This window comes from Ictidomys tridecemlineatus, chromosome 1 (genome assembly GCF_052094955.1).
Source record: "Ictidomys tridecemlineatus isolate mIctTri1 chromosome 1, mIctTri1.hap1, whole genome shotgun sequence".
NCBI lineage: Eukaryota > Metazoa > Chordata > Mammalia > Rodentia > Sciuridae > Ictidomys > Ictidomys tridecemlineatus.
In genome coordinates, this window is record NC_135477.1 from 154,435,559 (window position 1) to 154,499,678 (window position 64,120).

At 37.3% G+C, this 64,120-nt stretch overlaps 1 protein-coding gene and 3 pseudogenes across 1 annotated transcript; 2 read left to right on the forward strand and 2 right to left on the reverse strand.

The window, feature by feature from the left end:
- Positions 1-9,689: 9,689 nt before the first annotated feature.
- Positions 9,690-10,643, reverse strand: LOC144366532 (olfactory receptor 2Y1-like). The gene has a single exon (XM_078020767.1). It carries the CDS (start codon positions 10,641-10,643, stop codon positions 9,714-9,716), a length of 930 nt encoding a protein of 309 aa, XP_077876893.1. The 3' UTR covers positions 9,690-9,713.
- Positions 10,644-40,115: 29,472 nt separating this feature from the next.
- LOC101960243 (transcriptional repressor protein YY1-like) lies at positions 40,116-40,799 on the forward strand (annotated as a pseudogene).
- Positions 40,800-44,290: 3,491 nt separating this feature from the next.
- Positions 44,291-45,085, forward strand: LOC101959961 (olfactory receptor 2Y1-like; annotated as a pseudogene).
- An 11,274-nt stretch (positions 45,086-56,359) lies between these two features.
- LOC101959669 (olfactory receptor 2Y1B-like) lies at positions 56,360-57,291 on the reverse strand (annotated as a pseudogene).
- Positions 57,292-64,120: the final 6,829 nt, after the last annotated feature.

Sequence of the window (64,120 nt, forward strand, 5' to 3'; positions counted from 1 at the left end):
ACTCCATCTACTGTAATTCATTACTCTCCTTGTTTATTTTCCCATTCCCCTCACAACCTCTTATATGAAATTTTGTATAGCAATGAGGGTCTCCCTTCATTTCCATGCAATTTCCCTTTTCTCTCCCTTTCCCTCCCATCTCATGTCTCTGTGTAATGTTAGTCTTTTCTTCCTGCTCTTCCTCCCTGCTCTGTTCATAGTTGCTCTCATTATATCAAAGAAGACATTTGGTATTTGTTTTTTAGGGATTGACAGGTGAGCATTTGAGGAACACTTCATGTCCAAACCATAACAGGGATGACTTTCTGGAAGTGAAGCTCCCAGAGGCAGGGAGTAGGTCAAATATTGCCCCAGATGTTTTCTTGCATAGGGAGTTATCAGGAATTAATGAATCAGTTACTCTAAGACTGTAACCCTCTATTCCCTTTAGGGCTCCACTCATAGGCAGGGAAATTCAATCCTTTGCCAGTTCTCTTGTTTGCAGATACTGCCCTTTCTGTCCTTCCAAGGACTGTCAGTCCAAACTCTGCTACTCTGTGCATTCAAGTTCTCAAGCCACTGCCACAGGCTTGCACAATGTTTTGTCCAAGGGAGGGGAGGGAGATAGGCCATTTCTGGCCTCTCCAATCTGTATTAGCCCTAGGCAAAAGGAACTCCATGCTGGAGACTCTCCTATTTATTCTAGGGTGAGTTTAGACCTCATGGCTGGTGTCTGATGGATTCCTGTATTGGACTCATCTCCAAACTCACAGATCTCATTTCACAGTCTGAGTTGGCAGCACTGCAACATGGAGGTACCAGAATGTCTCCAGCTTGGGCTCCCTGTGAACAGCAGGCAGCCCCAGTGTGACTTTTGTGCAGCAGTTTTATGAGCTGAATATGTGGAGGACAGGGTGCCCCTCTGATCCTGGGATTATCAAGACTTTTCCAGCACTTTTCAGTCTTTTACAACTTTGTGTACTAATTTCCCCTGCTCTCACCAGGAGCTCAGCTCTAATTCCATTTTATATCCTTGTCTAAGGTACCCCAAATTTCCCAGTTTTCAAGGCTCTCTGTTCAATACTGAGTATCAGTGGAGTGCTCTTTTCACTTGCCTCATAGAGAAGTAGTTTCTTGATCTTTAAATACTGTGTGATGGAGCTGTGAGAAAAACCACTTCACACTAATCCACCATCTTGTCTCTCCTTTAGCTTTTATCTCTTCTTGAAGCATGAACTGAATAAGGATCAAGGTATTTTTTTGCATTGCAAATTGTTTGGTGGTGTTGAATCAATATGCTTCTTGAGCCACCCATCTGTTCAAATTGCTAAGACACTATACCTGTGAGCTATTGGAGTCAAAGAGGTGAAGGGAACTGGGTTCTTCCTGGTCTCTCCAGCTTGTACTTACCCAGACTAATTGCTCTGTGTTTGAATTTCCTTTTTTCTGTTAGACTCATGTAAGCCTTTGGGGGCTCAGATATGATCTCCTGGACCCAGCTGCAGACAAGATCTTAGTTCCCAGTTTCTGTAGGCATTGCTGTGGGGTAGTCTCACGATGACTCCAGACCTGATTCCTTGTGGATAATAGGTAAACTTAGTCTGTTGTTTGTGGACCATTTAATGAGTTGAACAGTGAATTGACTAGGGCAGGCAGCCTCTCCAGTCTCTTCATAGTATATCTCAGCTTTTTTCCATCCCTGTGTGCTAATTTCACTGCTCCAGTGAGCACCTTATCTCTAATTTTGTACCTTTTCCTTGCTTCATATGCCCAAACTTTCTATTTTTCAGGGAGTCTCTGTCCAAAATTGAATATTAATAAAATTATTTTTTGTCTACCTCAGGGAGATGCAGTATTCCTGCTGCTTGAGTCCCAGGTGTGTGAAATGCTATCACACTCATACAAGAGACATTTAGAACTCCAGACAGCATAAAAAATTTCCTCCAAGACACATCATAATTAACATGTCTATTATACAGGACTAGATAAAATTTTATAAGCAACCAGAGAAAAACAGCAAGGCAAATTTAGAAATAAGCCAACTTGAATTTGTACTGATTTCTCAGTCCAGACATTATGAGCCAGGAGAGTTTGGAATAATGTACACTAAGCCACAAAAGACAATGGGTGTCCACCTATATTGTTTACCAAGAAAACTATCCTTTAGAATTCAAGATAAGTAGAAGTTAAAAGAATTTATAATCACCAAGTAAGGCAGTACTATAGAGCATACTCAGTGAAATATTTCATGCAGAAGAAATGAAAAATAAATATGAGAGCAAGTGTATTAGTGAATCTCACAAGAAGACTCAAAAGAGAATTATTAATTAAAGGAGAATAATTAAAGTCAAATCATTCTTAATTAAGCATTAGCAATAAATTAAAATGGGAGGAAATTAAAACAATCTTAACAATGTAAATGGTCTAAATTCTCCAATCAAAAGACGTAGACTGGTAGATTGGATTAGAAAACAAGACCCAACCATGGGTGGTTTAAAGAAACTCATCTTAGACGCGAAGATTACACAGGGTAAAGGTGACAGGATGGGAAAATATATGACCTGCAAATGGACACCAAATGCAAGCAGGGGTAGCTACTCTTATAGCATACAAAGTAGATTTCAAGCTGAGATTGATCAAGAGACAAATAAGGACATTATTACTGTTTAAGGGGATCATTCAAGAATAATATACAATAATTGTAAATATTTATACACTAAACATTAGTACACCTACATATATAAAACAAATTTTTTATTTAAAATATTTTTTTAGTTATAGATGGACATAATATCTTTGTTTATTTCTTATGTGGTGCCAAGGATCAAACCCAAGGCCTCACCCTTGCAAGGCAAGCACTCTTCTATATATGTAATTTGATAGATCACAACAAAATAATACTGAATGGTTTAAGTCCAATCTATTGTTCTTTCCAACAATAGATGAGACTAAGAAAGACTCTTCAGAACTAAAAGATACCATTAATCAAATGGATTTATCAGACATCTATAGAAAGTTTTATTCATCAACAACTGAATTTACTTTCTTCTCAGATTCACAGAGAACCTTCTATAAAATACATATTTTAATAAAATGCACATAGAATATATTAACAAATAAAAAATCAGACATAATTTCTTGTATCCTATTATATCATAATGGAATGAAATTAGAAATCAACAAGATCAAACACAGAAATCATTTTTTACACCTGGAAGTTAAAAATAGAGTTTTAAATTGTTTTTATTGGTTATTTTTAGTTATACATAACATTAGGATTCATTTTGACATAAATTTAAAAGCATGGCATATAATTTGTTGTAATTCAGGCCCCAGTACTTCCTCTTCACCTCTCATTCTCGTCCCCTGTTTCCTTCCCTCTACTCTACTGACCTTTCTGTTATTTTCATATAGATTTTTAAAATTAGTGTCTTGTGGATATACATGATGATAAGAGTCACTGTGGTATATTCCTATATGTACATAGGACAGTTGGGTAGGTCAGATTCATTCCACTGATTCCTTACCTATCCAGGAAGGAGAAAGGATAGACTAGGGAATAATACACTTTTGAATGAGGAAGGGTCATAGAAGAAATCAGGAGGAAATAAAAATCTTCATAGACAAATGAGAACAGATACAACATCAAAGTCTCTGGGACAGTTCTAAGAGGGCAGTTCACAGCATTGATTGCCTATATAAAAAATAAAAAATGATTCCAATAGTCTAAGGACTTAGAAAGAGAGAAACAACTTATCTTAAAATCAGCAGAAGACAGGAAATAATTAAGGTCAGAGTTTAAAATAATAAAATTCAGAATAAAAATACAAAAGATTCATGCAACCAAGAATAGTTTCATTGAAAAGTAAACAAACCTGATAAATCCTTAGCCAAACTAACAAAAAGAAATCTAGAGAAGACCCAAATCAACAATATTAGAGATGAGAAAGAAGATATCACCACAGACTTATAGGAAACCCAAGGATCATTAGCAACAATTTTCAAATCTATACTATAATAAATTGGAAAATTTAGAAGATACTGACAAATTTCTAGACACATATGACCTATGAAAAATGAATAACAAGCTTATAGAAAATTTGAACAAAGCAATTAGAAGCAATGAAATTGAAGCAGCAATTAAAAGTCTTCCAACAAGAAAAGTTCAGGGTCAGATGGATTCTCAGTCAAGTTCTCCCAGATCTTTAATAAAGCACTAATTTTGATCGTACTGAAAATATTCCATGGAATACAAAAGGAAGGAACACAGCCAAATTTATTCTAGAAACCAGTATATACATGATAACAAAACCAGACAAAGACAAATCAAGAAAAGTAAACTTCAGACCAGTATCCCCGATGCACAGATATGTATAAGCAAAGCATATTTAAAACATTTTATAAATATAGTGTACCATGATCAAGTGGATTTTACCTGAGGGAAACAAGGATGTTTCAACATACACCAATCAGTAAATGTAATTAAGTACATAGATAAACTAAGAATAAGAATCACAGAATCAACTTAGTAGATGCAGAAAGTCTTTAACAAAATTCAGCAACCACTTATATGAAGAATGCTGGCAAAGATAGGGATAGAAGAAATTTACCTGAATATTATAAAGGACATATATGACAAACTCAAACTCAATAGCATATAGGATAAATAAAAATTGAAAACATTTCTTCTAAGATTAGGAACAAGACAAGTACGTGCACTCTCACCACTGAGATTCAACATAGTTCTTAAAACTAATCAGAGTAACCAGGAAAGAAAAGGAAATTAAAGGGATACAAATAGAAAATGAAATCAAATTATCTTTATTTGTCAATGACATGATCCTGTATCTAAAAGACCCACAAACCTCACTAGAAGTCCTCTGAAGCTGAAAAACATTGAGCAAAATATTAGGATGCAAGATCAACATACCAAAATCAATAAAACAAAAATTAGACTCCAGAAATGAATCTATTGAAAAAGAAATCTGGATAGTTATCTCATTCACAGTCACCTCAAAAAATACTTAGGAATAAATCTACCCAAGGTGAAAGACCTCTACAATGAAAACTATAGAAAACAGAAGAAATAAATAGAAGATATTTAAAATGGAAAGATCTCCCATGTTCTCAGATACACAGAATTTATATTGTCAAAATGGCCATATTCAATGTAATACCATCAAAATTTCAATTACATTTTTCATAGAACTAGAAAGTCCTAAAATTAATTTGAGAGAAGAGAAAAGACCCCAACTCTACAAAACAACACTGAACAAGAAGATTGATTTTGGAGGCATCACTGTACTGGATCTCAAATTATACTACAGAACTGTGATTACAAAAACAGCATGTTGGCACCAAAACAGACTTCAAGACCAATGGAATAGAATAAAAGACACAGAGAAAAACCCACGTAGATAGAGTCATCTGATCCTTGACAAAGCTGTGAAAAAACATATGTTGGAGAAAAGACAGATTTTAAACAAATGATCTTGGCTACTGGGTATCTCATATGTAGAAGAATGAAACAAGATTGCTATCTTTCATCCTTCACAGAAGTCAACTCAAAGTGGATTAAAGACCTAAGAATTAGGCCAGAAACTTTGTACCTCTAGAAGAAAACATACACACAACACTCCAACAAACTGACACAGACACTTACTTCCATAAGACCCTAAAGTCCAAGAAATAAATCCAAGGAATAATAAGTGGAATAGCATCAAATGGAAAAAATTAACTCCCTCTGCACAGCAAAGAATATAAGTGTGCAAAGAAAGCCTACAGAGTGGCAGAAAATATTTTACAGCTAGTCCTGTGATTAGAATCCAGAAATGTTTTTCAGCTACTCCTCTGGACTAGAATCCAGAATATCTAAAGAATTAAAAAGCATAACACGCACACACACACCCACAGACACAATAATCTAAATTAATAATTAATAAAAAACCCTAATAATCTAATTAATAATTGGGCAAAAGACCCAAACAGGTATTTCTCAAAAGAAGATATACAAATGGGTAAAAAAATATATGAAAAAATGTCTAACATACCTAGCAATAAGGAAAATGTAAATAAAAATTACACTGAGATATCATCTTGCTCTTGTTAGCGTAGCAGTAATCAAGAATACAAACAATAATAAATGTTAGTGAGTTTGTGGGGGGAAAAGGCAAATTATATGTTGTTCTTGAGACTGCAAATTTGTACAATCATTTTGGAAACCAGTACGGAGATTCCTCAAAAGTCTAAAATGGAACCATTCTTATGACCTAGATATTCTACTCTTCAGTATTTATCCAAAAGAATTAAAATCAGCATAGTGTAAGGATTCAGCCACAACAATATTTAGAGCAGCACTATACACAGTAATCAAGTTATGAGATGAGCCTAGGTGCCTGTCAACAGATGAATGAACATGGTGTATACGGATTATACATACACAATGCTGCTTTACTCTGCCTTGAGGAAGAATGGATTTATGGCATTTGCTGGTAAATGAATGGAACTGGAAAACATTAGGCTAAATAAGCCAGACTCAGAAAGTCAAGTGTTGAATACTTTTTCTCAGATGTGAAGGCCAGAGTAAAACAAAGGTGAAAAGGGAGGAATCCCATGAAAATAAAAAGGAGATCAATAAAATAAAAGAAGGGGATAAAGGGGAAGTAAGTATCCAGGGAAAAAGTGAGAAATTGTGACATGAAATTGAATAAATTATGCCATATACATATATGACTATACCACAGTGTATTTCACCCTTAGGTATAAGATAGGAATTTGAAAACGAATAAATTGCTGGGTGCTGTGGTGCACATCTGTAATCCTAGTGGCTGGGAGGCTGAGGCAGGAGGATCACAAGTTCAATGGCAGCCCCAGCAACTTAGTGAGGCCCTAAGCAATTTAGCAAAAACCTGCTGTAATGGTTAATTTGAATTGTCAACTTGATTGATTGAATTAAGAGATGCCAAAGATTAAGAGGCTTCTAGGTGTGTCAGTGAGGGTATACCTAGGAATGACTGGGACATGGAATAGTGAACTGAAGTGGAAACCCTCCCTAGGTATGGGCAGCACCAATATGCTGGAGGCTTGGATGGCATAAAGGTTGGGAGAACAAGGAAGCAGCAGCAGATGCAAGCTCCAATCTTCTTGAACAGGTTCTTGATTGCTGCTGTGGACACCTGAGGAAATCAGACTCTTGCTCCTTCACTCTTCCACAGGGGACTCTGCCAGTGATTCTCTAGGGATTTTCCAGAAGCCTTTGGCCTCCAACTTGGGTAGCATCATTGATCCCTCTTGCTTTGAGGCATCTTGGACTGTGCAGCTACAGGTTCCTCTAGCTCTCCAGCCTACAGATGGCCATTGTGAACTATCCAGCCAGTATAATAAACTCCCTGATTATAATCACACTTCCTGTTGATTCAGTTCTTCTACAAAAAACTGACCAATACACTAGCCTCAAAATAAAAAACAATTAAAAAGCGGCTGGGGTTGTGGCTCAGTGGCTAAGCATCCTTGGTATTCAATACTTGAATCCCAAATAAAGAAAACAAAATATAAGGATGACCATTACAGTAGAGGAAGGGGACCAGAGAGAGGGAGTGAAGATTTAAAGAAGTACTGAGGACAGAATTTGAGTAAATTATTTAAATTACTTGGCTCCTGTGGTGTGTGTTCAAAGATAGATAACTCAGGCCTAGGATAGGAAAAAGGTAATCCTGTTTCCCTTGAGGTTAGGGATAGGGAGAGGGAGACGAGGAAAAGAAAACATACCCATTTAAACTAAGCCTCAGTGGCAGAGCAGCCAGGGCTACATACACAGTATGAAGTGGACTACTGTTACTACAGAAACTTCTCTCTTTTCTGTTTTCTTTCTATTTTTATGATGATACTGTTGTTGAGAATTGGGTTCAAGTCCTCTTCATCCAGTGTTGAAGACTGAGCCCTCCAGAAATGTTGAGGCAAGAGCAAAGAGTTTTATTTAAAGGATAGAAACACACACACACGGACAGAGGCTCTGGGGGTGGTGGTGGTGGTGGGGTGAGGGTGGTGTGGGGTGGTGGTGGTGGTGGGGTGGTTCCTAGTTGTTGCCCAAGGGAGTAGGGGTGTCCCCCGCTTTTTATACATTTTAGTTTTCCTTTCTTCTCATGCTCCCTCCTCCTGTTATCTTGCTTACATGACCAAAAAGTGGACCAAGACAAGCCTCCCAGGGGTACAGGCAGGAAGGGAGCAGCCCAGTGGGCATTCATTAACACCTCATTGCAGGGAGGAACAGTTCCCTGGAGGTAGGTAACCTTGGCAACAGGTTGGAGGTTGTGGTATGCTATGGAGGTATTAGCATTTTATTTCCTCTTGAATCAGCCCCAAGTTCCTGACCCATTCATTTGTTACCTACACTGACTGTCCTTTTGCTCCTGGCCTAGACAGATGTCATGACTAACATACTTGGTGCAAGTAATAATGTTATGCCAGATTCTTGGGAACCCCATAGACCTCCAGGAGGCGAATCCGATGCAAGCACACAGAGTCTTTATTACAAACTCGAGCCTGGACTCACAACCATTCTGATGCAGAGGTCCCAGGGAGTGAGATTTTATAGGTTTTTGGGGGATACAACATCATACAGCAAATTATTCCATACCGCAGGAAAATCAAACAACAACTCTTAACATTGATTAACACATTCAATGGTGGGAACAAGTTGGGTAGGGGTGATTGGTTAGTACAAGAGGGGGATTCCTTTGAACTGATTGGTTTAGGCCAAGAGGGGTGTACATGCTAAATTACATGTTTTCCCAACATGTTACCAACCACCATAAACTACTTGGGGATCATCTGGTATTCTCGTGCTGATTGGAGGTTGCTAGGGGGGTTCCTATGGGTCCTCACCTAGCCTAACTGAGTCAGGGATATCTGGCACCACAGGCCTCTCCTGTTATTTACTGACAAACAATTCAGCAGGGTGGGTATGTGCTTAGGAGTGCTCTCAGGGTTTTTCCAAGGACAAGGGTCATGCCCCCTTCCTTAGGACAGGCCTTGAGGTAGAAGCTGCTGTTATTTATTAATTTTTTAAAATGGAGTCACATTAGTTTCTCAATAAGGCTTTTATTCTTTTCTTTATTCAATGTCATGTTACATATTTTGCCTTTTTCCTTCAGTATGTAAATGACATTCACTTTGAAACCCTATTTGCTCAGAATAGGGCCTCTGAGCATGACCCCTTATTTGCTAACAACTGTTATGACTAGAAGACTAGAGGAATGACTATTGTTTGAGAGGTAGAAATAGGTCTGACTTGTGTGGGAGGGTGGTCAGGGCCAGGATTTAATAAAAAACTAGAAGTGAACTTATGGCTTTCCCATTTAGGCACACTGGGAGATGCTGACAACAATGGGAATTAGTCTCTTTGGAAAAAGGGTTATCACTTTGAATTAGTCTTTCCTGGCTTTCAGACATGTACAGACTTCATCCCTATTGTCCACATATGCAAAACGTACCCTCTTCTCAAGTTCATTCTTTTGGACCATGGTGATACAGGAGAATACTTACTTCCTCCTGAACAATAATCATAAAAACACTGTATTAGAGATTCCCACTTCCAACTTCCCAAGAAGGAATATAATGAAATTCTGAGGACTCAAGAGGGCTGTTCCCTAGTGGCCAACTGCCTCCAAAGAAAAGGCTAGTTTTTAGGAAATGCAAGTTACCATGGAAAATGTAATTTGTTTCCCCTCCTACCTTCAATCTCTGCTTCTCCCTAGTACCTTCAAGAAAGCCCCCTTCACATCCTTGTTCCTTAGGGTATAGATCAGAGGATTGAGCACAGGGGTAATGATAGTATAAAAAAGGGCAGCAAATTTTCCCTCACTCTCAGAATAACTGCTTGTAGGTTGGAGGTATGCATAGATGGCTGAGCCATAAAAAAGGCAAACTACTAGGAGGTGGGAGCCACATGTCCCCAAAGCCTTTCCACACCCAGCCATTGACTTGAGCTTCAGCACTGCCTTAGCAATGTGTGCATAGGAGACTAGAATCAGTGCTGCAGGAACAGCAACGATTATGACTCGGGCCACAAACATCTTGGCCTCTGTTCCTCCTGTATCCTCACAAGCCAACTTCAATAATACAGGCATCTCACAAAAGAAGTGATTCAACTGATTTCCACAGAGAGGCATGGCCATCATGAGTCCTGTCTGAATCAGAGAGTTCATGAGGCCTCCCACCCAGGAGGCAATAGCCAGTGCCTGGCAGAAATGAGGGTGCATGATGGTTGTGTAGTGGAGTGGTCGACACACAGCAGCATAGCGGTCAAAGGCCATCACCACCAGGAGCACGGCCTCAATGGAGCCCAAGGCAAGAGTTATGAGGAGCTGGGCCACACACCCTGCATAGCTGATGGTCCTGTCAAGTCCAGAAAGATTGATCAGCAGCTGGGGCACAGTGCTGGTGGTTAAACAGAGGTCCAGGAAGGAGAGGTGGCTGAGAAAGAAGTACATGGGTGTGTGCAGTCGAGGTTCCAGTCTTGAGAGAGCAATGATGCTAGTATTGCCAAAGAGTGTCAGAGAGTAGAAAATTGAAATAAAAGCAAAAAGGATGGGTTCCAGTTGAGGCCAGTCTGAGAAGCCTACCAAAATGAAGCCATCTTTGATACTAGTATTCTTACTTCCCATAGTCTTTTTCTTGCCCAAACAACAGAAAAAAATTGATGCCTCTTCTGAAGAAATTGAATTAAAATATTATTTTCACCATTCCCTGTGTATACCTACATGTATTCCCTATGTATTCCTAAATCATACATTTTGCTTTACACTTTGCTATTTAGTTCAGTTCTATTCAGTCTTCTATTCCTACTCTTCTCTTCTGTAGTGTGGAGTTTAGGAATGATGGGCCCTTGTGTGAGCCCTATTCCTACTGCCTGTTTATTCCATGATTTGAGGATATCTATTCAATCATTTTGACATGATGCTTCCTTGTCTGAACATATACATGATGTATTGCCTCCCTCCACTGAGACAAGAATCCAATGCATTCAGGTAAAAATTGCTTTAAAAAAATCTAATTTGTTCCTGGGAGTGTAGCTCAGTATTAAAGTACTTCCCTGGAATGCAAAGACCCTTGGTTTGATCCCCAGTACCACAAGAGAAAAAAAATCTAAAGTCTAAAAAGATAACATTAGTATTCTATGTTGTTCTCTTTGTCATTTTCTTGGTGTAGTAGGTAGGATTTTTCAGTGGCTGATGTTCAGGACTTATGAGGCTGAGATCAAAAGTTGGGCTTCTGGGGATGGGGATATAGCTCAGTCGGTAGAATACTTCCCTCACGTGCACAAGGCCCTCTGTTCAATCCCTAGCACCACAAAAAACGAAAATTGGCTTCTGGTGCTCCTCTGCTTTCTTCTGTTCAGAGAATAACTTCCATACACCAATCTTGAAATCCTTGCTCATGATCAACGGCCATCTGTCACTTAGTTAGGACCAGGAAGAGTAAAGTTGCATCCCTTTAGGGCATAAACAATTCCTAACAGATACATTCCTTATGCTGAGTCATCATCTTTGGAGTATCCCCAACATTTTTTCTAAGTGATAAAACCATCTTTCCACTCCTGGGGATGAGTTGTTCTCTCCTCTCTAGTCCAATATTTTTTTGCAGAGTTTCTCTCTAGCACTTGTCACACTCACTTGACGTCTTTTTTATCCTACTCCAAGCTTGTGTACAACACAGTCAGTCTAAAAAATACTAATGTCCTCTCTAAGGGATAAATTCACTTTACTTTTGTTCGTGATATACACTAGTTGTTAAGGAACTTTTTCTGAGTGAAACCTTTGACTCTCCTATTATATCTGATGAAGATCTATTTCCTGTAGTAACCCAGAGGATTAATGGTCAACACACTTTAATAAACTATGGCAGTGAAATATGCATACAATTGCTTTTTACTTGAAAGATTGATGTTTCTTATGGCTAAAATCTAAATACCATATGAGAAAATTTACCAGAAACCAAAAAAATAAAAAAGAAAAATAAAAAACCCCTAAACAATAGAAGCTTAGCTTATGCTCAACATGAGTAGTTTTTGCCAAAATACACATTTTTCTTTTCATTAAGTCTGCTATACTGAAAGATCATTAACAGTGCTTTAGTGCTGGATGACTGATTCCAGTAAAGTATTTAGGTGCCATGGTTCATGCCCTTGTGGAAAAGATGGAGAAAATGTGAATTATAAAGACAAAGTGTTAATACACATGTAATATGACCAACATACCTATGATGGGATTTGGATGAACACCTTAGTAAATTAACTAATAAAGTCTGCAGTCAGATCCATACATATCAACTTTATTACTTCCCACTTCACCTGTTCTGAAATTTTAGTTCTGTGAGTCTCCAAGCACTTAACTGTAAAAAAGCAAAGCAAAGCAAAAACAAATCCTTATTTCACAAGATTTTGATTTGGACTAAAGGATCTCATACATTCTGAAGTGCCAAATTATATAATATATGCTTTTAACACTTGTCTGTCTACACTAGTAATCTTTACATACCATTCATCTGGGCCTGCTTAATTCATGTATCATCATATCCCCTTTTCCCCATGAAATGCCTGGGGAAGGTCTTAGCAAAGATCTTTGAATGAACTGGTGAATAAGTTCTACATCCTGGTACTGTTCCTGGTACACATAAATGTCCCGGAAATATCTATTTTCTGTTCACCAGGAAAGAATCTGCACTTTTTCTCATTTAGTGGCAAAAGGATTTTAACTATTCCTGCTTCATATGTTTATCAATGATATTTATACTAACATATAGGTATGCTTAAGTAGACATAGAAGATGGTTACATGAAAAATGTTGGAAATGTAATCCAAAGGGATTTCAACATCAATAAGCAAAGAGTCATAAAGCAATAAGTGGACACCATAGTATATAAGGTAACACTGAACAGGGAAAATTGCACCCAGCCTTGAAAGCTTTGAGACTTCAGTTAAACAGAATGGAGGAAACCACAATTGAAAGCTTGATAGTCATTTCTTTAGAGAGTGGATGATACTGGCCAAAACTTCAGTGAAAGGCAGCAGCACTTTTGAAATTTACCAAATGAAAGCTCAGACTAGATGAAAATCATGATATATAACCTTCACCACTCTAGTTTCAGATCTAAAGATCATTTCTGCACAGATCCTTGCACCATCTGCTAATCTCTCCACTAGAAAGAATCTCAAAATGAGAACTAGTTTAATGAAGCTCTTGCCTCATTTCTTTACCTATATTTTTTTCCATCTCTTGGCTCCTGTTTGAATCTTTATGGGAATTTCTGTGTTTGATTCCTTAATCTATCATATTAACTATTTTCTTGGCAATGTCCTTAATATATTTTCACTCTTTCTTGTTCATTCATTTCTGGAAATTTTTCACTAGTTTGTGGTCCCCATAATTAGCAACAGGTTCATAGATTGACCTATCTTGTTTAGGTTTGTAGTTCTAGTACTGAGAGAAATGACTAGCACATGAAAGTGCTCCATATGTCCCTGAACCTGTAGGAACCCATGTGCACAGTTCTTTCACAGGTCCTTAGAAAGGCATGAAGACTTATAGTAATTTCAAGTTTATTTATAAACTGTGTTGTGGAGGTGTCCATATTTCCTTGGAGTCAAGTGTGAAAGAAGAGTCTCAGTCCTATGGAGCTCAAAGTCACTATCCTTGCTCAATCATATTGACTATCTTCTGCCTGAACAGGAGCTTTTGCTTTGGAGGCTGTGTACTACTTTCTAATCTCTAGGGTACTTCTGAGAATGGGCTGAGGTGCAGAACTACAGTATCGGTATACATATCCACATGAAGTGTTCTATTAAACTTCTGAGACTGATGCTAGTGACTCTGTGTTCAGCATGACTCACCTTGCTCTCCTTGTATTGGTCACACATCTGTCATTCAAGAACCAGTGGCTGCAGTGTGATACTTTCTTCATACTTCATAGAACATTTCTCATGGTCTTAGTTGCTCAGGCTTATCTTATCCCCACACCTGAAAATCATAAAGAGAGAATCTCCCTGGAAACCAGGAGTATGTTCTGTCTTTCATGAACAGTTGGCAGCTCCCTCACACACAGAATCTGGTCATGGACCTCTGTAGATTTCATACATTATTCCTAGTCCTACATCTCATAACTCAGGAATGACTTGACCCTGGAGAGTGGAGACAGCTTATTTGTGGAGCACTCAAATAAACAAAAACCTCCCAACTGACAGTCCTCCAAATGTTGAGGAAAAAAATAATTACAACAGGCAAGTTTTACTGGCTTCCATACTCCTTAACTGAAGGTGACAGTTTGAAAATATCCACTTCCTTTCACCTTGCCCAAACAATTTCATCCCAGTAAAGAACAGAAATAATGTTAGGCTGATACAATTGTTTCCTAATGATTCACATTTGCATCCCAGACATCACTGTGTTCATGATTTATCCTTCTACAACTTTGTATTGAAATAAATGTGTAGTACCTAAGACTGCACAGATCAGTTAGCATAAGGAGTATCATGGAAGTTCTTGGAGGTAGACTTGCTTGCTGACAAAATAGAACCAAAGGACACTTGAACCAATTGGACAATTGAACCAAAAGGACATCTGTTGCTCTCTTGCATGAGAAATAGGAGGTGTTTTTTGACTAGAAGGGTGAATATTTAAATTCAAGCATGACATTTGTATCTGTGTTTAAACTCCTGTCCTATGGGAAAAGCTGTAATTTGCTGTGTTCTTATCAAAAGGCCATCAATCAGGTAAATTTCACAACAGGGCAGATTGTGGCTCAGTGTAAAGAAAACTTTAAAGAGAGCCATGAGAAAAATATTCTTCCTGAAAAGAAGTGATATTCCTGTAACTTGAAAGTTTCCTGCTAGTTCAGAGGCTGAAATCTGATCTTTCAGGATATTGTAAAAATGTTCCTGAATTATTTTAAAGATGTAATTTGGACAGATGGTTTGCAGCATCCTATCCAGCCCTGATTTACATTTTTATAACCTTAAATTATCTTTCTAAAACTTAATCCCTATTCATAATCTCCTTGACACGCAGCAAAAATTTTGACATGTGTATCTTTGGTTTTCTGTACTGTAAAGTTCAGTGACCACCTGTGTTCAACTCTGTGTGTTTGTGTCTCTGTATGTGTGCACATTCATGTGTCTCTGCAAGTTGAGTATAAATAATAAACATCTCCATCGGAAATACTGTTCAAATTTTTTTCTCAATAATGTTAGTATTACTTCCTTCAGCCTAATCTTCTAATTTAATGCTATTGCCAGACTATAATGGAACCACATTAAAGCCAGAAATTAGAACCTCTATCTAAGCAAAAAAGGAAATTATACAAATTTCTTCCCCATTATCTTCATAGTTCAACCATGTCTTCTTAATTTGAATCTAATTTTTACTTCCTCCTATTATGTCTGCATGTGCAGTTTTTGGGAGACTAAACCAGCTATAAAACCTTACTAGACACCAAAGCATTCTTCTACTAGTCTCCAAAACCATCTCCTACACAAACTCAATCATTCTGTGGTCTGAACCCTATCCCTTTCACATAATATTTAAAATTAATTTAAGTCAACAATCATATTCTACATAAAATCTTTTTCTCCTACAATTTATGCAGTTGCAAAGAATGAGATGCAAGGTGAGCATCTTGACAAGGTGCTTGTAGTCAGGTGTGTGAATAGGTGTATGCATGATCAAAAAAAAACTTTATCAGAGACAATATATATTTTCAGCCTGATTTTAACATTTTTTGTTCTGAAACTAGGTAGCAAACAGAGCGAAATCCAGGGCTAATTGCCTAGTGGAATATTTCTTATTTTGTGTTTTTATTTCCTGTGAAGCCAGAGTAGCCCACCCTGTAAGTACTCACCCAGACCTCCAGGGAAGAAAACTACTGAATTTACCACTCTCAATTCTATTGGTTTCAAAGGTGATGTGAAACATCATTGAAACTGTTAGCATCTGGAGATGTCTTAGTTAGACATATTCATCTTTGTTCTTGATTTCCTTTGTAGAGTGAGACCTTGGATCAAATGTTCTGTCCTGGAGAAGTCATGATTACAGCTTTTTGCTCTTCAGCAGGTAGCTTGCTAAGGCTCAAAACCTAGGAGGTGGGTGCGTCTCCACCAGTAAGCCACCACAGCTCAAGCTAGCCAGCTGACCAGCAAGGAGCTGGTGTATTGTCAGACTACCACTTGACTCTAAGGCTGAAGACACCACTTCTGCCCTTGGGCATTGCCAAGGTCTTCTTTAGAGCAGTGGAGGGAGAGAGTTGTTTACCAAGTGCAACCTTGGAGATCTTTGGGACCCAATGGGGCCATTATAATCAACTTACTGGCTCAACATCTGCCTTGGAGCCCTCAGTTCTCTTTCCCATACTCTGCCCAAACCAAAGTAGTCAATTCATTGTCCTCAGACCACATGTTCTTGCTTGGCTCATGTGTCTTTGCAGCCTTGGATTCTTCCCACTTTCCTATTTCAGCCCCCATCATGACAGTCCTTCACCAGCCATGCAATCTTCCATGACGTAATTGAAGCCATCATGTTCTCAACACACCTAAAATCTTTTTCTTTTCTGGAATCTTTATACAACTCTGACATTCTCATTTATGTATATCATTGATCTAACAAAATTATTTTTTTCTGTCCTTAATGACAAGTTCATTGCTCTTTTTTTTTCTTTTCTATACTATATTTAATGTATCACATTGTTATACTTCTGGTTTTCTCCACATTATACTTAAATAACTATTAATTTCTCAATGTATTCAAAAACATATTGAACAGTTGACTGATTTATACACCATGGAAAATAAAATTATCAGAATAATCTGTATCCACTAAAGAATCATAATATAATGACTAGAAAATATCTCTGCCATTACAAACTTTTCAACTTAGAAAAGTTTTCTTGACATGCTTTAGCCTCATTGTCTCACCAGTAGGATGATGTTTATCTGACTGATCCTGTACCACTGCTTTGTGGATTTACACAATGTATGTGAGATGCCTGGCATATGGTGGATGTTCTTTCAGTGGTAATTAGTGTCACTGTAATACAAACATCTGTCCAGGGCTTTCTTTTTGCCTGACGCAAATGAAGAAAATATAATCTCTGACATCAAGGAAGTAGTTATGATTTGGATAACAGGTGTCCTCCCAAAGCTCCTGTGTTAAAGCAGGAATATTCAGAGGTAAATGATTAGATTATGAGAGCTATAACTTGACAGGTCCATCCTAATTTGAATGAACTAATTGGGTGGTAACTGTAGGCAAGAGAGTCATGGCTGGAGGAGGTGAGTCACTGAGAGTGTTCCATGGAAGGGTCCCTTTTCCCAGATCCAGGCTTCATTCACCACCCCAGTCTCCCTGGATACTTGAACAGAGCAACATTTCTTCACCATGTCCTTCTGCCATGATATACTCCCTTACCTTGAGCCTAGTGCAAAGAACTTGGCAGACCATGCAATAAAATCCCTGAAACCATTAGTACAAAATAAACTTTCCTCCTCTAAGTTATTTACTCTTGTCAGGCATTTTGGTCATAGTGACAAAAATCTGACTAACACAGAATTGTACACAACTAATGAGAGGTATTAGTAATAAGAGACAGACGACATGTCAAATAATTACAGCCAAGATGATAAGTGCAAAAGTCTGTCCTTTAACTCAAGGAGCTTGAAATCTTTAAGGGAAACACTGAAAATATTGAGAATGTAATTACCTTCTTGGATTTTATTTTGTATACGATTAATGAAAATGGCATAAAATACTATGCACAATTATAAGAGATAGAGGGGAGGAATAAATTACTTCTAAGAGAGTAGGAAATGTCCTCTTTGAGAAACTCATGCATAAAAGAAAAATAATAGCTAAACCTTGCAGTGTTTATTCTGTATCAGGCACTGTTCCAGAACAACTGAGATTATAAAGATTTCCCCCAGGTGCTATGAGAAAAAAAGAAAGACAAAAGGCTCAGTGACAGACTGACAGAAGTGTGGTTCAGAGTGGCAGCAATACCAGTTGGATATCCCACCATTTGGGCCAGAAAGAGGAGTATATTTATGGGTTAGGACAAAATTGATTTCAACCTGACTGAAGTGTATCTGCTTTATCATAAGATAATATGGAAGAGACAGGGGCAGCCCTGGAACCAGGTTCCAGTTGTAGAGTCCACTCTGATGGTTTTATTTACTTATGGTTTGCTGAGAAACTATGCAGGAAAATACAGTCAGGATAAAACACAGCCAGGGTTACTCAGGAGGCATCATGATGGTTATATCTCAAGTCTTGGCTGGAGTCAGGTCAAGCAGAACCCACACAGGCATTCTTCTAAGAAATCTGCACATATTGACCCAAATAGTCCTCACAATAACTTATGTGATAATTACCATTATTGTCACAGGACAGTGGGGAATTGAAGCTCTAACCCTTGTTTATTGTGTTCCAACAAAAGAAAGTTTAAAGCCAGACACCAAAAGTCATGCAAGGGAGCTTTATTATAGGAGAAACTAATGTGAAGAAAAAGTGAAAGTGAATTAACGCTCAAGCAGAAAGCAATCTCAAGAGAGACTGGCTGGGTCATATCCTAGCAGAGTATAGCCAAGGAAACAATGCTGCTTCCAAATTTATTTCTGTTTGATGTTTACCTTGAGAACTGGTATCCTCCTTCTGCATGATGTCAAACAGATGTTCCATTCTTCCTTTCCCTCAGGCTGTGGAGTTTTTGACCCTAATTGGTCCTCTCTGGAAATTTCATGGTGGCCATCCTATTTAGGGAGCTTCATATACAAGTCAATCTTATTTTAGTGAGGGTATTTGGGTCAGTGGTCAGTTAGCATTTACTTTGTATGGCTACCTTACTAACTAAACTTCCCTTCCAAGATAAATGGAAGTACTTATGTCTTAAATCCTAGATGTTCCTTGAGCTCAGTGGATACTATCAAAAGTTAGTTCTATTAATGTTTTCTTGATGCATTTCACCAATTATCCATCCCATTTAGTTTGTTTTTGATTTTTTTCTGAAGGTCTGTGTGCCAGTGTTTTTTTCTACAGGTTATCTGCTGCAAGTTATTTATTCATCTGTGTTGGCAGAAATTTAAAGAAAAAATTTAAGAGTAAATTAAACAATAAGAAAACAAATAACCCAATCAATAAATGGGCCAAGGACTTGAACAGACACTTCTCAGAGGACATACAAACAATCAACAAGTACATGGAAAAATGCTCACGATCTCTAGCAGTCAGAGAAATGCAAATCAAAACCATCCTAAGATACCATCTCACTCCAGTAAGATTGGCAGCCATTATGAAGTCAAACAACAACAAGTGCTGGCAAGGATGGGGGAAAAAGGATACACTTGTACATTGTTGGTGGGACTGCAAATTGGTGCAGCCAATTTGAAAAGCAGTATGGAGATTCCTTGGAAAGCTGGGAATGGAACCACCATTTTATCCAGCTATTCCCCTTCTCAGACTATTCCCTAAAGACCTTAAAAGAGCATACTATAGGGATACTGCTACATCGTTGTTCATAGCAGAACAATTTACAATAGCTAGACTGAGGAACCAACCTAGATGCCCTTCAATAGATGAATGCATAAAAAATGTGGCATTTATACACAATGGAGTATTACTCAGCACTAAAAATAACACAATCATGGCATTTGCAGGGAAATGGATGGCACTAAATCAGATTATGCTAAGTGAAGCTAGCTAATCCCTAAAAAACAAATGACAAATGTTTTCATTGGCATAAGGAGAGCAACTAAGAACAGAGCAGGGATGAAAATCATGAGAAGAAGATTAACATTAAACAGGGATGAGAGGTGGGAGGGAAAGGGAGAGAGAAAGGAAATTGCATGGAAATGGAAGGAGACCCTCATCATTATACAAAATTACATATAAGAGGAAGTGACAGGAAAAGGGAAAAAAACAAGGGAGAGAAATAAATTACAGTAGATGGGGTAGAGAGAGAAGATGGGAGGGGAGGGGAGGGAGGGGGGATAGTTGAGGATAGGAAAGGCAGCAGAATACAACAGACATTAGTATGGCAGTATGTAAAACGTAGATGTGTAACTGATGTGATTGTGCAATCTATATACAGGGAAAAAATGGGAGTTCATAACCCACTTGAATCAAATGTATGAAATATGATATGTCAAGAGGTATGTAATGTTTGAACAACTAATAATAAAAAAATTGGATCCATTTTTTATGAGTGCTCCTCATATATATGGACATATGCACATACAGATATACAACACAAAACAGAAGTGTGCACACATAACATACAACATATAAAACAATAGTAAAGGCCTTTACAAAGGTGAAATCTCCATTGCAATGTTTAAAAGCTCTACAGTCAAAAAATAGAACTGATAAGAAAAACATTAACCTAGGTCTGTATGAGCTCAAAAAATAAAATAGAACATCATGATGTGGGAAAAGGCAATAATAAAATAGATATTGAAAAAGGCATCCTGGTTACCACCTGGGTTTGACTCTTCCTTGGATATCCCATCCTTTTTCTTGTAACATGCATAAGGGGTCTGAAGGTATTCCTACAAGCAAGCCCCAAAGTTTTGTACATTTGAAATAGGCTCTAATGGTGTCCATTTTTCATTAGCCTCCTGGTGTGGGAGAACCACTGTTGCAGATGTAAGGATATCAGCTGTTACGGATTTGAGCCAAGTCATCTTTTTTTTTGGTCTGTAGAAATCACTTTAGATAGTCTCTCTGGAATCCAAGTCGGCTGCTGTTCTCCCTGTGGAAACACACAAACAAATCCCCGACTCCAGACAATCACTGGGTCAGGACCTTTCCATTGTCCTGTTAGAATATCCTTCCAAAATACCTTAGTCTTATGTACATTTTTTGGACACATATGCCTTTCTGCAGCACTAAGCCCTGATGAATCCAAATTTAAAAAGTTTAGAGTAAAAAGGGTTAATTTAAGTTTATCCCCTTCCCAACGCCCTTTTTTTGCTTTAATAAGTTCATTTTAATAGTTTGTTGAGCTCTTTCAACTATGCCTTGTCCCTGTGGATTGTATGGAATTCCTGTTATATGAGTAATGCCAAATGATGAGCAAAATTGCATACAGAGGTAGAAGTATAGCCAGGGCCATTATCTGTTTTTAACTGTTTTGGAATGCCCACAGTGGCAAAATTTTGTAAGCAATGAGCTATAATATCTTTAGTTTTTTCTCCGGCATGAAGGGAGCCCTTCAAAAATCCAGAAGAAGTATCAACTGTAACATGCAAATATTTTAATTTTTCAAATTCTGGCAAGTGTGTGACGTCCATCTGCCAAATATGGTTAGTTATCAGTGCTCTAGGATTGACTCCAAGACTAACTTGTGGTAGAAAGGTCACACAATTTTTACATTGTTTTATTATTTGTCTAGCTTGTTCCTTAGTTATTTTAAAACTCTTTTAAAAGTATTTGCATTGACGTGGAAATATTTATGAAAATTTGTAGTTTCTTCTAGCATAGAAAAAATATGTATGTCATGTACAGTTTTATCTTCTAAATCATTGCCCAAACTAAGGTCTCCAGGCAATCCTGTATGTGCCCTGATATGTCCTATAAAGAATGGATCTTTTCTGTTCCAGATTAGACATTGTGTAATGGGAAACAAAGAGAAAACAGTAGAGGAAGGAGAAATCCTACCAGCATCTTCAAGGGATACTATAGCATTTACTATATACTGACTATCAGAAACTAAATTAAATACAGAATCTTTAAACATCACAAAAGCTTGTAATACTGCATTAAGCTCTACCTTTTGAGCTGATGGTTTGGGTACTAAAATGTAAAAGTTTGATAAAAAGTTAAAAGGGGTAACTATTGCTGCTGTACCATTATTTGACACATCAGTGAATATATTTGGAGCATTCATGATAGGTGTTTTTCTTGTCATTTTTGGAAAAACTACAGGATGCGAAGACCAAAAGCAAAGGATTAGATGGTAAGTGGTTATCAAATGAAACATTAAATTTGCACATGATTACTGCCCAAACATTTAACTCATTAGCTAACTCATCAATTTGATCCATAGTATATGGAGTAGTAATTTTATTGGGAGAAATTCCAAACATCCCCTTTGCTGCTTTTATTCCTTTGAGTATCAATTGTCCTACAGTCTCAGGATACCTAGTAAGAATAGTGTTAGGAGAATAAGATAAATGTATCCACAATAATGGACCTTCTTGCCAAAATAGTCCTGCAGGAATATTTTTTGTTGGTAGTACAATAAATAATAAAAGCAAACTTATATCAATTCTCTCCAAATGCATATTTTCCATATATGTTTCAATGATTTTTAATGCCTTTGTTGCTTCAGGCATTAACATGTGGGGTGAATTTGGATCTGATGGACCTTTTAGGATATCAAATAAAGGTCCCAGGGGCTGGGGATGAGGCTCAAGCGGTAGCGCGCTTACCTGGCATGTGTGCAGCCCGGGTTCGATCCTCAGCACCACGTACAAAGATGTTGTGTCCGCCGATAACTAAAAAATAAATATTAAAATTATCTCTCTCTCTCCCTCTCTCACTCTCTCTTAAAAAAAAAACCTAAAAAAAATAAAGGTCCCAACTCTCTTGTTGGTATGCCTAGATAAGGCCTTATCCAATTTATGTCTCCTAATAACTTTTGGAAGTCGTTAAGTGATTTGAGTTGATCTACTCATATTTGAATTTTTGGTGGATGGACCATGGTTGAGGATAATAGAACTCCTAAATAATTAATTGGAAAATTTAATTGTATTTTATCGATTGCTATCTCTAGATTATAATTTTTTAATAAGTTTATAAGTGTGGCATAACATTCTAACAATGTGTTTTTATCTTTGTGTGCCAATAATACATCATCTATATAGTGAAATATTTGTAGTTCAGGATTTTGATTTCTAAGTGGCTGGATTACTTTGTTAACATAAATTTGACACATAATTGGGCTTATAGCCATCCTTTGAGGGTGTACTTTTCATTCATATCTCTGATCAGGACCTTTATGATTCAATGCAGGGACAGTAAATGGCAAATATGGACTATCCTAGGATAAATTGGAATTGAAAAAAAAAACAATCTTTAATATCTATAACTAAAACATACCAGGTTTTTGGCAAAAGCAGACAATTGGGAAATCCCCAATTGAGCAGGTCTCATAATAATCATCTCATTATTAATGGCCCTTAAATCTTGCAATAATCTCCACTTACTAGATTTCTTTTTGATGACAAAAATGGGAGTATTATGGGGAGATACGAAAGGTTGTATATGTCCCTCCGCTAATTGTTGTTTGACCAGGTCATGGGCTACTTGTATCTTTTCTTTAGTCAGGGGCCACTGAGGAACCCATACTGGTCTTTCTGATTTCCAAGTAATTTTTATTGTCTCAGTGACCCCTCCTGAAAACCCAATCCATGTCTGTCTATTCCTTGATATATTTGTATTTGTGCTGCTATACCTTGTTCTTGTTCTCCTAATCTTTTTCCTTTTCTAAAACCTTGTCTAGCCATAATAGTGGGCACATTTGGATTGATGTTATTTGTTAATGTCAAACCTAATTGATCTAGGACATCTCGTCCCCATAAATTTATAGGAAGATGATCCAATACATATGGCTGCATAGTTCCTTCACATCCTTCAGGATCCTTCCAATCTAATACCATTGCACTTCTATGGGGATTAGTCGCCACTCCTAGGTCTTGAAGCGTTTTAGTGGCTTATTGTAATAGCCAATATTTTGGCCATTCTTGACAAGAGATAATGCTAAGGTCTGCACCTGTATCTAGTAGCCCATTAAATTCATGTCCTTGAGTATTTAGTTTTAGCATTGGGTGAGAATCTAAATTTAAAGAAAGCATAGCCCAATCTACACCTGTGGAGCTTAATACCCTGGATCCTCTTTCTATAGTACTACTGGAAAATTTATCATGCAGGCTGGGTATTATTAATAACTGTGCTATTCTATCTCCTGGTGAAATTACTGATATATCTCTTGGAGAACTAGCTATAATTTTTATTTCACCTTTATAATCAGGATCAATTACCCCAGGACTTATCATAAGTCCTTCTAGAGTAGAAGAACTGTGTCCTAACAATAAGCCTACTGTTCCTTGGGGGGAGAGGTCCTTCTACTTCCGTGGGAATGATTTGAACTCCCATCTCTGGAGTTAGTACTGCTCTGGTGGAGGTGCAGATGTCCAACCCTGCGCTCCCTCTGGTTTCTCTAATGAGAGATTTGATAGATAATGTGTCCTGGGCACTACCCTGATGGTGTTGCTGGGTTCTCCAGTGCCCTGTATATTTGTGGTCGTGGGCCCCAGAGCATTGGGCCCCCCTGTTCATTTTTTGGCAATGGAGCCTGATGCCTTTTTACACACTATTGTGGGTAAACACCTGGTCCTTGTCCATTTTTTGATAATGGAGTACCCTGTATGGTGGTTTGAGAGCAGCATTCATTAGCCCAATGTCTCCTTCTATGGCATCGTGGGCAAATACCTGGTATTCTACCACTTTGATACCTAATTTTGTTAAACCCTTTTCCTATGGGGCAATTCCTTTTAAAATGTCCTGTTTGTTCACAATTGTCACATGTTTTTGGCCTGGCATCTGAAGACTGTTGTACTGCAGGTGCCAAGACTTGCCCTTGTTCATTAATGTCTCTACATAATTTCATATATGTGTTTAAATTTTCATGTTTCCATGGTCTAATGACCTCCCTGCACACTTAGTTTGCTTGGTCATAGGCTAGCTGTTTAATTAATAGCATTGCTTGCTCTGTTTCACCCAAAACTCTGGTAGCTGTTTGAATAAGCCTATCTGCAAATTCAGTGTAAGGTTCATTAGCTCCCTGTATTACCTTAGATAATTGATCTTGTAATTCTCCATGTCCTTGTAAAGTCTTGCATGCCCTAACTGCATCTGCAGCAATTTGTGAGTATATAGCAGGATCATATCTAATTTGTTGCTGCTGATCCTCATAAGATCCTTTTCCTAACAACATATCTAGATTTCTCTGAGGATAACCAGCTGCTGCATATTGCCTAGCCGTCTCCATGCAAAATTCCTCATTGGCAACCTTCCATAACAAATACTGCCCTCCATTTAGCACAGCTTTACACATACTAGCCCAATCTGCTAGCATCATGTCCAAGTTGGTAATGGGTTCGACCATGCTTACAGTGAAGGGTGCTTAGGGACCATAGGTTTTTACAGCCTCCTTTAACTGCTTCACTGTTTTGAATTCTAAAGCATGGTGAATTCGCTGCCCTCCTGCTTGATCAAGTACAGGGCATACTAATCTTTGAGGTCTTGTCTCAGGATCCCATCTATCAACTACGGGGGTTGGGGGCCCCATAGGTGGAGCTGTTGGTTGAACACTTACATTCTCTGGTGATAGAAAGTTGTTAGTAGCAGCCTCCTGATGTAACTTTTCCCCTCATGATGTCCCTTCTTCCTTTAAATTGTCTTCCTCTCTCTGACTAGCTCAGGAGACCTTCTCTTTTGCTTGATCTAATATGTTTTCTCCCGTAGTCTGGATCTCTAACAATTTACTTAATACTATTGCGGTTTGTTTTTTTTTTACTAATTTTTGATCCCATATTTCTACTATAAATATAACACAAAACAAAACTGAAACAGAATGAAACCAAAATGGAACAAAAATGCATTGTATCAATTTTCCTATTTTCTTGAAATGTATTTTCGTGGTCTATCTTTATTTCTTCCTCAGGGCTAAACAACTTCAAACCTTGAGCCAACCATTTTTCCCAGTTTGCCTGAGAAATTTCTAGGGACAGGCAGCTTGAAACAAATACAAAACAAATTAAAACAAGAACATATTGGTTTTTGAAATGGTCACCCATTCTCTTGCCTTCCCTCATGGGTGAGCAATTTCACTTACCTCCGAGTTTCAGGTGTTCCCCGCACTGGCCACCAAATGCTGCAGTCTGGCTGGGCACAAATCACCGAGCTGCCACAAAGCACTTGTATCTTCAAACAGGAAACTTTATTGCCTAAACTCCAACAGCACTCCACACACACTCCCCCAGAACTCTCCGAACAAAACGCCACCCACGTGGCCCTCTCAGGCACACCCCAACCAGAACTCCCTCTACCAGAACTTCACCAACCAACTCGAACTCCCCAGGAATTCCCATGAGAACTCCAAAGTAGCAGGCGCCCGTGGCGGACAGCATGGGTCTATATACAATTGAATCAATCCAGCATCATCTTAATGGCTCACCTCTCAATCATTACTTCTGGCAAAATGCCAGGGGTCATTCCGACTCGGCTATGGCTCTCAACAGTTGATACTGTGATTCTTGTTCTTAATTTATCTATGTGGCTAATTACATTTACTGATTGGTGTATGCTGAAATACATTGTTTCCCTCAGGTAAAATACAATGGATCATGGTATACTATATTTATAATATGCTTTAAATATGCTTTGCTTATACATCTCTGTGCATCAGGGATACTGGTCTGAAGTTTACTTTCCTTGATTTGTCTTTGTCTGGTTTTGATATCGTGTATATCCTGGTTTCTAGAATAAATTTGGCTGTGTTCCTTCCCTTGGTATTCCATGGAATCAAAATCAGTGCTTTTTAAAAAAACTTGGAGAACTTGACTGAGAATCCATCTGACCCTGAACTTTTCTTTTTGGAAGACTTTTAATTGCTGTTTCAATCTCATTGCTTTTAATTCCTTTGTTCAAATTTTGTATGAGCTTGTTCATTTTTGGTAGGTCATATGTGTCTAGAAATTTGTCAGTATCTTCTAAATTTTCCAGTTTATTATAGTATAGATTTCAAAATAGTTACTAATGATCCTTTGGTTTTCATACATGTCTGCGTTTGTATCTTCTTTCTCATCTCTAATACTGTAGATGTGGGTCTTCTTTAGCTTTCTTTTTGTTAGTTTGGCTAAGGATTTATGAGGTTTCTTTATCTATTCAATAAAACAACTCTTTGATGCATTAATCCTTTGTATTTTTTATTCTGAATTTTATTAATTTGAACTCTGACCTTAATTATTTCCTGTCTTCTACTGATATTGAGATGTTTATTTCTCTTTCTAAATCCTTAGACTACTGGAATATTTTTGTAGTTTTATGTAGTCAATCAATGCTGTGAACTGCCCTCTTAGAACTGTCCCAGAGATTTTTATGTTGTATCTGTTCTCATTTGTCTATGAAGATATTTTTCTTCCTGATTTCTTCTATGACCCTTCCTCCTTCAAAAGTGTATTATTCCCTAGTCTATTTTTTATCCTTCCTTGATAGATAAAGAATCAGTGGAATGAAACTGACCTACCCAACCTTCCTATGTACATATAGGAATATACTACAGTGACTCTTACCATCATGTATATCTATAAGACACTAATAAAAATCTATATGTAAATAACAGAAAGATCAGCAGAGGGAAGGAAACAGGGGAAGGAGAATAGGAGGTGAAGAGGAAGTACTGGGGACTGAATTACAACAAATTATATGCCATGCTTTTATAATTATGTCAAAATAATCCTAATGTTATGTATAACTAGAAATAACCAATGAAAACAATTTAAAACTTTTTTTTAAACTTCCAGGTGTAAAAATGATTTCTGTGTTTTATCTTGTTGATTTCTAATTTCATTCCATTATGATCTAATAGGATACAAGAAATTATGTCTAATTTTTTACTTGTTTATATTTGCTATGTGTATTGTATTAAAATATGTATTTTATGGAAGGTTTCATGTGAAACTGAGAAGAAAGTGAATTTAGTTGTTGATGAATAAAACATTCTATAGATGTGTGTTAAATCCATTTGATTAATGGTATCTTTTAGTTCTGGAGAGTCTTTCTTAGTCCCATCTATTGTTGGAGAGAATTATGTTGAAATCATCCAGTTTATTGTGTTGTGTTCTATCAAATTGTACATACATATATATATATATATATATGTTTTATATATGTAGGTGTACTAATGTTTAGGGTAAAATATTTACAGTTATTATATTATTCCTGAATGATTCCCATAAACAGTAGCAAGTGTCCTTTTTTGTTTCTTGGTCAATTTCAGCCTGAAGTCTACTTTGTCTGATATAAGAGTTGCTACCCCTGCTTGCATTTGATGTCCACTTGCAGGTCATATATTTTCCCATCCTGTCACCTTTAGCCTATGTCACCTTCACCTGTAAGGCGAATCTCTTGTAAACCACACATGGTTGGGTCTTGTTTTCTAATCCAATCTACAAAGCTACATCTTTTGATTAGAGAGTTCAGACCATTTACATTGTTAAGATTGTTTTAATTTCCTGCCATTTTAATTTATCTCTAATGGTTAATTAAGAATGATTCTCCTTTAATTATTCTCCTTTGATTAGTCTAGTGAGATTCACTAATACACTTGCTCTTGTAGTTATTTTTCATTTTTTTGCATGAAATATTTCATTGAATATGTTCTATAGTGCTGCCTTCCTTGGTGGTTATAAATTCTTTTAAATTCTACTTATCTTCAATTCTGAAGGATAGTTTTCTTGGTAAACAATATAGGTTGGCACCCATTGTCTTTTGTGGCTTGGTGTACATTATTCCAAACTCTCCTGGGTCACACTGTCTAGACTGAGAAAGCAGTACAAATTCAAGGTGGCTTACTTCTAAATTTGACTTGCTGTTTTTCTCTTGTTGCTTATAAAATTTTATCTTGTCCTGTATAATAGACATGTTAATTATGATGTGTCCTGGAGGACACATCTATAGATGTGTGTTAAATCCATTTGATTAATGGTATCTTTTAGTTTTATTATTATTGTTTTATTATGCTATCTGGAGTTCTAAATGTCTCTTGTGTCAGTGTGGTAGTGTTTCTCATCACTCAGCTAGCTGGGACTCAAGCAGCTCGAATACTGCTTCTCCCTGAATGAGACAAAAAAGGAATTTTATTAATATTCAATTTTGGACAGAGACTCTTAGAAAAATAGAAAGTTTGGGCATATTAAGCAAGAAAAAGGTACAAAATTAGAGATAATCTGCTACTGGAGCAGTGAAATTAGAACACAGGGATGTAAAAAGCTGAGAAATACTATCAACAGACTGGAGAGGCAGTCTGCCCTGGTCAATTCATGGGCTGTTCAACTCATTAAATGTGTCCACAAAGGACAGCCTGAGTTTACCCATCATCCACAGGGAACCAAGTCAGGAGTCATCTTGAGACTACCCCACAGCACTGCCAACAGAACTAAGATCTTGTCTGCAACTGGCTCCAGGAGATCTTGTCTGAGCCTCCAAAGTCTTACCTGAGCCTAGCAAAATAGGGGAAATTCAAATACAGAAAGCAATTCATCTGGGGAAATACAAGCTGGAGAGACCAGGGAGAACACAGCACCCTTCACCTCTGACTCCCAATAGCTCACGGGAACTCAAAAGGCCAGGTATAGTGTCTTAGCAATTTGAACAGATGGGAGGCTCAAGAAACATATTGATTCAACACCAACAAACAATTTGCAATGCAATAAAATACCTGAATCCTTATTTAGTTCATACTTCAAGAAGAAATAAAAGATATAGGAGAGACAAGATGGTAGATTAGTGGTAAGTGACTTTTCTCACAGCTCCATCACACAGTAGTTAAACAGCAAGTGAAAAGAGCACTCCACTGATACTCAATATTGGACACAGAGCCTTGAAGACTGGGAAATTTGGGGTACCTTAGCCAAGGATATAAAATGGAATTAGAGCTGAGCTCCTGGTGAGAGCAGGTGAAATTAGTACACAAAGTTGTAGAAGACTGAAAAGTGCTGGAAAAGTCTTGATAATCCCAGGATCAGAGGGGCACCCTGTCCTGGACCTACTCAGAGGTTATTAAGCTCATGAAACTGCTGCACAAAAGTCACACTGGGTCTGCCTGTTGTGCACAGGGAGCCCAAGCTGGAGACATTCTGGTACCTCCATGCTGTAGTGGCTGCCAACTCAGACTGTGAACTGAGATCTGTGATTTTGGAGCTGAGTCCAGTACAGAAATCCATCAGACACCAGCCATGAGGTCTAAACTCACCCTAGCATATCAGGAGAGTATCTGGCATGGAGTTCTTTTTGCCTAGGGTTGGAGATGCCAGAAAGGGCCTGTCTCCCTCCCCTCCCTAGCACCAAATATTGTGCAAGCCTGTGGCAGTGGCTTGAGAACTTGAATGCACAGAGTAGCAGAGTTTGGACTGACAGTCCTTGGAAGGACAGAAAGGGCAGTATCTGCAAACAAGAGAACTGGCAAAGGATTGAATTTCCCTGCCTATGAGTGGAGCCCTAAAGAGAATAGAGGGTTACAATCTTAGAGGTGCACTGATTCATTAATTCCTGATAACTCCCTATGCAAGAAAACATCTGGGGCAATATTTGACCTACTCCCTGCCTCTGGGTGCTTCACTTCCAGAAAGTCATCCCTGTTATGGTTTGGACATTAAGTGTTCCTCAAATGCTCACCTGTGAGACAATGCAAGAAAGTTCAGAGGAAAAATGATTGTGAATTAATTCCATGGTAGGGATTAACTGAGTGGTAACTGAAGTATTATGGTGTGGCTGGACTGGGTGACAATTGAGGATTTGGCTTGGGGTATAAATATGTATCTGGCTGTGGAGACCTCTCTCTCTCTCTGCTTCCTCATTATAGTGTGATCCACCTCCTTCTGCCATACTTTTCTGCCATGATGGAGCTGGCTGCATATGGACTAAGACATCTAAAATCATGAGCTCTTAATTACATTTCCTCCTTTTCAGGTGTGTTGGTTGGGGCATTTAATCCCAGCAACAAAAAAGCTGACTAAGAGCTCATAGTTCCCAAGGGCAACTATCGCCTGGGAATGAATCCAATTGCTTCTTCTAAAGTTCCCCACAAACATTCTCTGAGACGTGGAGCTGAGAAATGGAGAGACAATTTGGCACAGACAGTAAGCACATACTCTCATTGCCTATTCTTATATATTGTTTTTGTTTTTGTTTTAGAATGTATACTGATTGATACATGATGGACTTTTATACACTTGTACACATACATGTTTGTTTCTGCTTTCTCATTCAAGTCTTTCTTGAAGTTAGTTACTTTTCCTTATTCTGTATTTTGAGAGTTAGGGTTTTTGATTGATATGTTTTGGATTGATTTTGTATTGTCTGTTTTACAGCTCTGTTTCCCTTCATTATTTCTTTTTTCTATTGCTAACAGCCAAACTTGATTGTTCTCTCTTTCACTTTCTCTCAGTTATTTTACTTCTATTTTGCTCCTCATTCCTCATAAACAACACATCCTATATCACCTTGCTTTTGCCCTATTTACCTCCTGAATCTACAAACCCTTTTTTAACACCCATCTCTTCTTCTTTCCCAAAGCAAAATAAAAATTCAGTAAAAAGCATCACCAATAGTCTTGACCACTTGGAAGATAGATTTTCAGGCAACAAATATGAAGTGCATGATCTTGGAAATAAAGTTAATCATGGAGAAAAAATGTTAAGAGACCATGAACAGAATTTTTAAGAAATATGGAATATCATTAAAAAGCCAAACTCAAGATTTATAGGAATAGATGAAGACTCGGAGATACAAACCCAAGAGATGCACAATATTTTAAATGAAATAACAACAAAGAATTTCCCAAATCTTAAAAAAGAAATGGAAAATCATATACAGGAGGCATACAGGAATCCAAATACACAAAATTACAACAAACCCACTTCTAGCACATTATAATTAAAATGTCTATGTACAGAATAAGGATAGAATTTTAAAATTGTCCAGAAAAAAACAACTGATCACATTTGGAGATAAAAACAATCTAGACCCACGTTTTTTTCAACCCAAACCCTAACAGTTAGGAAGTCTTGAAATAATGTATACTAAGCTCTAAAAGAAAATGGATGCCATTCAAGAGTTTGCAAATAGTATTTCAGCAAAAATAAGCTTCAGATCTGAAGATGAGGTGAAAATGATGAACAAAAGTTATAAGAATTCACCACCAGAGAGCTAAAGTACACACAATAAAATGTTTCATGAAGACAAAATGGAGAATACAAATGAAAACTGGTCTTGATTACATTTACAAAGACCCTATTTCCAAATAGGGTCACATTCAAGATGCTGGGAATTCAATGTCAAAATGGAGCTTTAGGACTCAACTCTGCTTACAACTGGATTTCGGACTATAGCCTCCTGAATCGTGAAAGAATAAACCTATGTTGTTTTAGTTCACCCAGATTTTAGTCATTATTGGGAGTCCTAGGAAATTAATACAGATGGTAAAATTACCAGATGACATTTTAAGCACAAATAAAGTGTGCATCTAATTAAAAAAAAGCAACAAAAAACTAATGAAAACTGGCAGAACACACTAAACTAGAAGAATAGTATATCAAAGGAGAATTAATTTCCACTTAAAAACTAGAAGTAAATCAAAATGACAGGGAATAAAAATCATCTCTCAATAATAACAGTGAATGTTAATGGACTCAGCTCATCAATCAAAAGACATAGGCTAGCAGATTGGATTAAAAACAAGACCCAACAATATGTTCTCTCCAAGAGACCCACCCTATAGGCAAAGATATCTACAAATTGAAAATAAAAGGGCACTAAAAAAACCTTATCATTGACATGGATCTTGTAAATAAGCAAGTCTTTCTAATCTCATATCTGATAAAGTGAACTTTAAGCCACAGCTAATCAGAAGAGATAAAGAAGGTCATTTCTTACTGCTTAAAGACGTCATACACCAGCAAGGAATAACAGTCGCAAATATCTGTGCCCCAAATATCTGATATATGAAGCATCTACACACCCTTCTCAATATCAAGTATCAAAGAGAACACAACAAAATAATACTTTAGACTAGGCAGAGGGGAGTGAAGGGAAGGGAGGGCACCTGAACTTAGGAAGGACAATAGAATGAATCAAGCATTTTTGTCCTGTGTACATACATGGCTACATGACTGGTGTGATGCTACATCCTGTACAGCCAGACCAATGAGAAATTGTACTCCATTATGGAACCACAGAACCAAAGGAAATACAATTAATAATCTAGATAGAATAGACATCTATAGAATATTTTATCCAGAATGACTGAATACAACTTTTTCTCAGCAGCAACTGGAACATTTTCTAAAATAATCAAGATTTTAGGACACAAAGCAAATCTTAGCAAACACAAAAAACATTTATAGGGCTGGGGATATAGTTTACTTGGTAGAGTGCTTGCCTTGCATGCACTAGGCTCTGTGTTCAATCTCCATATGAATATAAAATACCCTGTATTATATCAGATACTAATGGAACAAAACTAGAAGTCAATTACAACACAAAACGCAGAAACTACTCTACATCTAGAGACTAAAAAATGCAATCTTGAATGATAAAAGGAGAGCAAAAGAAATCAGAGATGAAATTAAACAATAACCTAGAAATAAATGAGAATAGTGATGCAACACACCCAAATCCATGGAACATTATGAACACAGTTCTGAGAGGAAAGTTCTTAGCATTGAGAGGAAAGTTCATAGCATTCATTAAAAGAATAGAAAGTCACCAAATAAATAATCTAACATTAAATCTCAAGGAACTAGAGAAAGAAAAGCAAGTCAACACCAAAATCAATGGAAGACATGGAATAATTAAAATCAGAGTCAAACTCACTGAAATTGAGGAATTTGAAAAACTCAAAAAATTAAGGAATCAAAAGGTTGATTCCTCAACTCAAAGTGGATCAAAGACTTAGACACTAGAAGAGATACCTGCACCTACTAGAAGAAAATGTAGGCCCAAATATTCACCATGTTGGCTTAGGCCATGACTTCCTTAATATGACTGCTAAAGCGCAAGAAGTAAAATTAAGAATCAATGAATGGGATGGTGTCAAACTAAAATGATTCTTCTCAGCAAGGCAAACAACCAAAACATAAAGAGAGAGCCTACAGTTGGCTAAATGGGAGGATATACAAAGAACTCAAAAAATTTAACACCAACAAAACAAATAACCCAATCAATAAATGGACTAAGAAATTTAACAGACACTTCACAGAAGAAGAAATACAATTGATCAGTAAACATATAAAATAAGTTTTTCATCTCTATCAATTAGAGAAATGCAAATCAAAATGACTCTAAGATTTCATCTCACTCCAGCCAGAATGGCAACCATCAAGAATCCAAGGAATAAGCGTTGGTGAGGATGTGGGGGAAGGGGTATACTTATCCACTGCTTGTGGGACTACATATTGGTGCAACCACTAGGAAAGTTATATGAAGATACCTCAAAAACTTGACATGGAACCACCATTTGACCCAGCTATTCCACTCCTTGTTTTATACCCAAAGGACTTAAAATCAGCATATTACAGTGATGCACACACATCAATGTTTATAGCATGTCAATTCACAATAGCTAAAATATGGAACCAACCTAGAGGCCCTTCAACTAAAAAGATTCTTCACAGCCGAGGAAACAACCAAGAACATTAAAAGAGAGCCTACAAAATGAGAAAAAAATCTTTACCATCTCCACATCAGGTAAAACATTAATTTCCAGGATATACAAAGAGCTTAAAAAACTTAACACCAAAGAAAACCCATATTACCCAATCAAATGGGCACAGGAACTAGGCAAACCCTTCTCAAAAGAAGAAATATAAATGATCAACAAAAACATGAAAAATTTTCTACATTTATAACAACTAGAGAAATGCAAATTAAAACTGCACTGAGATTTCATCTCACTCCTGTCAAAGTGGCCCCTAACAAAATTAGCAGTAAAAGAGATTGTTGCATAGATGTTGGGAAAAGGTACACTCCTACATTGTTCGTGAGACTGCAAATTGGTGCAACCCTCCAGAAGGCAGTATGGAGATTCCTCAAAAATAACTAAGAAGAGAATCGCAATTTACCCAGTGATCCCACTCCTCAGCATAACTCTAAAGGATTTAAAATCAGCATTCTACAGTGACACAACTACATCAATGTTTATAGCAGCATAATTCACAATAGCTAAGCTATGGAGACCACCTAGCTGCACTTTGACAGATAAAGGGATAAAGAAATTGTGGTGAATATATAAACAATGGAATATTACTCAGCCATAAAGAAGAAGGACTTTATGATATTTGCAAGAAAATAGATGGATCTGGAGAATATCATGTTATGTGAAATAAGCCCATCCCCCCAAAACAAAGATCAAATGTTTTTGTTGACATGTTGAAGATAACCACAATAAATGGGGAGGGGGAAAATAGAAGTTCTGTAGATTAGACATGGGAAATGAAATGAAGGGAGGGAGAATAGAAATAGGAAAGATAGTGGAATGATCTCACATACTTTTCCTATGTATATATATGAAAATACCTAAGTTAATCCCACCATTATATACACTCACAACAATGGAATACTAATTAGAATAAGATATAATCTGTGTATGCATAATTTTATCAAAATAGATCCTACTGCCATGTATAACTAAAAAGAACCAAGAAAACATGCCTCTTGTATTTGGATTTCCATGTCATTCCTACGATTTGAATATTTTCCTCATATTTTTCATTGAAAACATTTTGCATTCCCTTAGGTGACTTCCTCTACAACAACAATTCTTAGATTTGATCTCTCAAAGTTATTTCAGACTTCTTGAATTTTCTGATCATGGTCTCTTAACATCTTTTCTATTTTTTTGCTTTATTTTAAATATTATATATTTTTTGGGGGGAGGTTTATCTGTTTTCTATGTGGTCTAATCTATTAGCAATGCTTTCAACTGGATTTTTAATTTGTTTTATTGAGTCTTACATTCAGGATTTCTGTTTGGTTCTTTTTTCAGAATCTCTATGTCTTTATTGAAATGACATTTCACTTCTTGTGTTTTCTCTCTCAGATAATGTCTTATATCTTCTTTTAGTTCATTGAATATTTGAACTGTCAACTATCTTTATGTTTTATATATTGTTTTCTCCACTGTGGTGTCAGTGGTATTAGTTATGGCATTTGGGGATATTTAGTGTGGTTCTATCTCTTGCTTTTTCACATTATTTTGTGTGTCCACCCACCTTCCTGGATGATCATCTCTTCCACTTTTATGCAAGGAATGACTTAATAAGCTACTTTCTCTTAAATTCCCCAGGTGGGGAAAATATCCTAGTATTAATATTCCCAGTCAGCCTGTGTCTGCTTCTATGCTCAGTATCTGTACCAATTTATGAGAAGATACTAAACTCTATTAACTAAAGCCATGTACTTCTCATCAATTAGGACACACAACTTATTGAAAATGTCCTCCACAAGTCCTCTAATCCAAATAAGAAATTGTAGTCATGTTCTTAAATATTGACAAAATAGTTATTAAAATTCTATTTCACTACATAGAGCTTGAAAAGCAGAGAAGAGAAAAATGTGCAAAGGAAAAAGAGAGAGATAATATTTTTAAAAATATAAACTAAGACAAAAAAATAAGAAAAATGTGTGTATTTGAAGGAGGAGCAGGTAATGCGAAGGGAAAAGAAAGACTAATAGGAGCAAGAATAAACCTGACTAAAGAAATAAAGATTCCAGTTAATGCTTTAAAACACCAGAAGAAATATGATCATTTGGATCAAGGGCTATAATATTGTAGGCAGACCCAAGGTGGTTACAGTTAAGTTCTGTCACTGACACTTCCAGCAAGCAGTTTTTAGTATGTAGTCAAGATCACAAACACACTGATTCAGTATATGTACTGAAGGTCATAGACATCTGCCTGTGAACATGCACTCATTTATGTAACCTGTTGGCAATGTGCCTTCTTTCTTTGGCTTACTATTATTAAAGGTCTATGCAAAGACTCAGGGGGCTCTGCCATCTCTAAATAAAACATTTCTGCCATCCCAACTATTCCTTGCTCCTTCTTCTTTCTACTGCCAGAACATCAAACATTCTTCCCAGGGCCTAAGCCTCATGCAGACAAATGTCAAATAATCAGGGAACATCTATGAATTTAATATCAAAAATATTTCTAAGACCAAAATTGAAATTAGAGCTATTTAAGATATTCCATGCTGAGGTAAGGAAATTACTTACTGAGTCTTCTTGGTTTGGATTGTATCAGGATTTGAGGACTTTACAAGATACTGACCATTCCTCAGTTTTACCTCTGTATTCCTGGATGTGAGAATAGTCATCACAGTACCTCCCAATCCTAGGAAGTACCTCTCATTTTTGATGTGTCCAAATATCTTCTAGCTCTCTGATGGGTCAGAAGAAATGCTCCCAAATTGTCTGTGATTTAGCAGCCAGGTTACTCCCTGATAGGGGATGCAATCCTGTATTTCCTCCTGAAGAAAAGCTGCATGTATCCAGCACTGTCAAACTCAATGTGGGCTCTGTCATGCGTATTTCAGATTGTTCACGGTATCATGTTCTAGGTTAGAGTTATTGTAGACAGGTTGGTGTGTATTATGTAACTCATGGGAGGTGGTTGGCTTAGGCTCCCTCTGGAATGTACAGGTCACAGGTTAGTGGACTTGCAGCTGTGCTTACCAGGCAGTGGCTGATGTCTGTGGATGCTCCTCTGCAAGCCCCTTTGTGAGGTGTACTGCTGTTGTGTGTGCTCTGAGGCTTTCTGCTGGCTGCTAGAGGTTTCTTAAGGAAATGCCATCAGTGGGTCACGTGGCTAAATGAGAATTGAGTTAGCTGACCATGCTGGGACTTGCAGCTGTGAACCCTCTTACAGGAAGGTGCAGGGGCACAGCAGATACTTACCAGGTTGCTATGATTTTCTTGCCAACTGGTACTTGTATGTCAGACCCGAGGGCTTAGTCTTCATGGCTGGAGGGTGCTTCATCTGATGCTTGTTTCAATGGGTGCAGGGGTGAAAGATGCCTGAGTGGACCAGGGTGCACATTGGCCCATCTTCTCCTGTGCTGTGGAGAGCCCTGGGTTAGGGCTGCACTCCTGGGAGGGATTAGCTCCACTTCCCTCCCCTTTTCCACAGTGAAGGGTAGGGCTTTCAATAGCCTACACCTAGCAACATTCTCTCTACAAGTTCCTTCTAGATGAATTACTGAGACAACCCATTTCTAAGGCATTTTCTTTGGTTTTATTTGTTCCTAACAGGAGCAGGGGGAAACTGTATTGATTTAAGTGCTTTTAGGGAATGTGGATAGATGTGAACTCTACAAAATGGCTGCCCTGTCCAACACAGCTTTCAGGCCACAATGTGGGCTGAAGTGTGTGATCTCTTTCACTGTCTTTGCTGCTCTTATCCCATTTTTAAATTGGTCTGCTTTTCTTTCCAACTGTTAAGTCAGCCTGTGTTGTTTTTCTCTCCATCTTTCTTGTTACCCATCCCTCTAAACCACGCTGAGTGTTTAGGTTAAAGAAATTCTATTCTTATTTCCTACTCTAGTATACAAATCTCCAAGTCCCTCCACATTTCAATCTGTCCAATACTAACTTTGGAAGTGTTTGCTCTATCACTCATCTCTCTGATCAGCTGTTCTTTCACTCCTTCATTTCTAGGCTATGGAGGAGTCAAGAGTTGCTTAATTATCTTCCATGTACCTCACATTGCCCTTTCTGTGGCATTTATAACAATGGAGTATTATTCAGCACTAAAAAATGACAAAATCATGGCATTTGCAGGGTAATGGATGGTATTAGAGCAGATTATGCTAAGTGAAGCTAGCCAATCTCTAAAAAACAAATGCCAAATATCTTCTTTGATATAAGAAGGGCAACTAAGAAAAGATCATGGAGGAAGAGCATGAGAAGGAGATTACCATTAAACAGGGACAAGAGGTGGGAAGGAAAGGGAGAGAGAAGGGAAATTGCATGGAAATGGAAGGAGACCCTCATTGTTATACAAAATTACATACAAGAGGAAGTGAGGGGAAAGGGAAAAAACAAGAGAGAGAAATGAGTTACAATAGATGGGGTAGAGAGAGGGTAGGGGAGGGGAGGGAAGTGGGTTAGGAAGGGGATAGGAAGGACAGAAGAATACAATAGACACTAGTATGACAGTATGTAAAAACATGGATGTGTAACCGATGTGAATTTGCAATCTGTATATGGGGTAAAAATGGGAGTTCATAATCCACTTGAATCATATGTATGAAATATGATATTTCAAGAGCTTTGTAATGTTTTGAACAACCAATAATAAAAAATTAGACTATAAAAAATTCTATTCTTATTTCCTACTCCAGTATACAAATCTCCAAGTCCCTCCACATTTCAATCTGTCCAATGTTAACTTTTGGGGTGTTTGCTCTATCACTCACTTCTCTGGTCAGCTATTCTTTCACTCCTTCCTTTCTGGGCTATGGAGGAGTCAAGGGTTGCTACCTAGATGTGCTTTGTTATCTTCCATGTACCTCACATGCCCTTTCTGGAGTTACATTTCCTCTCATGATTCAGCTTGTAATAATGTATACAATGTGTAGTGATCAGATCAAGGTAATTTGGATATTCATCACCTCAAACACTTATCATTTCTTTCTCTTAGGAACTTTAAAATTCCTCTCTATTAGGGGGTGCAGTGGTCAACGCCTATAATCCCAGCAGCTCGGGAAGCTGAGACAGGAGGATTGAGAGTTCAAAGCCAGCCTCGACAATGTCAAAGCACTACGCAGCTCATGAGACCCTGTCTCTAAATGAAATACAAAATAGGGCTGGGTATGTGGCTCAGTGGTTGAGTACCCCTGAATTCAATCCCTGGTACACACCCAAAAAAGTACTCTCTACTAACTATTTTGAAATAGTAAATTAAATGTTATCAACCTTAGTTGCTCTAGAACATAGAAATATTTCCTCCTATCCAAAACATATGTACCAATTAACTATCTTCTCTCCATTCTCCTAGAGGTAGTCAAGTTTCAGACTAAAAGGGGAACATATGTGAGCACACATGATTCATAAAATGAAAAATTAAGCTAGAAATTAGGAGATATTTTGCAATGTACTTCCTACAAATATTTTAGAAAAGTGAAAATACTACAATGAAATACAAATTAGAGGAGCAAATAATCCTATAAGAAAATGAAATGTACAATAAACCATAGGAAAAACTATTCAGTCCTACTCATAATCAATGAAATGCAATGAATTTCAAGTTCGAAGAACAGATCATTGGAGAGAACTTGCCTCCTGATTATTCAGAGTATATGACAGGAAAGAAACTCCCTCCTGGAGGAATCCCTGGCATTGACCTCTCAGATACAAAACAGCTGGCAGAATTTGCTAGAATGAAGCCAAGAAAAATTAAAGAAGATGATGCTCCAAGAACAATAGCTTGCCCTCATAAAGGCTGCACAAAGATGTTCAGGGATAACTCTGCTATGAGAAAACATCTGCACACCCACGGCCCCAGAGTCCACGTCTGTGCAGAATGTGGCAAAGCTTTTGTTGAGAGCTCAAAACTAAAACGACACCAACTGCTTCATACTGGAGAGAAGCCCTTCCAGTGCACATTCGAAGGCTGTGGGAAACGCTTTTCACTGGACTTCAAATTGCGCACACATGGTGCGAATCCATACCGGAGACAGGCCCTATGTGTGCCCCTTCGATGGTTGTAATAAGAAGTTTGCTCAGTCAACTAACCTGAAATCTCACATCTTAACACATGCTAAGGCCAAAAACAACCAGTGAAAAGAAGAAAAAGACGACCCTTGTGGACTGCAGGAAGCATCTTCCAGGAGTGTGAATGGGAATAAATATGCCTCTCCTTTGTATATTATTTCTAGAAAGAATTTTAAAAATGAATCCTACACACCTAAGGGACATGTTTTGATAAAGTAGTAAAAATTTTTTAAAAAAACTTTAATAAGATGACATTGCTAAGATGCTCTATCTTGCTCTGTAATCTCGTTTCAAAAACACAGTGTTTTGGTAAAGTGTGGTCCCAGCAGGAGGACAATTCATGAACTTTGAATCAAAAGACAATTCTTTATACAACAGTGCTAAAAATGGGACTTCTTTTCACATTCTTATAAATATGAAGCTCACCTGTTGCTTACAATTTTTTTAATTTTGTATTTTCCAAGGGTGCATATTGTACACATTTTGGGGATATGCTTAGTAATGCTATGTGTGATTTTTCTGGAGGTTGATAACATTGCTTGCAGTAGATTTTCTTTAAATGAATGGGCAGTCACATGCATACTTCAAAAATATTTTCCTGTACAAAGAAACTTATATAGGTTTGTTTGCTATCTTAAGTTTGGTTGTATTCTTTGATGTTAACACATTTTGTATAATTGTATCGTATAGCTGTATTGAATCATGTAGTATCAAATATTAGATGTGATTTAATAGTGTTAATCAATTTAAACCCATTTTAGTCACTTCTTTTTCCAAAAAAAAAAAAATACTGCCAGATGCTGATGTTCAGTGTAATTTCTTTGCCTGTTCAGTTACAGAAAGTGGTGCTCAGTTGTAGAATGTATTGCACCTTTTAACACCTGATGTGTACATCCCGTGTAACAGAAAGGGCAACAATAAAATAGCAATCATAAAGAAAGAATATGGCAGAAGAAAGATCTGTAAAAAAAAAGATAGTGATGAGGAGGAGCAAAGTTGGAAGAGCAGAGCTAGGCTGCAATCCCTGAGCCCTCCATTGCCCTGAGTGAAAGCAGGGAAAGAGCAAATGCCCAGGGGGTGATGATAGTGTAAATATTCTGAAACTCAATATTGAAAAGTTTGACACTTGGAGGGACTGATGTTTCGTTACTGGAGCAGAAAATAAGGACAACATTTCTTGATCCATAACCCTGACCAGGGTGGAGTTGGGGGAAGGGGTAGCAACAAGAGAAAGGGAGAGGAAAAGCACATGTGCTTACTTCTTTAACAACAGCTGGAAAGAAAAGCAGGTGGAATTAAAATGTGACAGAAAAAACAAAGAGGATATATGAATATTATATGAGAAATCAAGGGGAAAATAAGATATTTCAGATGTATGGTGAATATCTTAGGCTTAGGGTGGAATGTGGAATGTTTATAATTACCACACTGGGACTCAAGAGTTCTCCAAGGCCACACTTGGTAAACAACTCCCTTCACCACTCTTAAGGAAGCCTTGGTAATGCCCCAGGGAAGATTGGGTGCTCTTAGTCCTACAGTCAGAATATGGGTTAATAATATACCAGCTCATTGCTGGTCTCAGACAATTAGGGTGAGCAACTGGGGTTTGTTGTGGGGGATGTACCCACCTCCTAGGTCATGAGCCCCAGCAATCTTTCCTATTGAGGGAGGGAACCATATCTAGTCATTACTTATCAAAGACAGGAATTCTAATCTGAGCACTCCCCACAACAAATGAAATCAGAACCAAAGAAGATGGTATTTCCAGATATCACCAAAAATATCCAGTGTTTCTCATATCTGCTTGGAAACTGATAAAATTGAGAAAGAGAAATGAAGCAGTTTTCTCTCCTGACCTTCAAGTGAGTAATGACCAAGTGGTCTACTCTGGCTCCACAGGTAAATCTAGAATAAAGAAATAGTCTCTTAAGCAATTATCACTGGTTTCCATTATACTAGGGCCCTAGTTTGAGGCAAAGAAATTTTAAATTCATACAAAACATTATATCAATGATAGTCTTTTCTTCTCTATTGTCTATCCATCCATCTACCTATTATACATACAACATGTCAAAAAAAGTTAGCTACATCTCTTTATTTTCAACTGAGTGCACTTAGAAAAATAAGCTCTTTTTAAATGGGTACTGTGAGGGCTGACTTAAAATCCTTTTGCAGTCCCATCTGTAACTCAAATCCTATGATGCCAAGGCTTTCATTTCCAAAGTAAATTGAGGACATCAGGGGCATGGGCAGAGTTGCTGAAGTAAACCAAGGAGGGCTTTTTGAAGGACAAGATGATGGGATGAAATTCATCCTAGATGGAGACAATATTCTGGGCAGGAAGTCAGAGTTCAAACAAGAAACTTGCTAATTCAGTCTTTGAATATCAACTAAACTATCAGGATGCAAACCTTGTTTTTTTTAATTTTTTCAACTTACACTAGAAAATATTGGTGTATTATCTTTGGGAATTTGATAAAAGAACCTTGAAAATCACCCTAAATAGTTGTGGCATAATGTGGGATACTGTGTGATTTCCAACAAGAAAGGGTAAGGGTTCAGACAGAGAATGATGGAGGCTATAGAAGAGCGGATGTTGATGGAGGACAGGTAGAAGGTGTTACTGAACTAGATTTTTGATAATGAAATTAATCTCTCAAACCCTAAAGAAAGAGCAGGTATACTAAGAGAAATTAGATTCAAATTTTAAAATACATGACTGAGCTATGAAGGTGATTGAGAAGAAATTTGTGAAACCTTCTCTTTTGCTTAGATAGATTAAATATTATGATTTGAATGTGGTTCCATTATAGTCTGACAATATCATTAAGTTGATGGAATGGCATGAAAGATGTAACAGTACATGCTCTTATAAATATTTTCAAACATGATTTCTCGTCAATAAGCTTATTACCTATAGAGGTCATGCATAGACACACAGATGTGCACACATTTAACCACAAACACATAGAGATGCACATACATAATCATTGATTTTGGTATTGTAGGAAACCAAATCTGCAAAAATGCATTGCGTGTGCATAGGTGATTACCAATGGAAATTATTTTTTTTAACTTTCTGTAGTAAATATGTATGAGATATATAAGAAGTTTGGGGTTTAGTTCAGTGAGTAGAGCATTTGCCTACATGCATAAAACCCTGGTTAAATCCCTAACACAGCTAAATTAATTAATTAATTAAATATTCATATATATGTATACTCATATACATAATAACATTAAATGTACCATTGTAAGTATTGAATTCAGTGACATTTAGAATATTTACAATGTTGTGATGTTATGCAACCATCACTACTGTTCATCTCAGAAATTTTTGATCATTCTATACTACAACTGTACCAAGGAAACAATAACTTCGTTCTCCCCTTTCTCCAGAACCCTGAGGGACTATCATTCTATATTTCTATCTTTATGATTTTGACTATTTTAGGTACCTTATATAAGTGAATACATGTAACAAGTGTCCTTTTATATCTGACTTATTTCACTTTTTTTCTTGGTGCACATGTTATACAAATTAGCAAAGTGAATAAGATCAGGACTAGATAGGAGGTTCAAAACTATCTTACCCATCTTACAGTTAATGGAGGAACATTTTCACCATATCCTCAAGTGTTGTGAAACAGTATTTTAATTCAAGTTCTTCATAGGAAGCACTAAATTGTCTTCTGTTGTTTTGCAGATGCAAGGCTATGGGAAGCTTTAACACCAGTTTTGAAGAGGGCTTCATTTTGGTGGGCTTCTCAGATTGGCCACAACTGGAAGTTACCTTTTTTGTCTTCATTTCAATTTTCTTACTCCTAACCCTCTTTGGCAACAACGCCATCACTGCTCTGTCACGATTGGACCCTCCATTGCACTACCTCTTCCTGGGTGGAACTGAGTGTGTGCTCCTCTTTGTGATGGCCATTGACCACTATGCTGCTGTGTGTCATTCACTCCACTACACAACCAACATGAATTCCCTTCTCTGCCAGTCCCTGGCTATTGCTGCCTGGTGGGAGGTCTCATGAACTCCCTGATTCAGATAAGCTTCATGATGGCCATGCCTCTCTGTGGCCTCCATTACCTGCACCAGTTTTTCTGTGAGATGCCTGTATTCCAGAAGTTGGCTTGTGAAGACATTGGAGGAATAGAGGCCTATTTGTTTGTGGCTGAAGCCATAATTTTGGTCTTTCCTGTAGTCCTGATTCTAGGCTCCTATACACACAGTGCTTGGGCAGTGTGAGGATCAAGTCAATGGCTGGACTCAGAAAGGCTTTTGGAACATGTGGGTCCCATCTCTGGTGGATTGCCTTTTTTATGGCTCAGCCATGTACACATATCTCCAACCCATGGGCAGTTTCTCTGAGATTGAAGGAAAGTTTGTTGCCCTTTTTTATACTTTCATTACTCCCATGTTCAATTCTCTGATCTATACCCTAAGGAACAAGACTGTGAAGGGGGCTCTGTGGAAGGTACTGAGGAGAGACAGAGATTCCAGGTAGGAGGAGAAATTAGGGCCATAAAATATCATATAATCTCTTTCATATTATGAATCCCACCTTGTTTCTTGGAAGGCAGTTGGTAGTTAACTAGAAAGTACCTTCAGTTGGAATCAAGATTTTATTTACTTATTTTTCTGGAAGATAGAAATGGGGATCTCTTGAGTTGCTTTTTAGGCTAGTGTTTATGATCTTTGGCCAGCAAGAAGTAATTGTTATTTTATCACAACCTTCCAAGAGAAGAGTTGGGATGTGGGTGTGTTGTGTTCTCTTGTGGAAAATGGGGATCGGTTTTTGACAAGTCTGAGACTGAAAGAAGACTTAATTCAAAATTAAAGCACATTTCCAAAGCAATGGTTGCCAATGTAGTACTCTGTGCTCAAAGGCAGAGAACAAGAGTTTACTTCTGCTTTATAAATTGATTGTGGATTAGGGAGGGATATAGATGAAAGGTATAGCTTGGTTAGCATGTAAGAGGTCCTGGGTTCAATCTCCAGCATCAAAAATAAATAAATAAATAAATAAATACCTAACCATGAACCTATTCATATCTCTTCAAATCTCAGGGTCTGTTTCTAAGGTCTTTTACAGTAATCACCCTTCTATGAAATATGGCACAGTTAAGAAAAACATGAACAGAGTCACTGCGGAGAGCAAGTAGAGTTTCAGCTATGATGTCATTTCACCTACTTAAAAAAAAGCAAATGATTAGGGTGGTACTGGGCAAAGGAAAGCATAAATATCTTACAAGATACATTAAGAGTTTCAGTCAAGCTACTTATTTTGACACAAATGCTATTTTCTATTCGACTCCTGTGTTTATTACAGAATTCTTCATAATAGCCAAGATAAGGCATTAACCAGGATGTCCATCATTGGACCAATAGATAAATAAAATGTTGTGTATATACACAATGGAAAGTTATTCAGCTATAAAAAGAATGAAATCCTGTAATTTTCAATACCTGGAAGACATAATATTAAGTGAAATAAGCCAGGCACAAAAGGAAAAATATGTCAATTCCCACTCATATATGAAGCTTAAAAAGCTGGTGTCATAAAAAAGAAAGTAGATGGATGGTCACTAGACCTAGTATGCATAAGGAAGAGGGAGGATAGAGAAGGGTTGAACAATGAGTACCAAAACATAGGTAATAGGAGGAATATGTTCTCATGTTCTACAGCCCACTGGGAGAGTATGATTTATTACAATTCATTATGCTTCAAAATAATCAGAAGAGAGAAGTTTGAAGCTTCCCAACACATCAAAATGATAAATGTTTGAGGAGAGAGAAATGCAAATATTATTTATTTGATCATTACTCATTGCATACATGCATATATGTGTGTGTGTGTGTGTGTATAACTGTAGACCATAATATGTGTAATTATTATGTTAAATTAAAATTGAAAGTAAAATACAGAAAGTTACATCTTAAAACAATATTTGTCCATGTAAAAGAGAAGAAATGAACATTAAAATAGTAAATCAAGGTGAAGGGATGTAAGAAAGAAATAGACTAAAAGAGTAACACAAAGGAGAAAGAGACAGAAATATCCAGGGTAGGGAACAGTATAAAGTTAAAAAGTTCTAAGCTAAACTATAAAGAAAATGGATATTTGAAATTTCACCACTATCATTTTATCCCATGTATTTAAATAATGGTTATAAGTAAAAAATACAAGTGTTTGAGGTAAAGCAATATAGTAGTTCAGTAAGATCCACCAGAATCATATCCCACAAACACAAATTAAAGAGTTATTCATGCACCAAACTAACTTCACAAAAAATACAAAAGCCAGGTGAGAGACTATGGTACCTGCTTTTAATATAACAATAAGAAAAGATGGATTGAAAAAGAGTCTCCCACATCACACTCTCCGAAAACCAAACCATAAAGAGAGACTTCTACTTGGGGAAAGATATGAAGTCCAGGCATTAGACTTGGGACCCAGGCTAAGAATCACCAAGGTAAAACCTAATGCTGGCAGAGCCCCATGAGCTATATCTGTGGACCAAAGCATTGGAATTTCATTAGCCAGGCAGCTAAGGATGCTGCCACAAACAGTCTCCCAATCTTGAACATCACAACTATCCCTAGGCCAGCACTTGAAGATGGAGTTCTAGACCTACCCTTGCACCAGACAGAGACCTGTGCCTATGTGGGACAGATTTTTGTTATGACCTCTATCAACACCAGTTGAGGCATGGGCCTGGATACATCACTGACATTGTGCATGTCACTGAGAATGAAAAATTCAAGAGTGACCCAGCTCAGCATCAGCTCCATTGGTGAAGAGACTGCCTTTACCAAAGCTAACCCAACTTTGTGCAGCATAGTATTGGGCAAGGTCCCATTTGCTCGGGATGGGTACAGTAGGCACAGGACTTTGCCTTGGGACTTGGTGCTGGGTTTGTGGAACCTAACACTGAGAATATCCTAATGGCTTCCACTCCCAGAACAGTACACATGTCCAGAGCCTGTAAACAACCCTGATGTCAGGTGGAGACATGTGAATCAGTCAATTGGATTTCTATTCTGGCCAGCATCACCTTTGGCTGATTACAATGGTCCATCTCAGCAGTGGACAACTCAAAGCAGTGCAAGTCTTGGTTCTACCCAGAGCTGCAGTGGTTCCAGTGGGCTTTGGGCTCAGGGTATGACACTGCATTGCAGAATTTGTGGCCTCAGATATGATATAAGAGACTGAGACCAGAGCTGGGCAGAATTCTCCAATTCCTGAGTGACCCAATATGAGATTTTGGGACTACCCTCGTCTCCAGAGAAAAGCTTCCCGTGACAAATCATTATTTTTAGGCACTATTCCCATTCTTACTGAATAATACCCTCTGGTTCTGAGACAGAAACAGCACACCAATGAACCTGAACTTAATACCTCTAGTGCCTTAGAGAGCAAACTTAAATTTAGGGCACCTCTGATGGAGAGAAAGAAAGAAAGAAAGAAGAGAGAGAGAGAGAGAGAGAGAGAGAGAGAGAGAGAGAGAGAGAGAGAGAGAGAGAGAGAGAACGTGACTGTAGCCTCCAAGAAAATAAACAGCCTGTTTGAATATCTGGAAATATGAGCATGAACAAATGAACAATGCATCTTAGGAAGATTGGAATAAATACCTACAATAAAAAATCCTACAATACACAGATCTTATTCCATAAAAAGACCATTAAGAACTTTCAGGGAAATGTGACCTCACCTAATAGTCAAAATAAGATGTCAGAAGCCAACTACATAATAACCAGTATGGGCAAACTCTTAGATGAAGAATATAAAATAGCTGTTTTTAAAAAACTAATTGAGCTTAAAGAGAGCACAGAGAAACAACTTGATATTTTAACAGAGAAACTTGACAGAGAAATGAGAGAAATTCAAACAAATCAAACAGAAATCTTTGAGCAAAAAAAAAAAAAACTAAGTGAAATTAAAATGTGCCAAACACATCAATAGGAAAGAATATCAAACAGAAAAAATAAATAGAGAGTTCAAAAACAGGTTATTTTTCAAAAAAGCATTAGAAAAGAAATGAAGAAAACTTACTGAACTCTGTGCCAACAAAAAATATATTTAGGTGATTGGAGTTCAAGAGAGATCCAAGAATAACAAAGGGTTAGAAATATTATTCCAGGAGATTATAATAGGAAATTTCCAGAACATGAAGAAGGCTATAAATATCCAGATACAGAAATGTTTGAGGTCACCGGATTTTTGTTTTGTTTTGTTTTGTTTTTACTTAACCAACTCTGCCCCAAGACACATTATATGCAAGCTTTCAAAGATGAAAGATAAGGAGAAGATTCACAAAGCTACAAGAGAAAAACAAATAGCACACAAAAGTTTCCCAATTTGCCTAAAATCATACTTCAAAACAGAAATCTTACAGGCCAGGAGAGAGTGGCATTAGATATTAACAGTACTACAAGAAAAAAACGGCCAACCAATACTGTACCCACCAGTGCCCTGTATAAAGAAGAAGAGATAAAAGATATTCCTAGGCAAACAAAAGCTATTGAAATACTAAACTTCTTCAAACTTGAAAAAAGAAACATTAATAACTAAGAAGAGCCAGATGTGATTCCACATACCTGTAATACCTGTCAAGCAGGAGGCTGAGGCAGTAGGATCACACATTTGAAGCCAGCCTCAGCAATTTAGAAAGGCCCTAAGCAACTTAGTGAGACCCTGTGTCAAAAAAAAAAATGGCAGGGGTTGTAGGTTGGTGGTAAAGTGCCCCTGGGTTCAATTTCTAGTACTAAGGGTATAAAAGAGAGTATGTGTGCAAGAAGAAAAATCTGAAAAGTATAGGACTCACTGGCAAAATTAACTTTACAGACACATTCAGAAATAATCCAATCCCCCAAAATAAAGGCTGAATATTCTCTCTGATATATGGATGCTAACCCACATTAAGTGTGGGGCGGGGAGTGTGGGGAGCAGGGAATAGAGGTTCATTGGATTAGACAAAGGAGAATGAAGGAAAGGGATGGAAATAGGAATAGGAAAGACAGTAGAATGAATTGAACAGAACTTTCCTATATTCACATGAGAATACACAACCATTGTAGCTCTACATCATGTACACAAGAACGGGATCCTAATTATTAGAATTAAGTTATACTCCATGTAGGTAGAATATGTCAAAATATACTCTACTGTCACATACATCTAAAAGAACAACTAAACAAAATATGAAAGGGACCTGGGGGAGGGAAGGGGAAATGGAGAAAGAAACATTGAGGACTGATATTGCATATTGTTATATTGTATGCATATATGTAACAATGAATCTCATCATTATGTAAAACTATAATGTACTTATAAAATATGGAAAACAGTAACTGAGGTGGATAGAGCAAAGAATACTGTAAAGTTCATAATAACAATTAGCTATTTATACAAAAATGTATAATTAATAAAAATAAATTGAGATGCAATCAAAATACTGTTTTAAAAGTCAGAAAAATAGGAAAAAATGTAGTAAAAACAGACAACTATTAGCTGATTTTGAAAGACTTACTTTTAGTATAAATATATCAGGAGACTGAATATAAAAAGAAAAAAATATATAGTACACAAATGCTAAAATTAACAAACCTGGTGTAGATACACAGACATCAGGAAGGATGTTAGTGGACATTAATAATCTCATTGTGATTAAGTGGTGAAATGCATAATAGTGAAGAATACAAATCATTTAGGTCTAACATTCCAGAAAATAAGTGTGCCTAATATGAAAATTTAAAAACACATAAATAAAAATGGATAAAACAAGAAAAATATTTAAAAAAAAACTTGGAATGGAATTACCATTTGACTCAGTTATACCACTCCTCAATATATACCCAAAGAACTAAAAATTAACATACTACAGTGATGCAGCCACATCAATGTTTATAGCAGTTCAATTCACAATAGCTAAGATAAGGAACCAACAGATGAATGGATAAAGAAAATGTAGTATATATACAGAATACTACTTATTCATAAAAATGAATGACTTTATGACATTTGCAGGTAAATGGATGGATCTGGAGACACTCATGTTAAGTGAAATAAGCCAATTCCCAAAAACCAAAGGCCAAATGTTCTCTTTGAAAAATGTGGATGGTAACACACAACAAGGGGGTAATGATAAGAATATAAGTTAATTGGAACAGACAAAGGGACCAAAGGGAATGGGGGGGTTGGGAGTATGAAATAGAGTGGATTGAATCTACCATGACTTTCCTATGTTCATATATGAATACACAACCAATGAAAATACACATCATGTACAACCACAAGAATTAGAATAAGTTATACTCCACGTATATATGTCAAAACACATTCTACTGTCAGGTGTATTTAAAAAGAACATTTTTTAAATAAAAAGATTTTAAAGTATCTCATAAAAAACAGAATAGGTGGCTTCACTGCCAAGCTCTACCAAACAATTAAAGAACTAATACCAGTTATTCTAAACTTATTCCAAAAAAAATTGAAAAGGAGGAAATTCTTGTGCTCATTCTATGAGGCCAGCATTATCTTGACGCCAAAACCTGAAAGGAACACAACAACAAAATAAGGAAACTAATGCCAATTTCTTGATGAATATAGATGCAAAAATCCTCAACAAAATGCTAACAAACCAAATCCAACAGCACATTAAAAGATTATTCAACATGATCAAGTAGGATTCATCCCAGAGATGTAAGGATGGTTCAAACTACACAAATCAATAAACATGATACACTACTCCAAAAAGAATAAAGGATAAAAACCTCTTGACAATCTCAATAGATATGGAAAAAAAATTTGATAAAATTCAACATTCCTTCACAATAAAAATTCTGAAGAAATTAGGCATAGAATAAAAAATACCTCAACATAATAAAGGCCATACATAATAAGCCAACAGTTAACTTAATACTTAATGGAGAAAGGCTAAATGCCTTCTTTCTAGAATCAAGAACAAGACATGAATGGCTACTTTCACTACTTTTATTCAATATAATACTAAAAGTCCTAGCCAAAGCAATAATACACAATAAAAATAAGGCATGGTGGGGGGTCACACTGGAAAAAAGGAAGGTAAGTTTCTTATATTTGATGTAATTGCATATACAGAAGTCCTAAAGACTAATAAAAATATATACAGAAAGTCCTAATGACTACACTGAAAAACTATTAGAACTAATAAATTAATTCAGCCTTGCCGTCAATTATGCCACACTTTAATAATTTTCCTGCTCTAGTACACCTATACCTGTCTTTTCTATAGTTCATTTCTCTTTTGAATGAGAGAAAAGTTGAATGAGAGAAAAAGCAATTCTTTATCAACTTGAATGTGTATATATATATGAGATTAAACTCTAAGAGGTCTAGAATCACAAATAATTTGTAAGTGAATGATATGATGGCATGATGGCTCTCACAACACCTACTCCTGCTTCATTGTTTCCTCTTCTGCAAGATATCTACCTCAAAGGCCTATAAGAATTGCCCAAGACTAGATGGTGAAGAAGAAAAAATCTTTGCCTTGAATTATAGATGGGATTGCATGAAATGTTGGCACCAGCTAAAATGAAACTATATTAAGTCCAAATGGACAGAACTTGGGGCAGTGTATCTGAATGTATACTTTGTGTGAAAATACCCATGTCCAGATATATGACTTTATTGTGACTCATGAGATGTGGTTGATGGTTTCTCTAGTGTTCAGAGACTTACAAAGGTCTGGGAAGTACATAGAGAGAAACCTCTCAGAATGGACACAGGAGGTCATCCATTTCAAGAAAGGTTCTCAATATTTACATACACACCAAAAAGAAAAAATCTTATGGATGTCTGTCAACCTCTTTCCTCAGCTACCCCAGAGATTACTCAATGGGCCTGTGTATAAATTTGCAATGATGCAAGCAATGGAAGCTAAGCATAGTTTTGATGACAAGGATTTTTTTTTCGTTAGGTTAGTTTTAGAACTAGTGTCCTGACTGGCAAAACTAAAGGCCAGTATGGAGCCCCTCCTATCCATTATTCCTTGGGGAGGCAAGCTAGCTTTTGGGGGAAGGTTTATAACATTGAGCCCTTTCTAGCTACCTTTCTATTCTGTAATAGACTTTATTCTGCATACAGGTTAGCCTTCCCCTTCCGCAATGCCGGAGCACTATTTTCTGAGATGGTTATTGAACATCAAGACACCCCACACAGTACTCTCCCAAACAAAACTCATCAGAGCATAAGAAAAAAATGTGACCATGAATTCCATGTTTATAAAAGGCATTATTTTTTTCCATGAATCACAATGATTAGGAGAGCACTGCATTATAAACTATTTGGATGACCTACTGAAAAATAAATTATCTTACTAGCTTGAAGACAACATTTTATTGGGTTTGAAGTATTGTATACAAGGCAACATGTGCTTTATATATCTGATGTACATTTTTCCTAAACCCCAAACTAAGAAGTGAAAATAGAATGAATCTCTCACTATCTAATAACATGCTCAAGTTTTCCTTCTTATCTTCAAAAACTTGGGCTAAGGATTCAGGCTGGGCTTGGGGCTCAGTAGTACAACACTCGCCTAGCATGTATGAGTCACTGGGTTTGATCATCAGCACCACATAAAAATAAAATAAAGGTATCGTGTCCATCTAAAACTAAAAAATAAATATATTATTTTAATTTTAAAAAACACCTTTGGCTTAGCTGATTTTGTGATCTCTGCTTCCAAAAATGCCCACCAGAGGATAAACAATGGGGCTTCACATGGTGAATTCTTTCATGATGTTACTAAACTGACAATTAAGGGTAATAATTCCTTGTCTGAGGTGAATAACCTCAAATATCGAGGGAAATAGGATTGTTGCTACATCAGGGAGACAATAAAACCATCTTTGGGATTAATAGAATTCTTGGGGGTAATTCTTAATATTGCTACATTTGATAGTTATCATCTTGGAAAATTATAACCACCCAACAAAGACAGTATCACTAATTCCTAATAACCTGTAAAAACAGAAGTTTAGTTCTTCTAATTAGGTTGTGGTTGAAAGCAAAGATAATATGAACTAGGGCACAGGAGAATTGTGTGATTAAAATGAATGCCCACTATGTCCTTTAGACCCATTACAGAAATGAAGACTGTGTCTGTTATGGATAATTCTATGTATATATTAACCAATTATTTTTATTTTATTTATAGGTCACTATATCCCAAGAAGTTTCTTTTAGACCAAGTTAAAAGAACAGAACTTTAGCCAGAGTTCATGGACTCAAGAGAAGATAGACATCATGGCTGGAAGGACTTATGACCTCTATGGAAATAAGTGGAGTGTGTTGCCTTCTGTAAAGTGAAAGCCTGAATTTGTATGAAATGTAAAAACTCATATAGCGTGCACGCTGAGTGAGATAAGAATCACTGGTGCCAATCCTACTTAACTCTATTTGCTTCCAGATACATTTTTATCCTTGTCCTGATCTGCTCGGTTTTGCAATGGGGTGGGATGAGGAACAGGGGTGGAAGGCTTTGAGGACCCTACAGGCTGCATTTTCTTGTCTCTGACACCCACAGAAATTGAAGGTCAGAATTCAGGGTATGTCTACCTCCCAGTCTGCTTCAAGTGGTACTTTGGGCAATAGCACAGCACCCTCCTTTCTGCAGCTCCAGCTTCTCCAGGATTGGTTTACCATGCTGGCTACAGTTTCTTCCAAGTGATCCTACCATTGGGTGTCTAGTAACACCACTTCCTCTTTTAATTACTCAAACCTAGAGATATAACTGACTTCAAATATTGAGGTTTATTCAACATCCCCAGTTGGGATTCTTAGCCCTTTCATTGCTTAGTTTACCAGTTTTCTGCATTAAATAATTTATGCCAAAAATACTTAAAGTTGTTCTGTTTTCCTAGTTAGACCCTTGCTAACACAGACTTCTCACTGTTCTAATAAAAATGCACATGTCATCAACTCATTCATGAACAGTTGCCTTTGCAAATTTTTTCTTTGATGAAAGCATTCATAATTCAAGATTTCTCAGCCAATTAATAAATGCCTTGTTGTAGGAGATTGTCTTGTGCATTGTGCTATAGTTAGTGGAACCCCTGGCTTCCACTTAGTAGAAGGTGGTAGCACCTCATTCCCAGATTGTGATAACTGAGAATGTCCCCAGAAATTGCCAAGTGCCCCCTGTGAGTAGGAATATGATGCAATCGCTCCTAGTTGAGAACCTCTGCTCTAATTGAAAAACCTGATTTTTTAAAATACACAGTTATTTCTTTTTCTTCTTTTAAGCAAGGATTTTTATTTGAACTAATCCTTGCCTATTATACTTTGATGTGGTTATTAGAGTCTAGTTAAATACAGATGGCTGCAGACAGTCATATATATGATAATTTTATTTTTTCATTCTGTACCTTCAATCACTTGTCAATACAAAAGGTCCATCCTATATGAATGAAATATTGCACACAACACCAGAAAGATGTTTCAAAAGCATTCCAACCCATATGATGCCATTGTATATGAACATCTTGCCACATCCCTTCGTTAAACCCACATTTACTGTACATTTATAGAGCACTAGGCTCCTTGAGAAACACATGGACCAACTCAGAAAGGAGAAAGCCAATAGCAGTGTTCCCATTCCATCATAACTGTGTATAAACATTCATAGCCACACAGGAAGAAGTGTGCTTCTCAGGGAATGAGAAGAGTTGTTTTGCTCAAGTTCCACATTAATCAGTGAAGGCTCTCCCTTAAAAGATATGTCATTACAGGCTCTGGGACATATTTCAAGAAATTATGATGGACTTTGATCCCACTGTGAACCACAGAATGACAAGAAACCCATCAATGCCAAAGGGAATTTGGAACCATGGGATCATATTATAAGAAAACTACCTAAATTTAGCCATAGGGGTCAAGATATCTGACTCCCTTTACTTTCATTTCCTACTCAAAACAGGGTTTTTTATTTTCAATTTCTTTACTTTATGGAGTGAATGGGAAGCTCTGAATCATTGAAATCAGTTACTTTTTCTCTACTTAACATAGAGTTGTCTTTTTTTAATTATCATTTTTGTGACCTTGAAATTTATAAACTGTCTTATGTTCCTCAAAAATAAATGTTTATTCTTGTTCAAATATCTCCTCTAGAATTATGTTCTAGAAATTTGACATCTTCTCCAGCTTTGCCCTGAATGTTCAGGGGATTCCTTTCAATTCTAAAAAGCATAAATCTTTGATATAGTGCGTAGTCTCTGTGTATTTATCCTTGCTTTTTGTTTTACATATATTTACCCATAGTGGGCAAATATTCCATAGTGTGCCACTGACTAGATTATCTGCCATTCATATGCCTGCCTGAAGATAAAGTGAAAATAATGATATAGTGAAAAATAATGAATGAGACGTTAAAGATGCAGCTATGGCCATGAAGATGCTTAAAAAACAGTGAAATTTTCATCAGTGTTACTATAGCACGTGACTGTGTATTTGATGGTATTTGAATAAGGAAGTAACTATTCATTGAGACTAGAAAGCCATTAGCAGTAGAAGACAGGTTTACTTGCCTGTGAGAAACTGACTAAAGAAGTTCTTTTAAGGGATGATTAATTTTTCTTCCGATAAGTTTCAATCCTGAAAGGCTGCAGGGCAGCCACAGGGTAGTCCACATTAAACATCCCCTCTACCCCAAAGAAAATGAAAGAAGTTCAATTAAAGCAAGTGCATACCAAATCCTGAATCCTGTGTTGGCCTCACTTATTCTAGCTCTGGATCTCCCTATGCCTGCTCCTTCCCCATAATTTTCCTAACTGCTTTCTTCACATCCTTGTTCCTCAGTGTGTAGATCAGCCGGTTGAGAGTGGGAGCAAGAATCATGTGGAGCACTGCAAGTGCTTTGCCCTGGTCCTGAGAGTAGTTGTCCTTTGGTTATAGATACAAAAACATAGTGGTCCCATAGAAGAGTGAGACCACCATAATGTGGGAAGCACAAGTCCCAAAAGCCTTTTTCCTTCCCTCTGCTGAGCACATTTTCATGACTGCCCTGGCAATACACACATAGGAGGTCAAGATGATGGAGACAGGCACAGCTAGAATGATTAGCCGGGCAATAAACATTTTGGACTCTGTTGGGCCAGTATCCACAGAGGAGAGTTTAACAATGATCAGCAGCTCACAGAAGAAATGGTCCACATGCCGGTTTCCACAGCGAGGTAGCACAATGGCCATTGAGGACTGTAGAAAGGAGTTGGCAAACCAGAGGACTAGGAAGCTGCTGCCAGGAGGTGACACAATTTGGGGTGCATCATGGTGGTATAGCGGAGGGGCCAACAAACTGCAACATAGCGATCAACTGCCATCACGGCAAGGAGCATGCACTCAGTGGAGCCAAGTGCCAAGGCCACCCAGTACTAGACCATGCAGCCAGCATAACTGATCTTCTTTTTGCCTCCCCACATGTTCACCAGCATCTGGGGCACAATGCTAGTGGTAAAAGAGAGGTCGAGCACAGAAAGATTTCTGAGAAAGAAGTACATGGGTGTATGGAGCCGAGCATCCAGAATCAAGAGTGAGATGATGGTCCCATTACCCACAAGGGTTATGCTGTAGAGTATCAGGACAAAAAGGGAGAGGATCAGCTCCAACTCAGGATGCTCAAAGAAGCCCACTAAGATGAAATCCTCACCTGAGCTGTCATTGGTTGCTTCCATCTCCTCTTCAGAGCTATTATTTAGGAAATCTCATGTCATCTAGAGTGGGATTTAAGGGTAATAGGTGGGTAATTAATATATGTAATGGATATTGGACAAGCAGAGACCCTGGACAGGACCCAAATTATATTTTATTTTTATTTCCTCTTGTCTTTTCCAAATCATTTCACACTTGCTGGTGTGAACTCCAGCAAACTCATGGCCTCCATGGTAATAAAAGTATAACAACCATTTTCAGTTATACACAAAATCTAAATTCACTAATTTTAAATCCCAGTCTTATGAATACTAAAAACTCAGAATCTAATTCAGCATCCAGTCTTGACCTCTTTCCAGCTACAGCCCCTTTCAAGTGAACTCTTATGTTTTGGGGAGGGGGTATAGGCAGCCCCTTTCTTTTTTTGCTCTTCTCTACCAGTGTGTCAGCAGTGCCTCTAGGTTTTCCCTGTTTGGGTTATGCAAAGGGGAAGGGAAGGGATTGCCAAAGAGTCTTACTCTCCCAAGACAATGTTATGTTCTCGGAGCCTGACAGGTGTTTAACAATTGACTCTTCTCATGGGGAATATGTGTATTCTTTAGACACTACTTTGCTAGGCCAGTAGACCTGCCTATCCCCAAAATAGGTGGAGGCATCTCTTTCTGAGGCAGTGTACACCACCTTTTGTAAACTCTGGGGCTCAGGGTCCCTTTGTTCCTGTTGTGGCCCTACAGAATAAGACACAGGACAACCACTCAACACAAGCTGTCCCTTCATAGTGACCCTCTTCTGCCACACAGGAAACCATTTTACATCTTTTGGTTCAAACCCATTGCAAGCAGCCACGACTAACTTGACTCCACCATGGTAGCAGTTGTTAGCACTTTTCTCATCCCTAGACTTTCTATGTAAGAATTGAGCCTGGTTCATTCTGCCCCCTCCCAACTATTTTATATATATATAAATTTTTTTAAGTCTCCAGCTAACTCTGTTGAAGTCCCCAACCTGGAGGCCTTTTTCCTGTTGGTGGGGATAGTTTTGTACTCATATCAATACTTACTCTAAATGAATTTTTATATTTTTCTTCTCCTCTCCCTTCTCTTAATCCAGTTTAATTTTTCAAATGGGCAAAGCTCTCTGAGTTGTCCAAGAACTAATATTTATTAAAATCATTTTTGTATAAGTTCTACATATGATTGTTCTTTCACATTCACTTACAACATAAGGTTATACAAAGCAGAAAAGGGATGCATTTTAAAATACAATTCTTATGTATCAGTCACAGCAAAGGAGGGGGACCATCAATAACAACATTTTTAGGGTAGTTTCTGTGCATGTCTCTAAGTAGAAATAATTCATAGTGAGGTAGAAGATTTCAAATAAATGAGCAAAAGTTTAAAGGAATTTGGATTTATTTTCAATGGGATTCACAAATAAAGACACCAGGAAGGAAATAAAAAAGTAATAAATCCACTCTATTTAAATAGAACTTGAATAAGAAACCAGGCAGAAAGGCAAAAAAATTACTTCTATACTTTTCATTAATATTCTCTCCTTGACTCTTTCTGTGTTTTCCCTCTTCTGTTAAACAGCAATTCTCTATAGTACTTCTTTCAAGATCTTCATTGCCTTCAAGAAGCTTTAAGATATCTAAGTTTCTCCACATTTTATTTAATCTCCAACTAATCATGTTGAGTTTAAGAAAGACTCTGTCAGACCTGAAGATGTATAATCATAGTAAAGTAGTTTTCTAACTTGAATGAGGCCCTGGGTTTAACTCCCAAAATGGAGCATGGGGGAATCTCCTCATGGTACTCTAAAAACTATCCCTTTTAAAAAATAGCATCTTATCTCTTCACAGTACATATCTTGTTAGATACACTTTTTCCAGGTCTTCAGACTGAGCATATTTGATATAGTAAGAATGAGGTACTGGTATATATTCAGCCTTTCAGTGTTCTCCTTTATGATTGGTCTGTTTCATTAGAATGAATGGTTAAACAAATTTGGCATGCTATATAGTTGTTTTCCATCCTATAAAATTGAATAATTATGTATTAATCCATACCTAAATTTTAAAATCACAAATAAATTTAAAGTAAGGGGGAAAATAAATAAATGGAAGGGAAACTGATCAGGTGTAGTTTGCCATTTCACATAAGCAAAAGAGGCCCACGTGATATAAAGGAAGAATCCATTTATAAGTATGGGTTTCCATACATGCTGGGTTGGAGCTCAGAGATACAACATGGGGAAGAAGGAGGCAGAGAAACCTGAGATGGCATTTAATTTGTTCATTATTAAATATATGTTCAGCAATTTCCAAATGTGTAGCAATTAACATGTGTGTATTCAGTTAACATCTCTCCAAAGATCCCAAGTATGTGAACTCTGAATCAAATCTGGAATCACCAACTTTGGTTTGAATCACATAAAATTTTTTAAATTGGAATTTTTTAAAGAGAACAGCTCTAATATCTCAATTAAAAATCCAATGTTCACCCAAGACACAAAATTCACTTCCAGTGAATTTAAAATATTTAAGGAGACAGAAATGTTAACTACCTTGATTTTATCATTACATTACTATATAGATCTATCAAATTTTCACATCAAACTCCATACGTTTGTACCACTGAAATAATAATTAATTTTTAGAATAAAGTAAGCCGACATTCCTCTCCAATTCCCTGTCCTCACACTTCTTATCCCCTTACCCATCCACCTCATTGTCCATAAGTCCATCTTACCTATTTTCTACCAAAAGTAGAGATTGATCCCCATCTGTGTGCTAACTGAACTGAGTCTTGTTATCATGAAATTCTGTGGCTTCATCAGTTCCAGCCAGGTCCATGAAGATTCTGCAGATTTCTATGCCTTGAGTTGCAAACTATTTCGAGTTTTTCCTGCAAGTGAGCTTAGTATACATCTGAACAATATGGACTGGCAAAGACAGTATGATCCCACAAATCTGTAGAAAAAGAAAATTCAGTCTTTATTTTCTTTCACAACTTATAAGTTCTTAAATATTATGAGTCCATTGTAATCAAATTCCTTGATAGTTGCTTTTTATGTAATGATAATTGAATATGAACTTCACAATGACACTAGAAGCTAGTTAGATATTAACAGTCTCACTTTGTAACTGATTAATTAGCATTCATTAGGTCACACAATATAAGAAGTGGTGAAAAAAAGCCAGGGCAACTAATAATAATTCTTTTGCACTTTTCTACATTAAAGAAACTTTATATCTCCATTGGAAAAATTAAATAAAAGTGGCAATGGTGAAGAAAAAGGAATTAATTGGAATAAAAAGAGTTAATTCATCAGAGAGTTGGGGAAGTTTGCTAAATAAGATAAAGCAAAGATTCCATTACTATAATTGATAAATAAAAAGTCTTTTGAATCATCCTTATTTGGATTAACTAATTTAGTAAGAGAACCTTGATAATGCCATCATAGGCAGTCTAAAGTATTAAACATGAAATCAAGAGACCTTTATTTAAATCCTAGCTTCTGTTTAAATCACTTACTAATATGTCAACTTAGGAAACTCTTTAACATTTCTGGGTCTTAGTTCAGTCACCTGTAATATTAGAATAACAATATTATAAAATTTTTTTTTATGAATTATCTTTAAATTTATACAAAAGTAAATTTAAACTGTTATTCACTAGGTTAGCAGCAGTAGTAGTAGCATAAGAATAAGGGTAACTTTTTTTCAAGTGCACACTACACTCTTAGCAAAGTAGACAATGCTTTGTCTGCATTGCTCCACTTTATATTCATCTGTAATCTGTGGGCACTTCTCTACATTGTTCCATTTTATATTCATATATAACTTTATTAACATTAAAGCCTCCCTTTATAGAGTAGAACAATGAAGCTTATAGTGACTTAGACCTAAAGTTAATGTCACATGCCCAGGGTCTAGAACTAGGACCTTAAGTCAGAACTCACTGGTTCCAAAGTTTTTAATCATTACCCTGCCAAACAATACTGACTACACTATTTTAGGTGGCTATGCATATAATACCTTTGTGGCATATTTCTTCCAGTACCTGGCATTCAGTAAGTGTCAGCTGAGTAAAGGGAAGAGGTGGAATTGCCAGAGTCTTAGCATGCAACAACAACAACAAAAAACCCCTCTCAATCCCAATTGCTTAGGATCATAGAAAGAGGGGGAAAATGATCAGTTGCTCCTCCCTAGAGTCATCTATATATACTGACCTGTCTTTTTAATAATTAAAAATCATCTTAAGAAAGCACTAGTGATCCAATTTTTATACTGATGTAGGATCTGAGGTGGGCATCATAATGAGAAGTATATCTTGGCTTTTGAGACCTGCCCAGCTAAAATATCCATCCAGAGAGATTGAAAACCAAGGAAAATACTTACCTTCACAACATTTGTCAGTCTAACATGCTAAAAGCCACTTTCTTGTCATGTCCTTTATCATCCATTTAAAGTCCTAGTATATGGTGAAAGAGATGAATTCTTGGGGAAAAGAGAGGTCATGCTAGGACTCTGCAAGACACCAGAGTTTCATTGACCTATTAGAAGTAAAATCACTGTCAAAGCAGCCAAGACACAAAGCTGTGTTTTCTCCTGGCCAACCCTATTTATGGAGTCAAAGAGTGTGTAGAACTTATTTACCAAAATACAAAGTTAGGGCCAAGAAAACAAATTAGGATTTGCAAAACTGCCAGTGTCTTTCTTTGCTTCCTCTTTATATTGCTCTTTTTTCTTCAGCCTAAAAACTATTTTCAGAAATGCTGTTGAGCACCCAAATCATGCCTTTATCTGCTTCACTCCTTTTCCCCTCAGGGGGACAAAAATGCTATCCTGAATTGGTAATGGATCACAGGATAATATATGTCAAGCATTTCTATTTCATCTAAGTTGATTTCAGGCACCTCACAGGTAAAAGCCTGTCTGCTGTACCGAAAGACCCAGGAGACATCAATCTGAGTGTCTGGGAGTTCTTTCTTCCTATCCCAAATAGTTTATCAATGCAGGCAGCTTTTTTATTAAGTGTCTGGGGAATTGCAAGAAATCCACAAGCAACCCTACTTATTAATCCTGAAATAACAAATAACTTTCAGTAACTCTGAAGTGTCCCCTGAAGGATGTGCCCCAAAGTGACCAATTACTGTAGAGTAGTCGGAGACCCTTGGGAGAAGGCAAATAAAGTAGCTGAGGCATTAAAGTCTGCTTCTCCATTCTTCCTCTTAACTTTCACAATTTCTAAGTGAATAAATGTTTTGTTAAATGCTGTAATATTTAAGTGGTCTCTAGAATTTTATTAAGTAAAATAGGGAAAGAATCATACACTGGACACTGTTGGGGAAAATAAGAAGAAAATAACCAAAGTTTTTAAAAAGTCATACTTCCTAGTTATAATATCTTGAAGGGTTGTTGGTGGGGGGTGTTTGTTCATTTGTATTTAATAAAAATGTATGTGGTATGTAATGATTCTTGACTGAATTTACACAAATTATATAATTTGGAAAAACACTAAAATAAAGGTAGGTTGCAAGAATATACACATTTTCTGGTACTTTTTAAAGTTTTCCCATTAAAAATTATCATATTTTTCAAAAAGGTGTGGGGGAAAATCCCATAAAAGCAGAATGAAGATCAGTGGGAAGAGGAAGAGAATTAATGGGGAAAGAGCAGAGGGATGGGAAAAGAGAGAAACTGAAGAATAAAATTGACCAAATTATGCTATGTACGTATGTGAACATACACAGTGAGTTGCATATTTGTGTATATTTATAAAGCATCAATTTTAAAAACGATACATAAATAGAAGGAAAATAAGTAGAGGAAGAGGAATATGTGAGGGAGGATGGGAGGAAAAGAGAAAGTACAGGGGACTGAAATTATATCCCATGTACATATGATTATGTCAAAATGAACTCCACTATTATGCATAACATAATACACTAATGAAAACATTTTTTTAAATTACCATATTTTTCATTTCCTTACAACCAGTCCCTCTGAATTAAGGCTAGGGAAATAATATTCATGAACCATGTGAATGCCTAGCTGTTTAGAAATAAGTCGAATTCAGTCAAATAATATTTATCATTTTAAAATGCCAAGCTAGCAAGGAGGACAAGATAGTGGATTAGAGTGAGACAGGATTTCTCCTAGCTCTACTACCCAGAACTCAGGCAGCAGGAAGACTGCTCCTCCCTGAGGCTTTGAGTAAAAAATCTTCAGCCAAACCACAGACTGTTGGACTCATTAAACAGATCTGAAAATATAAGTTGCCCTGAATTTCTCAATCATCCACAGAGAGAGCCAATCCAGGAACCATCTTGGGACAATGTCTGGTGCCAAGAGGGACTAGAAACCCAGATCCGTGAGTTTGCAGCTAGATCCCTGGTAAACCTATCTGACCCTAGCAAAAACAACTGACTCTAACAAGCCCGTGGGAAATTAGAAACTGACAGCATTTCACCAAGGGGACCTCAGATGGAGAGGCTAGACAGAACCCAGCTCTCCCCAGCCCTGAGTCCTGCCATCAGGAAATTCAAAGTGTAGGTGTAAGGGCACTTGGCTCTCAACTTGCCTGGTCCACCAATCCTGGAGACCAGCTGGTCTGGCACCCAGTGGGTCCCGGGCACCATCCCCAACCTAGCACCCACCAAGACCCTGGGTTCCCAGCTCCCACTGAAGTGGGCACCAGTCTAGCAACAAACCACTAGTTGCCAGTCCCCTAATTCCCTGGCCCCCAACCTGGCCCACCACGCTGCCTACTAGGCCCACAGCTCCACCACTGGCCCATAGCCCAGCCTGTCGGTCCTCCACTTTGCCTCCAGGACTGCTAGACCCAG

What these genes read in the sequence shown, in the direction of transcription:
- LOC144366532 (XM_078020767.1), bottom strand. Translation starts at nt 10,643, where the DNA reads ATGGGAAGTAAGAATACTAGTATCAAAGATGGCTTCATTTTGGTAGGC.